The sequence below is a fragment of the Coenobita brevimanus genome, chromosome 46 (genome assembly GCF_032717465.1).
Source record: "Coenobita brevimanus isolate Jiangsu-jjx chromosome 46, ASM3271746v2, whole genome shotgun sequence".
Taxonomy (NCBI): Eukaryota; Metazoa; Arthropoda; class Malacostraca; order Decapoda; family Coenobitidae; genus Coenobita; species Coenobita brevimanus.
Genome location: NC_136999.1, coordinates 40,272,330 through 40,344,418, shown reverse-complemented (window position 1 = coordinate 40,344,418; position 72,089 = coordinate 40,272,330). Strand labels below are relative to the sequence as shown.

The 72,089-nt window shown below is 41.6% G+C and overlaps 1 protein-coding gene and 1 non-coding gene across 2 annotated transcripts; one reads left to right on the top strand and one right to left on the bottom strand.

Moving 5' to 3' along the window:
- Positions 1-19,500: 19,500 nt before the first annotated feature.
- Positions 19,501-61,960, top strand: LOC145398702 (uncharacterized). The gene is made up of 10 exons (XM_080271504.1): positions 19,501-19,648; positions 31,382-31,507; positions 34,743-34,867; positions 36,162-36,278; positions 36,942-37,177; positions 49,049-49,177; positions 54,416-54,574; positions 60,719-60,929; positions 61,517-61,675; positions 61,898-61,960. The coding sequence occupies exons 1-10, from the start codon at positions 19,501-19,503 to the stop codon at positions 61,958-61,960; spliced, it is 1,473 nt and encodes a 490-aa protein (XP_080127630.1).
- Positions 33,629-33,746, bottom strand: LOC145398884 (5S ribosomal RNA). The gene has a single exon (XR_013897215.1). It is a non-coding gene; the product is annotated as a 5S ribosomal RNA (ribosomal RNA).
- Positions 61,961-72,089: the final 10,129 nt, after the last annotated feature.

The window sequence follows — 72,089 nt, the reverse complement described above, 5'->3', positions numbered from 1 at the left end:
GTGAAGTACCTCGCCCAATAGACCACCATCGACTGCAGGTGCCCAATACCTTTCTATATTGCACACTTGCACTCATCAGTGGTGACTGTCAGTCGAGGAACGGGGTTTAATGTAGGGGACATCTATATTAGAAATAGATCAGTGGGAAGGAGGAACTATTTCAAATATGTCAACTGTCAACCCTAATTAATAGTACAATATATATATAATTACAGTCTAAAAAAAAAAAAACATATAACAAAAAAAGTCACATCACTCTGATCAGTCCAGTCTCTCTCAAGAAAGCCATCAATTTATCAGTCATAACAATGTCCCCATCACCCAGGATGGTGGAAAGGGTGAGCGGGATGTCTGCTGCGCCACAGTAATTTATAAGTGAAGCGCGTTCACGTATAAATCATCAACAGTGCAGGATGATATGACTGATAGATAACACTGCATCACAGATGTCACAGTGTGGTGGGAATTGTTTTTCCATATAAGGTTTCATGTGCGTAAGCATGGTGGCATTAAGCCGTAATCGCGCCAACACTTTTTCTTCCAGGCGACTGGGACGGTTGGCAGTGCCCCAGTCGCCCACGTACAGATTACACGTTCAAATATTTAGTCTGGTCCACTGACCTTGCCACAGAAAATTTATTGATTTCTTTCCGAGAGAGAGATTCGACAGTAGGTCACAAGGAACGTCCCAAGTCTCCTCGAGCTCTACATTCAACTTTGCAAGTAAGTCACCCTGCTCATTGCCATAGATGCGACAATGACTAAGCACCCAGATCAGCGTGAATGACTTGTTGCATGAATGCAACTTATTAACAATGCGGCCTTGGATCTCGTTCGAGTCTGTAGTGCAAGATTGCCTGAAGGGCTGACTTCGAGTCTGAAAATATGACAAATGAGTCATGCTGAGAATTTAGAGCATAGTCTATGGCTTTGTCAATAGCAAAAAGTTCGGAGGTAAACACAGTGGATGAGTCGGCAACCGATACCTGAGGGCACATTCAGTCGACCATACACTAGCACCCACACATTCACTCGACTTGGAGCTGTCGGTGTACAATTGGTGGGACACCAAGTGACGAATGATGATGTTACGAAACAAGTGGTGAACATCCGCCTCCGGTGCCTTGGCCTTTGATATTGGAAGCCATGATACATCAACAGTAAATCCGGGTAGCTCCCAAGGCTCTATATTTTTAAACACCAACTTGTCACAGTCACTGAGGTCCACACCAAGCTCTTGAGTTAGTAAGTGGAGGCAAATGGCAAGTGGTCAACGCACCCCCCGCAGAAGGTGGTGGTATTGATGCAGGGGGGTACAGGCCACATTGCCGATATTACTTTTCCTTGCTGTTTGTATGCCGTATGATAAGGCCAGGTGGTCACAGCTTATACGGAGGAGAGGCACATTCACCTCCACTTCCATTCGAGCTACACGGGTACACAGGCCAGCTCCAAGACACATTCGCAAACATTTATTCTGTAGCACATCCAATCCTTTCCGCGTGGCATCGGATGCGAAGCCATACACCTGTGCGGCATAGTCTAGCTTCGATCGAATAAGGGACTTATACACCATTAATAAAGATTTTCTGTCGGCACCCCATGTAGTACCCGCTAGGTACTTGAGGACATTTAACGGTTTATTACAACGAGCAAGCAAATATCAACATGAATTTTGAAGTTCAAACGACAGTCAAAATGTATTCCCAAAAACTTAACAGAATCTTGAAAAGGTACCGCCTGATTATCCAAAGTTAAGCATAAATTAGGAACGTTACGGGTTGTATAAACTACAGTGGCACACTTAGGGACAGAAAACTTAAATCCTCACTGCAAGGCCCATTGGTGGACGGAGTCAAGGGCTGCTTGAATCCGCCCAGCCGAAAATTGTGCATTATGGGAAGAGTGCCATATTGCACAATCGTCAGCATAGAGCGAGTATTTAAGGTTCCTCAGTATGGGAGCTGATGACAGAATATCATTGATCATAATACTAAATAGAATGGGACTAAGCACACTTCCCTGCGGCACTGCGTTTTCCTGGATAAATATATCTGATGTTACATTACAGGGCAATTTGACAGAGAAGTGCTGTCCGTTGAGAAATTTGAAATAAAAATAAGCAAATTTCCTCTTAAACCATAAGCATAGAGCTTCAGTAGTATACCGTGTTGTCATGTCATGTCATAGGCCTCATGGATCTCCAAGAACACCCCTATCATGAATTCTTTATTCGCAAATGCCTCTGAAATACAATGCTCCAAATTCATTAAATGATCTAGTGAACTTCTGTATTTACGGAAGCCACATTGTTGATCATATAACAAATTCTTCGACTCTAAAACAAAAAGAAGCCTATTGTACCATTCGTTCCATGACCTTACATAGACAAGAAGTCAACACAATAGGACGAAATGAAGTGGGATTCATAAGACGACCAGCCTCTTTGGGTATCGGTATGACGTGCGCAAAGTGCCATGAGTTTGGGAACGTTCGAGACGCCCAAATCTCATTGTGCGGTGCTAACATCTTAATCAGACTGTCCTGATTAAGATGCTGGATCATACCGTACGTGATGGTGTCAGGTCCAGGGCTGGTGTCTTTACAGGATTTAAGGGCAAGGAGCAGTTAATCTAGTGTAAACTCTTTGTTGTACGGGGAGTCTACATCTTCTGTGGCAAAGTCTATGATTTGTAGCTCAGCCGTGCGTTTATGGTGTTGAAAACGCTGGTTGTAATTGGCTGAGCTACATACATGAGAAAAACTCCTGGCGAGGATGTTAGCAACGTCCACGGGCTCGTCATAGAAGGTGTTATTCACCTGCAGGGTGGTGACAGGGAAGTATGGGCCTTTATTATTTAATTTTCTTATGGCGGACCAGACTTTACTCAATGGTGTTGTACGAGTCATCATGGACACAAAGGACCGCCAGGAGTCACGTTTGGCCCTTCTTATTATTCTCCTTGCCTCACCCCGTGCCTGTTTGTATGTAATAAAATTTTCCTCAGTGGGCTGACTATCAAAAATCCTGTATCTCCTATTGCGTTTCCTTAATGCTTGTTGGCAATCCGGCGTCCATCAATGTGCTCTATGCTTCGCATGAACTGTAGAAGTCTTGGGAATAGCAGTCTCAGCTGCGTGTAATATGGAAGTAGTTACATTTTTTACCTTAACATCTATGGTCTCCCCAGATATATCTAAATTGGTGATCCTTGAGAAGGATCCCCGATCTGCTTTCTTATAGTTAAATTTTGGAAGTGGAGGGGTCCGAAATGATGTCTCGTGTATAAGAAAGACAGATGGGTAAATGATCACTTCCCAAGGAGTCGTCATAAGGGTCCGATGAGAAATCTTGATGTATACCAGGGGAGGCCAGAAATAAGTCAATGGCCGAAAAGTTACCAGTACGATCATCTACATGAGTCACTCTACCATTGTTCAGAAGACAGACGTTGGACTGTAGTATTAGGTCGGCTACTTGCTTCCCATGACCATCAATCCTCAAGCTACCCCATTGATAGTGATGGGCGTTAAAATCGCCCAACACTAACTTATTGCCAGGAAGATGTTTAAATAGTGAATTTAAAGCATCACTATCAGTGTGGAGGACAGTACAGAGAGCAAATAGAGAGATACATGTTATTAAATTTTACTCTGCACACAACAGCTTCCAGAGTAGAATTTAGAATCACTTCTGTTTGTGGGTGTGATTTGTGTGTGTATATGGCAACTCCGTGACCTTCATATCTTCTATATGAGTGGTAGTGTTTGAACTGTGGAGGATCAGGGTGATCCTCCAGGCACATCTCCTGTAAACAAATAACGTCTGGCCTGTGTATAGAGAGCAAGATTGCTATATTGTGTAATTTATTCCCAATACCCCTACAATTCCACTGTAATATAGTGAAAGCGGAGGTTTAAGATTTACATTGGGGGCCAGTGTTCTTTGTCTTTTTGTGTTGCCCGCCGACAGGCGAGCAACTACCGGGGGACCTGTCCCGGTGCTTGCTGACGGAAACCTGCATTTGCTCATCAATAATGAGGCTCCCAGAGCCCACCGAGGAAGAGCTACCCTTTCTCTCCCTCGCTTGACCAGGAGCAGGTAAGACATGGGGTCGTGACTTGGTAAGGGCTGTCAAGTTAGTTTTTTCAGGTTTGTCTGACTTCTGCTTAGGTTGCACTGCCAGAGAAGGAGCAGTGGCCAGAGAGTATGAAGATGGAGCAGGGGCATCAGAAGAAGAGTTGGAATGTACAGGAGGAGCAGATAATGGTACAATGTGAGTGACAGAAGCGCTTGGTTCTGGGTCAGTCTGAGTCTCCACTGTGCACATCACAGGCTGGGACATAACCGCCGATGCACAGGAGACATTAGGCCTGGGAGTCACATGAGACCCCCTTATCTTCTTCCTGGCATCATAATAGGATATGCCCTCTGTGGCTTTCACTGTGCAGATCTCTTACTCCTCCTTCCATTTTGGGCAATCTCTCGAGGAAGTGGAGTGAGCACCCTTACAATGAAAGCAACTCAGAGACTCTGACGTGCAGTGTTCAGCATCATGACCCTGAACTGCACACCTACCACACACTGACTGAGAAGCCCGACAAACCTTTTCTGCATGCCCATAAATCTGGTATTTAGAGCATCTAAGAGGATTGGGGATGTAGGGTCGAACATTTAGAATTTCATATCCCACTTTGACATTTGAGGGAAGTGAGGTTCTGCCAAAAGTTAAAACAATCATCGCAGTCTTCTTCCTGATGCCTTCCATAAATCCTGTGATAAAACGTGCATCAATAACATCTTGACCAGTAAGTTCCCGTACAATATCGTCCTCATCCATTACCACGAGGTCCCTGCAAGTGATAACTCCCTTGCAGGAATTCATGGAGTGGGGGATCCTTGGCTCAACATCGTAGCAATGAAACTTAGCTTGAGCAAATCTTTAATTTGGCCTGGGTTTAGTGTTTTGACGAGGAGGTCTTCAGAAGCAAGTTTTTTAACCTGTTCAACTTCACCAGCACAGCCGTCAATGACTTTCTTAATGAGAAAAGGATTGAGACTAGCCAATGAAGTAGAACCAGTCACGTGTAGGAGAATGTAGGTAGCATATGTACAGGGATGTTGAGTGGAGTTCTAGTCTGGGGGCGGTCAGGCATGACGTCAGTTGGCGAGAGAGTCGGGGGTCCGTCAGGACCACCTCCCCCCCTGAAGGGGGGGAGGCTGAAAGGTCGTCTGCCATAGGAGCCACTTCCTCCTAACGGAGGAAGTGGGAAGGAGGAACGAAAACAACCAAAGGACAGATAACCCAGGGCAGAACACCTATGTCTGAGGTTGCCCTCTCAAACCACTCCAGGGAGGCCCGACCGTGACTATGCACTCCCCAGAGCGATCAGTGGGGGGGACCCTCCGTGGGCGAGTAAGCAAAGGTAAACTCAAGAAAAGACACGAACACCTATTGTATCTCTAAACAGGAAAGGGAGGAGAATGAGTACTAGCTAGCCTAACTGTGAAACATCGCCCTAATGGCGAAAAAAAAAGAAAAACTAATGCCAATGGGGCAGCCCTATAGCTAGAGGAGAGCTCAGATTAAAGACGTCCTCACTCCCTGCAACCATGCATAAAAGTCCCCCGGTCGTTGTCGTGAGCATGTTTACTAATAGCTGAGAAACACGGGCTGGTGATAGGGTAGTTTGTTCGAACAGACCAACCAAAGTGTTCATAGATGCGTGTTTTGAGGTGCCGTTTCGTCTAAATTGATATACACTGGACGATCTCCTCAGGAATCGCATCTTTGAACTTAAACAATGACTGGAGAGTTCAATTTGCCTTAAGAACTACTCTAAGATTTAGTTGTAGATAAAATTCACCTGGTTAAGCTGCTTAGACGTTTATGGAGTGAATAGCTGCCTTTCCCAGCAAAAACAATAGGGAAATAAATCTAATCTCTAGGTACAGCAGGTGATTTAATAGATGGGCATAATAATTTACTCAGTATTTTATCTCTCTCTCTCTCTCTCTGTACATATATATATATATATATATATATATATATATATATATATATATATATATATATATATATATATATATATATATTTATATATATATATATATATATATATATATATATATATATATATATATATATATATATATATATACATATATATATACATATATATATATATATATATATATATATATATATATATACATATATATATACATATATATATATATATATATATATATATATATATATATATATATATATATATATATATATATATATATATATATATATATATATATATATATATATATATATATATATATATATATATATATATATATATATATATATATAATTTAATTGAAATTCATTCTTAAGTAGTAAATTTCTCAGGTATTGGAGTTCAGGATCAAACTTAATTAGTTTGCACAAATATGAGAAGCTCGTGTAGCATGCATTACCAATAGATTTCGTTTATATTCAATGATCATCAAAGATGTGAATTTTGAGCACAGACCCGTGAATGTTGTTTTCCTGTATACTGACGTCGTGAAAGAACTGGACTGCCTATTTATCTTGATATCGAGAGAGGAGAGAATGTTGTTTTCCTTGGTTGTGGAAGTGAATTCTATTCTACTATGCTGAGAGTTAAGATACTCTAAAAACTGCGGAACATGGTCAGCACACTTAAAAAGCAAGAAGGTGTTATCAACATAACGCCTATAGAACAACGGTTTAAAATTTTGTGGGCAGTTTTCAAGCCATTTTTCCTCGTGGTTACACTGAAAAGCATTTGCTAATGTTGGCCCAAGGGGGGAGCCCATCATTACACCATCTTTCTGTCGATATGTGGTGCCATTAAATAAAAAGAGACAGTCACCTGAATACAGTGTTACGAGTTCCTTGGACTGGGGTTTACTTATGCCATAGACTTTATCAGTACCGTTAAAGATATTTCCGGTACAAATATTAATAGCCTCCATGAGCAAGATGTTAGTAAATAATGATTTTATATCAAAACTAGCAATCACGCAGCCGGTAGCACTTAAGTTGAAGATTTCCTTAACAAAAGAGAATGAATCCTTTACAGTATATTGGTTGATAGTTATAGGTGAAAGGGATGGTATTAAAAATTTTGCTAGATCATAGTTATGTGTACCGAGGGCAGAAAGGATGGGCCGTAAGGGACAGATTTCATTATGAACTTTGGGTAAGCCGTACATGATGCAGGGTCGTGAACGAGATAAGTATAATTCAGAATAAGTTTCATTGTCAATGACACCAGCAGATTATATTTTCCACAGGAATCTGTTCAATCTGTCCTCATACTTCATGATCAGAGTAATTAAGTCTCAGTTAACCTTCTCAAATTTGGTTCTGTCTTAGAGTATATTTAGCATTCTGTCCAGGTAAGAATATTACATGTATAGTCCTTTAACTCCTTTTAAGGCTTTGATGAGGGTAAAAGTTTGTACCGAAATGTTACCCAATAAAGATGAAGATGTATATACAAGTTCTGGTGATTCTCTTCCTATATATATATATATATATATATATATATATATATATATATATATATATATATATATGCATCAAAGACAGTAGTACCAATAGCTAACTTCAGTTCAGACAAGTGAAATACCTGTGGTAACACCAGACGAAGTAAATAATTCTTTCAAAAATATGAAAAGAGGGAAAGCTCCGGGGGAAGATGGAATAGTGGCAGATTTACTGTTGGATGCAGGAGTGAAGTACAAACTAGGCTTGCTCACATATTTACTCAATGTATAAAAAGGAAGAAAATTCCCAAAGCATGGTATAATGCAATAGTTATTTTACTTAGCAAAAAAAGTGACTCAAAAGACCTTAAATAGTTATTTTACTTTGCAAAAAAGGTGACTTAAAAGACCTGAGTAACTATCGACCCATTTGCTTGCTATCAGTCATTTACAAACTCTTCACTAAAGTCCTTACAAACAGAATAACTACAAATTTGGAGGAAAACCAATCTCGTGAACAGGCACGATTCCAAAGCGGGTACTCGACTACTAATCATCTACACACAATAAATCAGCTAATTGAGAAAACTACAGAGTATAATAAACCACTGTGCTTAGGTTTGGTTGATTACGAAAAGGCTTTCGACTCAGTGGAGCACATAGCAATTATAAATTCATTGCGAGAACAAGGAGTGAATGAGAAGATTGTGAAACTGCTCGGAAACATATATAAAGAGGGAACTGCTACAGTTAAATTACATAAGGACTCAGAGAAAATTATGATTGAGAAGGGCGTGCGTCAGGGAGATACTATTTCACCAAAGTTATTTACAGCATGCCTAGAAAGTATTTTCAAAAAGCTAGACTGGGAAAACAAAGGACTGAACATAAATGGAGAAAAGCTAAACCATTTAAGATTTGCTGATGACATTGTCCTAATCTCAGAAACAGCGGAGACATTGCAAGAAATGTTAAATGACCTGAATAGAGAAAGTCTCAAAGTAGGGCTAAAGATGAACCGGAGTAAAACTAAAGTAATGTTTAATCCTCAAACACCAAAGAGCGTCATCAGAATAAGTGGAGAAATTTTGAAGAAGTCGAGGAGTACAATTACCAGGGACAGATACTAAAATTAACGATATATAATGATAGCGAAATAAAAAGACGCATTACAATTGGATGGAAAACTTTCGGTAAACATAGAGACATTATGAAAAGTAGCTTGCCAGTTTGTATGAAACGAAAAGTATATAACGAATGTATAATTCCAGCTATGACCTATTGTTGTGAGGCTTGGAAACTGACAAAATCGATGGAAAATATATTAATTCGTTCTCAGACAGCAATGGAAAAGTCAGTGTTGGGAATATCATTAAGAGACAGGAAATGAACTTGGGTGAGAGAGCAGACTAAGGTCAAAGATATTATAGAAGTTATAAAAGAACAGAAATAGAGGTGGGCAGGCCATGTAGCAAGAAAAAGGTATAATCGATGGAGAAGAGGTTGACTGACTGGACACCAAGAGACTGTAAGCGTAGCAGAAAAAGGCCAGACAGGAGTTGGAGGGATGATATAGAGAAATGTGCAAGGAAAACGTGGCAGATTGGCTCAGTCAAGGAATTAATGGAGAAGGTTGGGGGAGGCCTTTGTTCAGCAGTGGACTTGTAATGGCTGATGATGATGATGATATATATATATATATATATATATATATATATATATATATATATATATATATATATATATATATATATACTGTATATATATACTGCATATAGCTGTCTATCTGTCCTTATCTATCTACTGTATATTTATTAATCTATCTCTCTATATTTATTTATCTATCTGTCTATACTAATCTATCTATCTATATTTATCTATCTATCTGTATATTTTAAATAAGATACCCTCAAGCTAACCAAATTGCCAGTCATATAAGTGGAGAGAATCATATTGCATCTTTTTTACGAAATATATACCAATTGCACAAATATGCAAAGAAAATATAGTCAGAGGGAAAATAAATAACGTATAATATTTTTAGTGGTGGCGGACTGATTGACTGACTGTCCGATTGATTGATTACATTAAAATCAGTTCATAGAAACGTAATAACAGAGGTCACTGTCACCTCAGAACAGTAAAAGCAGAATAATGATAGAGTGTATGCATAAGTACTCACTTGATGTAGATCTGCCTACTTCTTCCTTAGCCTTTATCTCTCTTTTTCCGCTTTTTTTCTTGTTTCTGTGCCTGCCCTCCTCTCTTCCTATTTCTCCCATCTTTCGTGTCACTTCTTATTGCTTTTCTTTCCTTTACAGGTGGCTTTACATTGAGTGACAAGCCAAGTGGTTTCCTGAAACCCAAGAAAACATTTACAACGCTGGGTGGTAACCATATAACCAAACCATACGTGCTCCCTACGTGCCAACAAGTGGGTTGGTGGAGGGTTAGTGCCCCTCCCCGTAAAACAAATAACTCAAAGTCAATGGCCACCCGTTATGGGATTATGGCATCTGGCAATAGATAGATAGATAGATACAAACACTTAAAACAGTATAATAAATAAAACATATAGTCATCTAACATTAAAATCGAGAAATACACAGCTTGTCCTTGGCCTGGATTTACTTCATTTTGCATCATCTTTCACGTTATTAAAGTGGCAGAACAAGGCAATGCTACGGCCCTGCGTTATTTCACTAAAACTTCTTCGTGACTAGCATCATATACTAATGAAAATCTCTTCAGACGTATTCAAGGTGGAAAGACTGCAATTTTAGGCCAAGTGAGAGTAAAAAGAGTAAAGTACTGAAACAACGAATTTTCCAAAGTGGTAATATTACTCGATAACTATTCATGGGATGGGATTCTCAAATTTATTTACGACTGTTACGAGAGGAAAACTGTCATAGCTGTTGTTCTGGATGGAAGGACAAAGAAAAGAGTAGAAACTTTTCATGGCCCGTGTTCTGGTCAGTTAAGAAAGCTCCCTAACACCTTTTCCTAAGCGATATATTCTGCTTATCACACCTTACTGTTCTCTGTGTGATGTAAATAACACACAAAAAGATGCCAACTAGCAATAACCTACACTTCCTTTTCAAAATTAAAGAAAAATGGCGTACCACAACCATGCCTCGGAGTCCCCCGGGAGGGGGCATAAGTGCCCTCACCATCCGTCTCTCTCCCGGTGATGACTCAATATGCCTGGAACCACTGTCTGACTCACCTTTTCTTCATTCTACAACATTCGCGGCCTTCCTTCTACCTTTTCTCTCTGTTGAACACCACCTTTCCTCCTCTAAACCTCATCTTCTCCTCTTGACAGAGACCCAGCTGTCTGAGGCAACTGACAGCAAACTTTTTTCTTTATCCTCCTACTTTCTCTATACTCGTATTCATCTCAAAGCCAAAGGTGGCTGTTGTGTATATGTGCGCAACAACCTATCTTTCGTGTTCCTGAACTTCATTCTTCTGAATTCTCTACTCTCTTGCTTCGACTCATTCTCTGACTAAATATATCTGCTCTGTTTACTTATCTTCTAATTCTACTATCTAAAATTCTTCGACTATCTTACTTCTACGATGGAACATATTCTATCCATCTCTTCTTGTTCTGGAATCTCCATTCTAGGAGATTTCAATGTTCACCACCACCTTTGGCTCTTCCCTCCTTTCACTGATCCACCTGGTGAACCAGCATACACCTTTTCTATCCTTAATGACCTAGAGCAGCTTGTAGAGCACCCTGCCCGTATCCCTGACCGCCTTGGAGAGAGCTCCAACATACTTGACCTCTTCCTTACAACTGATCTTTCTGCTAATACTGATAATCTTTTCTCTCCGTTAGGCACCTTCGATCATAACCTTATTACCTTAAGCTGTCCTATTGTTCCGGTATGGCCTGTGGACCCTCCAATGAAACGTCATCTGTGACACTTTGGAGCTGCAGATAGGGAGGACCCTCAGGCAGTACTTCTTTGATTTTCCCTGGAATGATTATTGCTTCCATGGCCGGAAGCCACCTGAGTGTGCCTTGCGCATTACAGAGGTTATTCTCTCGGGCATGGAAGCATACATTCCTTTCTCATATCCTTTGACTAATGCAAGAAAGCCTTGGTTTAATCACGCTTGTTCTAATACTAATGCTGTCTGCAGCAAGAAGAGGGCCTACAAAAGGTACCAGAGCCAACGCACCCCTGAATCACATCTTTTTTATGTTTCTGCCCGGAATCGTGCTAAGTCTGTTCTTTGCCCTGCTAAAAATAATTTCATTCATACTAAATGCTCTCAAATCTCCAACTCGAATTCTTCCCACTCCTTCTGGCACATTGCCAAAAACCTTTCTAACAACTTTACTTCATCATCCTTCCCTCCTCTTTTCTACTCTGATGGCTCTGTACCTATTTCTTCTACTGATAAAGCATATCTCTTCACTCAGACTTTCTCCTCCAAATCCACCTTAGACGATTCTGGTGCTGTTCCTCCATCAACTCCTCCCTCTGACTTCCTCATGGCTGATATGAAAATTTCTTCAGCTGATGTGTTTTCTGCCATCACTGGCCTCAGTACTAACAAGGCATATGGGCCAGATGGAGTCCCTCCTGTTATCCTCAAGATCTGTACTTCTGTCCTTACACTCTGCCTAGGTAAACTCTTTCGCCTTTGTCTTTCGACTTGTACCTTACCTGTTTGCTGGAAGTTTGCTCTCATTCAGCCGGTCCCAAAGAAGGGTGGCCATTCCCAACCCTCTAACTATCGTCCAATTGCTTTAACATCCTGTGTCTCAATAGTTTTCAAGCCTATTCTTAACAGAAACATTTTAAAGCATCTTCCCTATCACAACCTTCTTTCTGATCGTCAGTATGGATTCTGTCCAGGACGCTCTACTGGCGATCTTCTCACCTACCTTTCAGACTCCTGGTCATCCTCCTTTCGGGACTTTGGCGAAAGCTTTGCCATTGCACTTGACACCTCAAAGGCTTTCGATCGAGTCTGGCATAAATCTTTCATTTCCAAACTGCCCTCAGACAGTTTCTATCCTTCTGTTTTTCCCTTCAATTCTAGCTTCCTTTCTGGTCGTTCTATAGCTGCTGTTGTAGACGGCCATCGTTCTTTTCCTAGATCTATCAACAGTGGTGTTCCTTAAGGCTCTGTCCTATCACGAACTCTCTTTCTTTTATTCATCAATGATCTAAGCTGTACATCTAACTCTATCCACTTGAACGCTGATGATTCCACCCTTCACCTTTCCAATCGGTTTCCACAACGTCTATCTCAGCAGTTACTTCAACAAACAAGGGATGAGGCTACGCCACACCTAATGTTTGACTTGGCTCGTATCTCTGACTGGGGTAAAAATAATCATGTTGTTTTTAATGTATCAAAGACTCAGTTTTTACACCTATCAACCTGTCAAAATCTTCTACAGGAGTACCCACTAATGTTTAATAATATCCAGCTCAATCCTGCATCATCCTTGAACATGTTTGGGGTTTCATTCACTCGGGACCTATCTTGGAATAATCATATTGCATCCTCATGTAAAATCTGCTTCCAAGAGATTAGGTATGCTAAGCCGACTCCGTTCCTTCTTTACCCTTGCACATTCGTTGACTTTATACTCGGGTTTTATTCGTCCCTGTTTAGAGTAGAACTCTCAAGTGTGGGGAGGTTCCCCATATACCACTCTTCTCAATAGGGTGGAGTCAAAGGCTTTTCGTCTCATCAACTCTCCCCCTCTTACTGGCTCCCTTCAACCTCTGTCTCTTCGCCGCACTGTTGCATCTTTATCTCTTTTTTATCGCTACTTCAATGGTCACTGCTCCTCTGAACTGTCTGCTTGCATCCCTCCACCTCTGCGACGAGTGCGTACCACCCGTCTAGCAACAAACTCTCATCCCTTTTCTGTCCAACTCTCTAATGCAGAAGTTAACCGTTACTCCCAGTCTTTCATTTATGCCATATTCAACTCTGGAACTGTCTCCCTCTGTCTGTATTTCCTACTTCCTATGATCTCTAGTCCTTCAAACGCAGTGTGTCCCGGCATCTCGATATGATCCGATCTTGAATTTGACTCTCTTCAGTATTGTTTTTGTTTTTTCTTTGAAGGAACTGTTTAGCGGGCTCAGCCTTTGGTTCCTTATTCCTTGCACAAAAAAAAAATAAGGAAGAGGTGTCAGGGGGCCTATTTGCTCTACGAGAATATGGGCCCGTGCCTTCAGTTCTTCTTGCAAAGACATATCAATTGCGAATGGGACTCGATCGTTACCATACCCGAGAACCCAACCCCAGTACTCAAACACACACTTCACGTGAGCACATTTTTTATTTTTATTTACCCAGTGCAGTCCATGATGTTACAATACATCGTTTCTCACCGGATCACCAATACACGCTTATTGTTGCACCTACCTTTCTTCAGAACTGTTTTACGTCCATGCTTTTACCTACTATTCTAGCAAAATCCCCCCTCTCATGTCAAGAATGATAATATACAGGAAGGTGGGAGGGAGACCAAGAATGAGATGGTGAGATCGAGTGGAAAGATATGAGAGAGGGTGTGTGTGAGTTGGTGGAAGGGTATCCAAATGGAGGAGGACAGGCCGACGTGGAGAGTGAGGGAAGGAAGGGGAGAGCAAGGGTAAGATGGAGGGATGGAGTGGAGAGATACGATAGAAAGAGAGGGGGAGGGGGAGAGGTGGAGGGCTGGCAGCCAAGTGGCAGAGGACAGAGCGACGTGGAGGTCTATTTCTCTGTGGCCACGCCTTTCAGGATTAAGGCATCTGGCAGAAGATAGATAGATAGAGGAATATATATACAGATAGACAGACAAAGAGATAGATAAATCTAAGTGTAACTGCTTCTGTACCATAAAACAATGCCGTATATCTGGCACACCACCCACTGTCACTAAGATTCTGTTTCCACTTGACACTCTGTCACAGTATCATTTTATACTTCAGTTTTCCGTTGTGCGGTATGCAGAATGGGCCGTGAATAGTGCACCACTTGAAACTCGCGTGGTAGTATCTCATGAGTTGCGGGTAAGGCTCAGTCGGCTAGTGTGGGCGTGGTTGTGGCAGTTTGACTAGGAAATGTGTAAATGACACAGGGTTGATACTGATAACACTGACTGAGCCGACCCACAACACATGAAAAATTTTCCAGCGGAATGGGGGTAAAGAGTATTATATAGGACAGCCTGAACAAAATGTAAAATTCACTGGTGTAAGCAGCTTTCATAACAATCGAATCTGTTCTTACAAAGCATTAGTTTTTATTCTTTCGGTGCCTTCTCGTCAAAGCAGCAAATTGGCGAGCAATTATTATTCTTGCATATAAAGGATAATTAGTTTTCATATCACATTATTATCTTTCATGTGTCTGACTCTGGGCAAAGGCTTACCATCCTAAAATATGGGCTTATTATTATTATTATTATTATTATTATTATTATTATTATCAGTAGTAGTAGCAGTAGTAGTAGTAATAGTTCAATTCATTTCAATTCAATCCAGTTCAATCAGCTTTATTTCGTATCTCTCGAAACATAGAAAATAATACATTTCACCATCATAAAGGTAGTAGTAATAATAGCAGCACCAGAACCGTATAAGCAGTAGCAGCAGTACATTCATACCCGGTAGTTATACAAAATACTGTACATATGCACATTACACAGTAGTTGGTGCATTATACAATTATTTATAAAAGAAAAAAATACATCAAAAAACCTGAAGGCATCACAGTGCACATACAGTACACATTATTATCCTATTAGAGAAAAAATAGCATCAATAAAATATTTGAAAAGAAATGTCCAAAGAAAAAACAATGCTGTCATCAATACAATTAAAAAGAAGTCCTAGGTGAAATATACACGCTAGCATCAATAAACAATACAAAAGGTCCAGTAAAATATAAAAGATAGCATCAATAAAAAATAAAAGGTCCAAACAAAATATCAAAGCTAGCATCAAGAAAAATAAAAAAGCCCAAATAAAATATAAAAGCTTGCAGCCATAAAGAGGTCTAAATAAAATATAAAAGTTAGCAACCATAACAAATAAAAAGGTCCAAATAAAGTACAAGAGCTAGCAGCCATGAAAAATAAAAAAAAAAAGTCCAAATCAAAAACAAAAGCTAGCAACCATAAAAAATAAAAAAAGTCCAAACAAAATATAAAAAGCTAGTGACCATAATAATTAAAAAGGTCCAAATAAAATAAATGAGCTAGCAGCCATGAATAATAAAAAGGTCCAAATAAAATACAGTATAAAAGCTAGGAACCATAAAAAATTAAAAGGTCCAAATAAAGTATAAAAGCTAGACACCATAACAAATAAAAAGGTCCAAATAAAATATAAAATATAAAAGCTAGCAACCATAAAAAATAAAAAGGTTCAAATTAAATATAAAAGCTAGCAACTACAAAAAATAAAAAGATCCAAACAAAATATAAAATATAAAAGCTAGCAATTATAAATAATAAAAAGGTCCAAATAAAATATAAAAGCTAGCATCCATAAAAAATAAAACAGTCCAAATAAAATATGAAAGCTAACACATGGTAAACAAAAGAAAATCAATTAAAAGTATAAAAAAGGTACAGTATACAAATTTAAAAAAAATCTAAATAGCAATTTTAAAAGTCTTCAAAAATATCAGTTAAAAAATTACAATATATACAATGCTAAAAATATGAAGAAATTCAGGATTCCGTATAACACAAGCTAAGGAGTATAATGCCCTAATATCGAAAATAACTGCATGGCCCATGTCTGTCCTCATGTCTCTGGATCCAAGTCAAGCGGGAGGCTATCACATCCAGGTCCTCATTATTTACATATATTAAACAGTCATTTATTAATACAGTGTGAATATGCTGCATAAACAATCCCTCCTTAAAGTATAAAGTATTCAGCCTGCGTATTGGATTGGTAGAGCTCTTTATCCTTTTATAAAACCTTGCCTGCGTTAGAGCAGTTAGGTGTTTAAGCAGAAACTGATTACAGTTGGAAGCAGTTATGTGACTGCTGGCATAAACAGGTACCCCACATATTTTCTTTAAAGCATTATTAAATGCAATATTAAAAGCCTTAAAGATAGAAGATCTAAAAGTGGCCTTGCTGTTCCACAAGCATAATCCATAGTCTGGACAGCAATATTACTTAAATAAAAAAAGCAAAGCATCCTTATTGAAAAAATTTAAATCTCTAAAAACTGAATTAAAAGAAGCATAAAAACTGTTGAGTCTTAACTCAACATCTTTACTGTCCTTAAAATCAAATGAAATATAATGTAGTAGTAGTAGTAGTAGCAGCAGCAGCAATAGTAGTAGTAGTAGCAGCAGCAGCAGTAGTAGTAGTAGTAGTAGTAGTAGCAGTTGTAGTATTATGGTTTTGTTGTTATTATTATTATTATTATTATTATTATTGCAATCATCATCATCATCATTATCGTCTAGACCTCCTTTCCCACCACTAAGGCAAAGTGAGGAGTACCAACGTCCAGACAGCCCATATTTGCCCAATCCAATGGGCTACCCTTCCATTCATTCATCATTCAAGCCCCCAGAATCCTGGCTTTATCTGATACGCCAAAAACCATATAGTAACAATATAACCGAGATTCGTGGGAGGGTTGTGTGCCCCAGATCCCCCTATCCAAATCACTTAATCATGGCAGACGTTTCGGAGAGCCTCGGAGGGCCCAGTAGCTGCCCAGGGCCCCATTATTTTTATTATTATTATTATTATTATTATTACTATTAATGTTAGAGTGTAACTAGAATATTGATTGCCTAATAACACTTTATTTTTAAAAATGTACTCTATGTCAAACAATGCATTGAAAAGATTTATATTATCAGTTATATGGCAGTGAGTAAAAATGAGATTAGTAAAATAATTGGTGAATAAATTTATTACACAAATAAGCCTTTCTAGAACAAAAATTCCGCTACATTGGAAGCAGGTATATGGCGAAGGGGAAATCATGCAGTGGCTTCATGGATTATATAATCAGTTTTGGGCGGGATTGGGAAGTCTTTTATCGCCGTGCTCTTCAACCTGTGGCAGTGGACGTAGATGCGCATACTCCCTTTTGTTTTCGTTTCCCCCTCCTTTCTGTGTGTGTGTGTGTGTGTGTGTGTGTGTGTGTGTGTGCTTGGAAGGCAGATAAAAACCAAGGGATGTTTGACAGTTCGATTATTCCTGTCAGGGTATTAGCTTTCTTGAAAATGCTTCTTCCTTCCCTAAGGGTGGGGATTTTACGGCGTGTGGTTCGCCATAGGAACTGTCTAGCCTTACGATGGGTAGTGAAATTTGTCTTGCCTTCTCCACTGACAGTGGTTAATAGTCAGGCAAATATTTATCAGAGGGGCAACTGGGAGGACGTACGCCCTTCCCACACATCTTCCTTCATTTTCGGCCGACTAGTGAACACTCATAATAAAAGAATAGCATGATTTACTAGAACATAGGCAGTGAATTTCTTATATAAATGTTATCAAGCAATTATTTTAATGGAAAAAGGGATGTGGCAAAACATTTTTGGGACTTAAAGAATGAGTGATCATGCTTTAAATTATTCCACTAAGAATCACGTGGCCTCCCAGTTTTCGAAAGTGCTGGGTCCGGTCCTATGCTACAACACATAGATATCACTGAAACTGTTGAGAATATAGATTTTTTCTTTTTTTCCAACAGAAGCTACTGATTGTTAGGGTAAACTTTTATAAACAACAATAATGCAATACTTTTCAGTGCCATCAAATAATATTAAACAGCTGTTATAGTGATACGGTGTACAAACAATAGCTACAAGGAAAACCATTGAAATTGTTATCTGGCATGTGTACAATCAAGGCGAAGTCGTATGACATACAACTGTCAGTGTGATGAAATATACAATTTCTATATGAAAATACGGTGTACAAACGACAACAGCAAAGTAAATCGTAGGAATTATGTTAGGCAGCATACGTATGATCAGCTACTCAAAGGAAAACATGCAGGTTGAAACCAACTGGGGGGAAAGAATAATTCATTTTTAGTACTTAAAAACGGTAAGCAGTCTACGGACAAGAAAAAATGAGCTGCTCACTAGGACACATATGCATTTGCATTTGTTACACATAAATATCCAAATAAATTAATAAAATATCAGCCTCTAAAATTTATCGTCCTTTACAAGTGTATGGAATTCTATTTCCTATAACCTCCTATAACAACAGAATCATAGAAAATGATTTTTGACAAACTGGGGGAGGGTCCAATCCCTTATAGAATGTACACAAACAATATTTGGATACCTATAGAAAATGAGGGAATTGCTTTACGTGTTATTGTTTCAGTATTTAAAAAAAAAAAAAAATCCCTATAGTAGCATGAAACTAAACGAGTTGCTGATGAAGCTGAAAATTCATATTTTGCAAAAAATTTACTGTTTTATCCTTATTTCTTTTTATGGCCTACCATATTCGGTTAAACTTTATTATATTGTGCATAAAACTGATCCTTCGACTTGAACGAAAAAAAAAAAATTGCAAAATATATTACATTATCGTAGTTCCACACCATCTCGTACAAGAATTTCGTACCATGCTCCCTGCCCCCTCCCCCTCAGAAAAATACCGTACGGCGAGCTTTACTGCCAGATTAGTTCTATTCAGATATTAGATCTCTTGATGTGACGTATTAATTATTTACCTTAATATTCATATAAGAAGGAACATACAATTTTAAAGGCTTGAGTCATGAATAAATGCACGGGGTGCTAATTATCACTTGGGAATGATGATAAATGAGCCTTACCCGTATATTTATGTTCTGTCCTTTATTCACTGATGGATTCTACCAACAATATTAACAACAGTGGGTGTAGATTGTTTAATAGTGATGGTGATGATGATGATGATAATGATGCAAACTTCGCTTACAATAATGATTCTCTGATCGCAAAACATTTCCAGAGCTAGGATGCAGTTCCCCCGGGTAACCAACTTGAGTGATCGCGTGAACTTCGTGTGGCTGTGGGTGGGAGGCATGTCTGCCCGTGCCATTGCCCAGGAGACAGGCACCAGCGTCGCCACCGTCTGCAGGTGGATTAAGCGCTGGAGGCAGGAAGGTCACGTCCATAATAAGCCACGTCATCGAAGAAAACAACACATATGGAACTCTAGCATCAGCAACAACAGTTTACCGAATCATAATATTTCCTATTTCACACCAGAGACTGGGGGGCACTTTATATGGTCTCTCGCCAAACCAGGTTATGGAGCAGTGACTCCATTCATGCTATACCATGATATCTGGACTTTACATTATGAGGATTACCACACAAGACATCTGACTCCTGGTTACAGAGTCGACTACAGCAGTACTATACCTTCCTTCAGGTAACTTGTCTCTTAAGCCCCATCCCCTTCCTGAAGTGTCCCCGCCCCTCCTCACCCACTCTACGGGCAATGGGTGGGGAGGGGTGGGGCTTAAGAGACAAGAAGCCTGGCGACGAGTATTAGAGCCAATGAAGGTATTAGTAACACTTCAGATTCCTTTAGTTAATACTGTAAATTTTTTTTAGATCACCCTTTTTGCTCTAATTATGCCTAAAGCTGCCGTCTCCATCTTGAATGTTGCGTTTTAATAATAGTTTAACAGTGGAATATAATATTAGTCATGGAAAAGTGTTATGAAATGAATATAAAACAAAACTGTCTTTGTATTTCACCGAATCACGTGAAATAAGCTACAGGAGGACGAAAGTCAAGGCTAAGTTAAGGGAAACGAGATATAGTGTATATGAAACAAATTATATAAAGTGATTAAGAATGAATATAGGAAAATGTTACATTATTTTTATTAGGTAAATATTAAAAAAATTAGTTGAATCAGCTTGCTGCATCTTGGTATCGAGTACTTAAGAACATCCACATTGGCCTTTATTGTACTTCTGTAGTGGCCAGTGGAAGCTGCTCGGGTGAAGGTCATGGCATATTTTCATGATGCCAATGGGGGCATTTTCCTTTTAGTATTACAAATAGTGACATATGACAATGAACTTTCTGTTGATGAAACTATTCTATGGTAACAGGAGTGAAAATGTGATTGGGCTGCGGATGCGGATAGATGGCTGAGGCTGTAATATCATGGGTCAAATTATTCGCTAGTTGGACGTGAGTTGTAGGTATTTGTGAGCGCATTTGGGCCTGGTAGCGAAAGGGATGCAGAAGAGACGGCGTCTTGCTGGAATGATGTTGATGAGTGTCTGCAGAGTTTTGGAGCGAATGTGAATGTAGTAATGACGGGAGATCTCAATGCTGGAGTGGGAAATATAGCAGTTGAAGGTGCTGTTGGTATGCATGGTGTGCTTGGAAGAAATAAAAATGGTGAACGAACGATAGGGATGTGTTGAGCGAGAGTTAGTGATTGGAAATACCTTGTATGAGAAGAAAGATATTTATAAGTATACATGGGTGACACAGGAGGGTGAAGGATTGTTGACAGAGTATTGATGGACTATGTGGTTGTGTCCAGGAATGTAATAGGAAGATTGTTGGATGTGTGAGTTTTGAGAGGGGAGGGTGGAGGTATGTCTGACCACTACCTGGTGGAGGGAAAGTTAAGAGTAGGTAAGAGATGGGTGACAGCTAGGAGAGTTAGGTGTGGCAGGGAGGTTTTGAATGTGAGTGAGTTGGATGAAAGAGAGAAAATTATAGAGTACAGTATCAGGAGAAGTTGAAAGATGAGTGGAATGCAGTGAAAGATTAGAAAAATGGCAGTGTGGAGGAGGAATGGCAGTTGTTTGAGTGCTGTGGTGGGGCATGCAGAAGAGGTGTGTGGTGTGAGACGAATGGGTGGTGGTGGGTGGTGGTGTAAGAGAGGGAAGTGAATGGTGATGCGAGGAAGTAATTATAGCTGTGGCTGAGAAAAAACGTGCATATGAAGTGTGGCTGCGGAGGAAGGATGAGGTGTCACATGAGAGGTATAATGAAAAGAGGAATAGGGCGAGAAGGACTGTGCGTGATGCTGAAGTGGCAGCAGATGAGAAGTAGGGTAGGCAGTTGACGGAGAATTTTCAACAGAATAAGAAAATGTTTTGGAAGGAAGTGAAAAGGGCGAAAGGGTGGGTCTGAAAAGGAAGAGTGAGTAAAAGCAGAGGATGGAAGGATGTTAATTGAGATGGATGCAGTAAGGAAGAGATGGGGAGAATACTTTGAAAGACTGTTAAATGTAAAGGACGAAAGGGAGGCTGAGATTGTGGCAGATGGAAGAGTGCAAGGAATAAATGTCTTGAGAGAGTTGAATGATTCTTTGATCACTATGGAGGTAGTGGAGAAGGCAGTAAAGGAGATGAAAAGAGGGAAAGCTGCAGGCATGGATGGGCGTGCTGTGGAATGCCTGAAAGGTGGTGGAGTGACTATTGTTGAGTGTCCAGTAAGACTGTTGAATGTGTGTTTTGTGAGAGGTATGGTGCCAGTTGACTGGGCAAGTGTTTGTGTGGTTCTGTTGTATAAAGGTAAGAGTGATAAGTATGAATGTACTGACTTTAGGGGTATAATTCTGTTGAGTGTTGTAGGTAAGGTGTATGGTAGAGTGTTAATTAAGAGAGTTAGAAAGGGTACAGAGGGAGTGATTGGTGATAAACAGTGTGGCTTTGGGAGAGGGAAGGGATGCGTGGATCATGTGTTTGCTATGAGACAAGTGTATGAAAAGTATTTAGCGAAAGGTAAGGATGTGTTATGGGCGTTCATGGATTTAGAGAAAGAGTATGATAGAATTAATAGGGAGACTTTGTGGACTGTTTTGAGATTGTATGGACTTGATGGTAGGTTGCTAAAAGGAGTGAAAAGTTTTTATGTAAATAGTAGAACATATGTAAGAGTGGGAAATACTGTGAGTAATTTCCCGTGAGAGTGGGGCTGCGGCAGGGATGAGTGATGTTGCCTTGGTGTTTTAATATTTATATGGATGGTGTCGTAAGGGAGGTGAATGCGAGAGCGTTAGGTGGAGGTTTGAGTCTGGTGAATGCTGATGGTAGAGAGCGGAATCTGAATCAGCTCCTGTTTGTGGATGATACTACCCTGGTGGCTGATTCGGAGGAGAGACTGAGCTAGTTGGTATAGGAGTTTGGAAGGGTGTGTGAAAGGAGGAAATTGAGAGCAAATGACGATAAGAAAAAGTGATGAAGTTTACGAGGTTGGTAGATGGTAGGAGGATGAACATAGTTTTGAATGGTGAGTTGCTTGAGAAGGTAGAGTGTTTTAAGTATTTAGGGTCACATGTTATTCCGGATGGAAGAATAGATGTAGAAGTGAAGTTTAGAATGAATGAAGTAGGAAAAGTGCCGGGAAGAATGAAAAGAACGTTTAGATGCTGTTCACTTAGAGTGGATGTAAAGAGAAGGCTGCATGAGGGTGTAGTGGTACTGTGTTATATGAGGCTGAAACACAGACTATGGGTATAACAGAGAGGAAAATTTTCATAGTAATGGAGATGAGGTGTCTGAGGAATATTTGTGGAGTGACATGTATGGATAGAATGAAAAATGATGAAGTGCGAAGGAGATCTGGAGTTATGTGGGAGATGACGGATTGAGTTGAGCAAAGAGCGTTGCGATGGTTTGGGCAAATGAACAGAGTGGATGATGAGCGATCGGTGAAAAAGACAACTGGATCGGATGTGAGAGGTGTAAGGCTGAGAGGAAGACCATTAATAAGATGGATGGACAGTGTGAAGAGAGCGTTGGATGCAAGAGGGATGTCTGTTGAGCAAGGAAGAGTGGCTGCACGTAGCAGGTAAAATTGAAGGGAAATTGTGAATGAATAAATGATGACACGACCCCAAAGGGATATTCTCCCACATTTGGTCTTATCATCTGATCAGATCAGGTGCGGGCAAGGGGATGGGTCCATTATGATGTGGCTGGGGTAAACCAGCTCTGCTGTCGGGCACTGCTGTGGATGTTGCCGATTGCACTGCACAGTTGACCCTCGTGTGGTGTGGTGAGGTGAGGATCTGTCCCTTCTCCCTTGGGGCTAAGATACGTATAAATGTATGTGTTTGGATGAGTAAATTGGGAGTGTGTCATCCTCTCTTGGTTACCTCCCTTTCTCTGGGGGATGCAGACCAGGTATAAAGATAGATAGATAGTTTTCATGATACCTCTTACATTAATATCCTTTTGTATTTATTGATGCACTGTAAAAAAAATGGAAATATAAATTAATAAATACAAGTATCTCAAACTTAATCTGAAATGAAGAAGTAGGAAGGAGATGCTTGCTGAACCTTCTGACTGGACGGGATGTTTACACTTGATCTGATGCAACCTAACATATAACATTATTAGAACTTATAATAATCATTAAAAACTCCACATTCTGTGGAGTTGTTATTGATATTGTAGATATTGGATCTTTTTTTTTTGGGGGGGGGGGATGAAGAGGAAATCTAGAAGGCTGGCATTTCAAGACCGTTCGAGAAAGATTCTTGAAATTTTAATGAGTGATGTATCTTGGTTGTTTTCTTCTTTTGGCACCGTTTTTCCTAGCACCAGCGCTGAACTAGCGCCCTCTTTTTTTTTTCTTTAATTTTTGCTCCCGTGTGCATCTAAAAGTGTTGAATCGATTGCTTTACAAGTGTTTTACTACGTAGTCGTGAACATATCCTAATGCACCTGGGTATTGATACTGAGATCCAACAAATACTTTTTGAGATATTGAGGCAAATAAAAATGGCCGCCTCATGCCTGAAAGAACTAAATCGGAAAGTATTTGGCCAATTTTGACCAAACTCGGAGCAAATGTAGTGGGTCACGAGCCAACATGATCTGCTTAATATGAATGACCTTGACCTTGATCTCAGTGTTATACCAAAAATCCCTTAATATTAGGTCTACAATGAGAGTAAAAGTATATTCATCAGGAATGTGGAGTTCTTTGAATATTGCTTCAGCAATTTCAGAAGTCTAGTTATTTTTGTTATTAATATTGTTATTATTATTATTATTATTATTATTATTATTATTATTATTATTATTTAGTATTTGCCTTCTTTGTGTGATTTGAAAAATATATGGTAGAATACTCACTGTAGGTTTAGGCATATAACAGAGGAGCTAGTTGGAGAAGAACAACGAGGATTTAGGAAGGGAGAAGAGTGTGTAGACCAGATTGTTCTAAGATGTTTAGTGGAGAAGTATCTAGAGAAGGGAAAGAGAATGTATGCTGCCTTCATGGACTTCGGGATTGCATATGACAGAGTAGATAGGCAAGGTATATAGAAGGTATTAAGAATATGTGGAAAGGATGGGAAACTGTTGAGTGCTGAGAAGAGTATGTATGAGGGAGCTAGGGCTATGATGAGAGTGGATGGTGGGATGAGTGAGTTCTTTGATGTAAATGTGGGACTGAAACAGGGTTGTGTGATTTCTCCACGGCTGTTTAATATATTCATGGATAGGGTTGTAAAGGAGGTGCAAGGTAGGGCAGTGGATGTGGGAGTGGCTCTAATGAATGAGGGTGAGGTGTGGAAGATTCCGGTGTTGCTGTTTGCTGATGATACATTATCGTTGACTGAAGATGCGTGGGAGTTGCAAGGTTGGTGAATGAATCTGGGACACCGTATAAGAGGAATGTGAAAGTTAATGTAAACAAGAATAAAATTATTGTGTTTGAGAGGAATGAAGTCACAGAATGCACAGTGAGGTTGGATGGTAAGGATATGGAGAATGTGAGTGCATTAAAGTACTTGGGTAGTGTGATGAGTAAGGATGGAAGTTTTGGGGATGAAGTGCTTGAAGGGTACAGCAGGGAAGGAAGGTTGTTGGTTCACTGATAGCGGTGATGAGCAATAGGGAGGTCTATGGAAGTTAAGAAGTCACTGCATGATAGTACTGTGATCCCCACCCTGACGTATGGAAGCGAGGCGTGGACCTTGCTAGAGGGGAACAAGTCAAGAGTGAGAGCAGTGGAAATGAGTTACCTGAAAGGAGCGTGTGGAGTGACATGGAGGGACAGGTTGCTGAATGAAGAAGTGAAAGAACGTTGTGGGGTGGATGTGGATGTGATTGAGAACATTAGGAGAAATACACTGAGGTGATTTGGACATGTGGAGGGAACGGAGAATGAAAGACTGACTAAGGGGGTGTATATAGGTGAAGTGGAGGGAAGGAGAGGGAGGAGGAGACCGAGGATGAGGTGGAGGGATGGAGTTGAGAGGTATATGAGGGAGGGGGGAACGAGATGGAGGGAGGGCAGTCAAATGGTGGGTAACAGAGCGACTTGGAGGCGTTTCGTCTGCGGCCACCCCTTGAGGGATTAAGGTGTCGGGCTATGGATGGACAGATTATTATTACTATTATATTAGATCATCATTATCAACTTGTTATAGGTTCATAGAATCAATGGATCATTTTGTGTTTCACATTTTTTTACATTCACCTTATTAACAAATAACACCACATATTAAAACTTATGAAAAGCTGGGCTCTCCTGGGCTGGTGTCAGCCTGGGGCTATGATCGGCCACAGTGCGTCTCGTTGTACACTGCATAGCTTCGGTTACTGCAGCAGCTGTGGGGGAGTTCTGGGGGGTGCTGACGAACCAAGTGACACCAGCCAGACGGACCAGTAAAAGGGATGGTAGCTGTGTTGCCAGGGAAAGGCAGATCCCAGTTCGATGGTAGGCAGGCAGGCTTCCACCCACCAAGGACAGAAATGAGAGGTACAGCCTGACACAGGGAGCACCCAGGCTGGTGTCTAGTGAAGAGTGGCCTCACAGTACCGGTCCAGTCCCATAACCGCTTAACTGACCGTGTGATCCACACGTAATCGTGTCTGTGGCGAAACTAATGTCTCGAACCACCCATCTCCGGACTCACGGACACCAAATCACTGTATGTAATTAAAACCTTAATGACTTTTCTGATATTACCATACATCATAACCCTGTTCCACATGTCTGCTAATTAAAATGAAGTGATCAATATACGGACACAGGAAGGCGGGGATATGGCACTAGAAATGTTTTGAGTGTGCCCAGCGAAAATGGATGACATCTTAACCCAGTGTTCGTTAAGATTTTCAAACTTTCTGGTTCGAAACCTAAAACACACACACACACACACACACACACACACACACACACACACACACACACACACACACACACACACACACACGTACACACACATTATACCAACAACCAATACTATGCAAAATCATTAGGCTACTATAACTGAAACACCATTGCGTTATACATGTTAGGTTTCTAGCCTCGACTCAAGAAGACAAGAATATTATCTCAGAAGACAAAATGACTAATAAAATCACCGCTGATCTGGCAAAGGTAATACTTTTCTTTTGTCATTGTAACTGGATTTTATTCGAGTGACAGGATTAAAAAATTGTGTTGATGCATTTGTTTAAAAATACGTAATGAATATTCAGTCCCCTGCATCGGCAGATAATAACATGACCCTTTTTTCTCCCCTCAGGTATCACCAACAACACAGTGAAGTACAGTAGGCAACATATGAGTAGCGGAGGTCTAGCATTTGGTACACTTGACATCCTAGACATAATCACATGTTTGCTGGTGGCACTGACATGAATGCGCACGGGTGTCAAATATTAACTGAAATGACCAAGTATCTGTGATGCATGAATGTCGAAAATTGTAGGTAGACCCACATTTCACACACTGTCCCAGGTTCATGTGTGATCAACTGTACCTTTGTTGAGACCTGTTTCAGAGTTTAATATATCCGTATGGTGCCGTATTCCTGTAGTTTACTCCTTCTCCCACCAGGCGATATTACACAGCCTAGTAGAACCCTTGGCAATATAGGATTTAATAAAATCCCTATCTAAACCCTCCATCTTATATCAATCACGTTGAAATAATCTTATGGATAGGGAGATCAAGCTAAAAATCCCTTCAGCTTCACAGGTTACAGTGATAAAAGGCAACTCTATCCCGCACAGTTAATATGGATAAAAAAAAAAGTTGTATTTCAGATATTCCACATAGATTTAGAAAATGTCCAGTATTTCATAGCCCGCTGTGTACTTCCTTAAAGATCTTATGGCTGATTCGTAATGATCGTTCTTCCTATCTCTCTTTTGAATTTGCTGGGTCCGTGTATTAACCTGTCTCTTTTCGCCTGTCTGTATTTCTTTCTATCAAACCATCTATCTGTCTATCTATCTATAACCATCTATTCATCTGTCCGTCCATGCATCTATCTATCCTTCTACTGTTTATCTAGTTATCCATCTGTCTATTTATCCTTCCATCCATCCGTCTAGTTATCCATCTATCTGTCTATCTATACGCACATCTCTCTATATGATACACTCTGTTTATCTCTCTGTCTCTGTGCATATCTACCTATCGATCATTGTATACCATTCGTTTGACATGACAGTATCATCTATCAATCTGCCTTCCCATTTCTGACTATTTCTGTCAATTTATGTTTTTATATTCAACCACTTAGCTACTCTAACATGGCCGAGTGGTAAGTGTCACTGCCTTTGAATCCTGGTGCGGGCAGCTGGTACAACTCGACTCAAGTGTCCATCAATCTTCAGCTTTACCTTTATGTAACTCTGCCTACCTGCGCCTTATGTATCTCTGCCTACACCGCTGCCTACCTGTGCCTTTATGTATCTCTGCCTACCTGTGCCTTTATGTATCTCTCCCTACCTGCACCTGAATGTATCTCTGCCTACCTGTGTCTTAACGTATCTCAGCCTACCTGTACCTTTATGTATCTCAGCCTACCTGTGCCTTTATGTATCTTTCCCTACCTGCGTCTTGATGTATCTCTGCCTACCTGTGCCTTAACGTATCTCAGTCTACCTGTACCTTTATGTATCTCTGCGTACCTGTGCCTGTATGTATTTCTGCCTACTTGTGCCTTTCTGTATCTCAGCCTACCTATGCTTTATGTATCTCTGCCTACCTGTGCCTTTATATATTTCTGCCCACCTGTGTCATTATGTATTTCTGCCTACCTGTGCTTTATGTATCTCTGTCTACTTGTGCCTTTATGTATCTCTGCCTACCTGTACCTTTATGTATCTCTGCCTACCTGTACCTTTATGTATCTCTGCCTACCTGTACCTTTATGTATCTCTGCCTACCTGTGCTTTATGTATCTCTGCCTACCTGTGCCTTTATGTATCTCTGCCTACCTGAGCCTTTATGTATCTCTGCCTACCTGTGCCTTTGTACATCCATCTTCGTTTGTCAGTTGATCTGTCTGTTCGAGGAGATGCTCTGATTGAGGAACTTGAGAGCCAATAAATAAATCAATTAATTAATTGATTAAATATCCAGATAATGTTCTTAAAGTTCTGAATCTTCTCTAATTCTTCCATTGCAAGGCCTTTAGGAGGTTGGAAATATGGTAAAAAAAAGTCTGACTTTTTTCTTTATCTATTTCTTATATCTATTATCTATCTGTCTGTCTGTCTGTCTATATCATAAGCATATATGTTAACAGTCAACCTAACTCGTGTCTCTTTCTCAGTATTGGTTGCAAGGGCATGTTTACGATGTTTGGGGGGTTGCACCATCACCATCACAGAAATGAAAGAAAAAGACTCAATCTCCTTCCAGCAATAAAAGAAAACTTGCACAAGCTAAAAAAAAAAAGCACCATGAATGAAATGATCAAAACATGCATGAAAACTGGAATAATGTGTGCATACCCGCGATGACAGAAGGAACAGCCGAAATTCTTATAAAAAGTATCAATACTGACACGTCCAAATAAGCAAATCACGGAGCGCTTCAAAGTAGTGATGGACTCATTCGTAACCAACGCACGACCTAGCAAACTTCTATGCATCAGAAAGCCACAGCATACCTGATGGCACAAAACAGGAACATCACAAAAAAAAAAAAGAAATACAAACACTACCCCCATTCATCTCATAACAAAAATAGCAAATTTTATCAAAAGCACAATAAACTCCACATCAGTAGGATAAAACAACAAATCAATATCCACTTAAAACACTTGGACCCCATGGCAAGAAATGGCCTCGCTGGTATATAGAACTTGTCCCCACGAGAAAGAAACTCAGACACTCCAGGGCCTACTTTGGATACACATATCATCTTTCCCCAGCATTAAAGTAACATCAGAACTAAAGACACTCACAGGCACTACCCCTAGACAACAAAAATTATCTTTGAAAATCGTCAATAAATAATTCATTACAACAACAGTGATTAACGGTAGGCCAGGCTGTCCGTATACCTTAACACAAGCACGAATAAGCTATATAATAATAATCATCATCATCATCATCATCATCTCACAAAAAACAGCCTTCTGAGTAAGTACAAGATGAAGTAAGACCACCAATAAAGATTGCCCACATCAAGAAACAAAAATATTTCTAATTAAGAATGATTTAAATACGTGATGCACACAGTTCTTCGCTTCAACTCAAGACCCATTATGTCCCTTTTATTTTTATGGTGAATCATCTCCCTCCACGGTAGGAATAAACCCACAAACAACCACCCAGCATTACACTACACAGAGTATCTCAGCAACATCCCTCATCCTCCGTCCAGCATTACACTATACAGTTACATACCTTAATACATAGTCACTAGAGCCATCCAGCATTTCCTGTCAAATAGCATCCTCCATGAAGCATCACCAGACATCCAACTCTTAGAGTGTTCCCTACTCAGAGATACACGAATACACTTAGCCGAACTGCAGTGCGGTAACCGCCTTCCCATGTTATATTACCAATTCAAAATACAACTCACAAAAAATCCACTATGCCCACACTGCAATGCTTCCTCCTACACACACATCTCATGCTTCATACTATCACAGCACAAACAGTCCTTCACCACAACCTCAGCTACACCTCTGGAAAAGACTGGCTGAAGTGGCCGGTGTCGTGCAGTCTGCTGGGCTGTCGTCCAGACAACAACATTTATCACCACCACCAATGTTGTCAACAGGATATTGGTATCTTAAGATACCTACCACAGCCAGGCATCATTTCTATAATCCGAAGTTTGCGTCTGTTTGTCTGTAACACGAACTATGTGCGGAGTATCACGCAGTAGTTGTAAGAGATATCAACGATCTCTAAAAAATATTAAAGACCTTTTAGAGTGTAGTTAGAAAATACGAAAGTGTCATGGCACTAAGTAAAGCTAGTCCGAAGGTAAACTACGGTAGGTCACCAGCTTCGATTTCAAAGCTAGGTAAGAAGTGATCCAAATGTGCATGAATATTCTCTCTCTCTCTCTCTCTCTCTCTCTCTCTCTCTCTCTCTCTCTCTAAGGTCGCACCTACATGTTTGTTCCTCAGTCTGTATGTAATGCGGACTTCGTGTGGAACATCACGCAAACACGGCAAGATGTATCAACAAACTGCTAAAACAATAGTTAAGGCCCTTTGGAGTGTGCCTCAAGCCATTGTACCAACAGCAGACATTTAGTGATTTATAAGGAGATTATCTTTTTTCTTACGTTATCCTTATAGCTAAATCACCAAACCTATTGGAGATACCTATTCTAGTGAACAAGAGGTTTTCGTATGGACATTAAGTAAAAACGATATTACCACTTATTGCTTGATTTTTATACTCGTATACGTAACGACTTACAAGTAGAAATTGGCCTGTATATACAGTATATGCGTCCCAAACAAATACAAACAAATTGTCTCGTGATATCCATGAAGTTTACAGTATGTAGGAGGCTGGACTATGCAGAAACCTTATGCCTTCTTTTACATTTCTTTTTCATAATACACTTGTAAATTCTTATCCTTTATATATACATGTTTCTAAATCAGATTCCTGCTACAGAACTGTGCCGTGGGCAACCCCGTGCTGGTGGCAGTGTTGTGGTGATGGCAGGTGCTGTGGGAAGACCGTGGTTTAGCCTGGTTGTGTCCTGCCTCATGGTCCACGCCCGCCTGCCTCAGAGTTGTGGTATGTTGTCCGTGTCTATCAATTACATTCAGTATATTCCAACTGTACATTGCAGATATCATATATTAGGGTCGTGTGCTCCTGTAATTGTAGTGGGATGCAGACCTCCAATTATTTTATGACGATTTTTGAAATATGTGGTGACTTAGAACGTATTTGGTCTTCTGATATGGTTGCTGGATGCGTTCTGTAATATGGATGGAGGCTGACCATACTTAATAACCACAGGTGTTCCATAAATGACCTTCCTTAATTAAGGGTTTGCATTTCACTTTACCATTTAAGGTTTCGGCATATGATCTTTATTTATGACTTTGTACTGGGTCACCATGAAGGAAGATATAGGTCTTCTGCTATGCCACACCAGCTTTTACACGATAATGAAAAGTCCCCCTTGGGGCTAAGATGCGAATGGATGTGTTTAAGTGGATCAGTAAACTGGGAGTGTGTCCTCCTGTCTCGGCTGCCTCCCTTTCCTTGGGGGAAGCAGCCTAGGTATATAGATTGATAGAATATAACTACCAATTTCTGAACTAAATAATGGAGAATATTTACCATCTTTAGAGTGCACAATACAAGCAGAAAAAAACAAATGGCGTAGATGATGTGTGTTGTAAGACCTATGATGATTTTCACACCCCTACCTACTTGTGGTGTGACAGGGAAAATTAATGGAGGAATTCTGGTACTCGAATAGTTTTTTAATTGTGTGTTTTGGTCGATGATAGTTTTTGTCAAATTTATTTCCCCTCCTACTCTCATAACGGAATTCGCTAACCTCTGTAAATAAATAAATAAATAAATAAATAAATAAATATATATATATATATATATATATATATATATATATATATATATATGCAAACGCCAATTAGACGAGTAAAGAAGATCAGCACTGCATATTTCGCATATTTTGACAAATTTCAAGTTACATGACAAAATGTACAATTGAGGTACAGGAAGCCATTGGTGGGAAGAGCAAATATTAGTGGATATATATATGTTAAATTGTAATACTTTCATTCCATTTTACGGTAAGTCACATATTGCATGTTTATTTTGTGCAATGAACAGGCTGGTGGTGTTTACTGCATTGACTTGACTTCTTTTTTTAGTATCTTTATCTATGTATCAATATCAATTTTTCATAGCTATCTATCTATCTTCCTATCTATCTACCTATCTACCTATCTTTGTATGTGTCTGTCTATCTCTGTCTATATGTATCTACATTCATCCGTCCATCCATCCATCCATCTATTTATCTGTTTACCTACGTCTGTATGTATCAATATCTATCTGTCTATGTAGTTGTGTGGTGTTATAATGAGGTACAAGGTAGGGCTTGGATAGTGAAGTATTCCTTGTGACGCAGGGTGGTGGGTGGAAATTGCCTGTACTGCCGTTTGTTTACACATGTTCTTTAAATAATTACGAGTAGGAGCTGCAAGGGTTGGTGAAAGAGTCTGAGCGTGTACAATATTTTACTGTATATTTGAAAACGACATTTGCGATTAAATGTAGGAAAGAATATAATTATTGTTTTGCGAGGAATGCCATGGAAGACGCATCGAAGCCTAACCGTCAGGAAACGGAGAGTGTAGACACCTCCAAGTATCTAGGCAATGTGATGATCATGAATAGGAGTTTAGAGGGCGAGATACTAGAGAAGACAGAGCAGAAAAAGAGGGTTGAAGCTACAGTACAATGACGATAGTGAGCAGGAACAGGGTGGTGATCATTAGTGACAATAAGTCATTGCATCAGAAAACTGTGATCCTCATTATAATATATGGAGAGGAAACTTGGACTTTCCTGGAAAGACACTAGTCATGACTGAAAGGAGACGGGATGAGTTAGCTGAGTATATCGTGTGAAGTTACTAAGAGAGTTAGAGGGATAAACAGACATATTTGTAAGTCTGAGAACGTCGTGGTGTTGATCTGGATGTGTTAGAAAATGTTAAAGGTACCTCGAGATGGGCTGCCCATGAAGAGAAAATCATTCATTCATTCATTGCCAGACGCCATGTATCCCAAACGGGGTGGCCAAGGGCTTAGAGTTAATTGTTTTACAGGGAGGGGCACTAATCCTCCACAAACCCCACTTGACATGTAGGGATGCCAACAGCATCTGGTGTTCCCAGGCGGTCACCCATCCAAGTACTAACCAGACCCAACGTTGCTTAACTTCGCTGATCGGATGGGAAGCGGTGTACTCAACGTGGTATGCCGAGAGAAAATAAGTAGTGAAATATTGACTAAAAGAATGCATGTTTGGTGGAGGAGGGAGAGGAAGACCGAGGACAAGATAAGGAGGTGTATGACTGTTTTGGGATTTGGAGGGACGACAGACTGGCTTGGATACTAATAAACAAGAGACAGCTGCATAACATTTTATCAACAGCATCCCTTAACACAGTTTAAAGATTAATGATGATTACAAGTTAGACAGAATTCCTATTAAACGATAACAGCACTCAAGGTTCTAAGATAGCTTCACAACAGTGTCGGTTAACACACATTCCCTGGGCTGCAGCATCTGTCGAGTTGTCCATCTTGCCGAGCCAGAAGAAAGACTTGAAGACAGCTAATCACTCGAACCAGCGTCAAATAAGGTGCTGCGAGAGAGGTAGTGTGATCGGGAGGCGATGTCGGGTGGTCTGTCTGGTTTGGCGTTAGGCAATTGGCTGGCTGCACTCTCTCGCAATGACCACCACCTCACTTTGCCGTGCACTCCTCGAGATAGTGAAGCTCCTGGCGGGCAACCGTTTCTGGTGGAACTCGAACAAATGAATGATTAGTCTATATTCCTTTACTCCACGGAAAAGTGGTGAACTGCACGAGGAAAAGAAGGCAATATATTAGTGACCATGGGATGTGTGGTTATAGATTCATACATACGTAAACAGATTTGGATTTATGCAGGTTCTTTCCTATACTGTAATTTTCAGTACCATCATCATCATCATCATCTCAACATGCTTCCCATTAAATGGACTTCTTAGGGTTGGATGGATCCAGAAAGAGCAAGATAGAAAAGTTAGAGCATTATAAGAGAGCCATTAATATGAACTACACTTCTATTCACTCATTCTTGCCTCCAAGTCCTTGGCATCTTCTCACAGCCTAAATCCTTCCCCCAGAATTGAGCTTTATAATTCATCTGAGAAAAAGATCAGTCAGATAATGCAAACTACCACGGCATTCAGTTTCCAAATTTTCGTTTGTTATAGACCTGAGCCAATCTGCCGGCAAGCTTCATGCTGCACTGGACGCCATGTTGGCCACACAGTCATGCAGTCGCTCCTCCGTGTTTGTGCTGACAGATGGCTCGTACTGGACCTCCCTCGTGTCCAGGGTGGGTTTAATATTATGGTCCCTGTTTCACTTCCCCAATTATCGACCCAATTATCTTGTTTTGGAACATGAAGAACGGTTGAGAGATTTTAGATGCGTAAGTTATAAAGGAATCAGGTGTGGAATGGTTGAATATTATAGAGCTAACTTTATTAAAGGATAAAATGTCAGCAAAGATGTATCCATGTCAGACAGAATAGGAAGTGATGAGTTTGGAAAATTTTCAAGGCAGGACTGACAAAGAGAAATGTAGAGGTAGTTACGACTAAAGGGGCACATAGTGGAGCGCATCTCTCCGACAATGGCAACGTAATTTCCAAACCACTCTTCATAACGGGTTAGGTTTTCTCATTACTGATTAGGGTTTCGCAGAAAGTGTTTTCCGGATCCTGAATCTGTAATGCGATCCAGATCGGTCCCAATAGTTAATCGATTGTTCCTTGGGACATAGGCTATCTGCCTACCAAACTTAGTCCAAATCTCTCTTTTACTTTTGAGTAATCCTGCTGACAAACAAACAAACAAACAAACAGAAGTGAAAACATACTCTCCTTGTCGGAGAGAGAAATGATACATACAGTGGAAAAGAGAGGGGAAAAAAATCGTCATCATCATCATCATCATCATCAGCAGCAGCAGTAGCAGCAGCTGTTCAAGCATTAAGTACTGCCCCTTTAAGGCACACCTTCCCCCTCCACTTTGTGTCATCAACACTAGCATCCATATGGATACTCACTGGCTACACAGGGACATTACCCTCACACTTAATGTCTTGCTTTAAGTAGCAATTAATTATCCGGGGATATATATTAACTTCATTAACGAATTTCCCAAAAATCTAAATTAATTATCCTCTCTTTATCCTCATACATCTAAGCCTACAAGGCCCCGAAACCAGTTGTTCTCTTAGGTTTCGACTGGCATTTTTGAAAACATTTTGATGTTCATATGTCTTGCTTACTTTTCAGGTGTTCCTCATTTATGATATGTTTGTTTCCTTTTAAACTAACAGTTTCCTGTAATAAATATATTAACCCCTTCATCGTATTTTTGATTTTGTTCATGATACATTCACACTGTTTTATGCAGCTTTGAAGAGACATTTCGAACTAGAGTGGTGACATAGGGTTACTGGTTTCCGTGTTTCCCTACATTATAAGAGAGCCCAAAGATAAATATAATAATTGGGAGATAACAAGAATAGACCATTAATTCACGTAACTATATTCAAGAGGTTACCTTCATGTGATAAAGGCAATTTATGTTTCTACTAATATTGTGTTCCACTGGTGCAGGATCTGTATAAGCTGCGAGCACCCTGGGGACTGGGAGTGTTTGAGAGCAAGAGTCGTGACCAAGACGACAACACGACTCGCCAGCATCTTATGCAGACAGTGGCTGAAGCTCAACGGGTAAGTTGCGAGAGGAAAGATGGTTTAAGAAGAGTAACAGGAAGAGTACAACAGTGAGAATGACAAATATTTATGAATGGGACCTCTCTGAATAACAAGTGTCCGTGGTCCTTACACATAACGTTAACTTCTTTGTGTGCAGGGATTGGAGTGTTGTATTTAACACGTTAAGAAGTGTGACTCCATTCATCTGTTTACTTTTGCTGCTACTAGACGAATTTATTCAGCTCTAAACAGTCTCCTAGTATGGAATCATTTAATGAAGTCTGTATCAAGCTACTCTGCCTCAAAAAGTGTACTCAGAGCAAAATAAATTCGTGTAGATTTAGCAAGAATAATATTACTAAGGTTATCGTACTAAAGTTGTTAAAGCAACATTCTCTGCAAATTGGTCAACAATTAACTCGCCATACACCTTAGCAATTTACAGTGCTTAAACCCTTGCTTGGTTCTGCACGGCATTAAACTTTTATAAGAAGACTGTTTCCCAGTTGTTTCCCTGTAGTACTGGTAAACAGAATATAATGCAAATCCCGTGAAATGTTGAGACTTTGAAAGATAAGTTATCAGTCAGCTTCTAAGTTAGATATTCAGTAGTCAGTACGATTAATGAAACAGCGCATACCTACGAAACTACTTGGCTAGAACTGATGTTATTTGTAGCTGAGTGAGTTGGTGTGGTGCTTGACTGTGGTGGTGGTGAGTGACGAACCAGACTTCCTGTCCACTTTCGCCGAGTTCTCCTTCAAGAATCACCTGCTGATAATTCAGCGAACGAGACTGTTCGTCTTCACTCGCCTCATTCTCCATCGACTCCACAGCCTCCACCACCTTCACAAGACATTCTCCCGCACTGACTCACTCATCGCCATTATCAACGACGACGTGACAACATTCAGGTAATCATCATAGACCAGTGTTGAAAAGACCACTGAGGCAGAAAGCTAAGTTTATTAATATGCACTGTTTAATTGCACATTTCCCTATCACAGTTTTTTTTTTTTGGGGGGGGGAATATGTTGAATGCACTGATGTCTCGATTATTGATTCATATTTTGAGACACCCCAGTTTCATCATACCTCTTTCACTTAAAATACGGTCGTGTTCATAAGAGAGGATAGTCACCAATATATTTTTGCTAGAGTCCACTGCTGATGAGATGTGGAAGTATTTGTCTTATTCTCTCCGACAAGGAGAGAATGTTTTCACTCCTGTATGTTTGTTTGTTTGTCTGTTAGCAGAATTACTCAAAAACTAAAGGAGAGATTTGGATCCAATTTGGCGGGTAGGTAACCCATGTCTCAGAGAACAATTGATGCATTTTTTGGGACCAATCTGGATCGTATTACATATTCTGGATCCGGAAAACACTTTGCGAAACCCAAAGCAATGATGGGAAAACCTAGCCCATTATGAAGTGAGGTTTGGAAATTACGTTGCTCTTGTCGTTGAGATGCGCTCCACTGAGTGCCCTCTAATTGTCTCGTGCATTGATGATCAGTGCAGCAGGCAGTAAGATAAAAAGCTTCATATCTCACCAATAACAGACGCTGCAACAGATAACATCATCATCATCATCAGCCGTTTGAGTGTCCACTGCAGGAGAGGCCTATCTCGACCGAAGTGGGGACGAAACAGCCTATGTATCTCTACCAAGTGGCTTATGCTGCCTGGTAGAGATTGTATGTAGGGTGAGAAGTGCTTCTAAGTGTAAGTGTAGTATTGGAGTGGCTTTGGATGTGTGTGTAATCTGTGAACCAAGTGTAATCGGCCCGCACAAGCCGACCGGGTGCAAGCATACTTTATGGTATGCTACAATGGTTCAACCACAGCCCCCCCTACGTCCGCCAAAGCAGTACATGGTTGCAAGAACGCTTCCAAAGTTTATTACCCTGGCTGGGCGCAAACTCTCGTTCTCAGTGTACGAAAACACACACTTTACCACCGCACCACAGAGCCTCCAACACATAACATAGATCTATATCCCTATTCATGAACGTGGCTGTACCTGCATCACACACGGCAGTCTTTTTCATAAACAGTGCTGTTAATATCCTTCCTGCAACTGTTGTTGGAAAGAATATAAACTGTTTTAGTGAAATGCCTGTTGCTGAAGGTCTTTGTGGTAGTACAGGAGTAAGGTGCTGGATAGGGACCCCTTCATGTGGTGGCACTGATGTAACTTGGCGGCTTCACTGGCCGATTACACAAACGGACCTCATCTCACTCCCTATCCTCCGAAAGGAGGAAAGTGTATTGTTGGGAAAGAGTAACATAATTTTGCAATCTCCTGGTTCCACATTTCCAAAATTATTTAATATTAAATATTTATTATTAATTATTTATTCTTATTCTTATTCATATTCTTATTATTATTACCTCCACCAACGAAGTTGGAGGAGGTTATGTATTCACCTATGTTTGCCTACCTGTTTGTTCAGACGATATCTCCAGAAGTTTTTGATGAATTTCAATGAAATTTGGTGGAAGTGCGGGCCATGGGCCAAGAAAGAATGAATTCAATTGTTACGTCCTCACCCCACACTGCCACAAACTCCAACAGCAGTAGTTCAGTACAGGAAGGACGTTGCCCAGTAAGTTGTTCTTCCTATGGTCAGCCTTAAGGTGAACAGTACACAAGATCAGCTGAGGCGAAAATAAACACTGGCTTCTTAAAGTTCACTGTCTTTATTTTCCAAATAATTCCACTTAATGCTTTCCAACTTCTCTTCACTATTCTTACAAGCACTGGAGCTATACACACTTTACTGAATGCAATTACACTTAATGTTTACCAGCACATCACAGTTATTACACTTAATGCCTGACAACACTGTTTTCACAAGTACCGAATCTTCACTGACAGTAATTACACTTAATGCTTGCCAGCAACTCTTCACCAACTTCATTAACAGCACTACACACAAACTGAACCAAAACCGACTGAACTTCACTCAAACTGAACTGAAAACCAACTGAACTTGTTCTAGTCTCTTATCAATCCTTATATAAGCTTGCATTGTTCGAGAGTCATCTGCTTCTTCACAATTCTGGAACCTGCTGGTCTTGTACTTGCCCCTAGCAACAACAGTTACCAACTAGGAGACATCAAAACATGCTAGAGTTTTCCTACATTACATAACAATCTAAATCATTTACCATACGAACTTAAATTACATAATATAACAAGCAATCACTTAAATAAAAAAATTTAAAGAAAAAGAGCAGAAAAATAATGCATAACATACGAAATAACTACGCTCACAAACAGCAGGCAAACTGGCAACTCTGACTTGTACTGATACTGGAACTACCATACACGAAACGTCGAGAAGCTTCTCGAGCACCTTGCTGGCAAATCTAATTTTTTATCACTACCCCCTCCTTAGATCTTTGTCGTCCTGACAAAGCTACACAATATATACAAACATAAACCTTAATCCTAATGAAACATCTAACTATACACAAAACAATCCTTCAACTTATCAGGTCTCTTCTGTGCCACTTCCGATGGTGTCCTTGCTCCTCCACACAGTCCACCCCTTCTGGAAGGTCTTGGTCCTCTTCCTGATTCACTTCTTCCCTCGGGAAACTTTCACCTTTCTCTTGCACTTCAGCTAATTGGTCCTCCTCAACATCCTCGGTCGCGGGTGAACACAGTTCCTCAGAGACGTCCCAGCTGTACTGTCCTGGCCCATGGCACTGCCACAGACGGTTCACGTGTACCACCTTTGGGCGAGACTTGCTGCCTCCCCAAATCTGATATGTTAGGTCTGATAGGCGGTCTAGCACAGTGTAAGGCCCGTCCCATGGGCTTTACAGCTTTGGTGACTCCCTTCTTATGCTGATGATTGTGTAAAAAAACTTGATCACCATCCTTGAAGCGCACTGCACTTGCCTTGGCATCATACTTGCACTTCATCACCTCTCCTGAAAACTTGAGGGCTCCTTGCACTTGATGATGTACCTCAGCCAGCCTTTCCTGAAGGTGCTTCGCTTAGCTGGGGGTGCCTGTAGGCAGCTCTTCACTAGGTGGTCTCCCCATTAACGAGTCAACAGGTAAACATAACTCGTGGCCCAACATCAGCTTTGCAGGGGTGTAGCCGGTAGACTCATGGGATGCAGACCAATATGCCATCAGCAGTGCAAGTAACTTCTGGTCCCATTCTGTTTGTTCATCAACGCAGTACTTGGCCAGTTCTTGTCCCAGGGTCCAGTTGAATTTCTCCACCATCCCATTTGACTGTGGCCTTAGTGGGGTCATTCTGCTCATCTTGATCCCCAGTAACTTGCAGCACTCATGGAACACAGCAGACTCGAAGTTTCTACCATTGTCTGAATGTAGCTCTTGTGGCATCCCAAAACGACAGAAAAACTGGTCAACCAATGCCTGAGCAACAGTCGCAGCCTCTTGATCAGAGATGGCATAGGCTTCTGGCCACTTTGTGAAGTAGTCCATGGCGACACATTTATACTGGTTTCATCTCTCAGTAAGTGGCAAAGGTCCAGCAATGTCCACCGCGACTCTTTCCATCAGTGCACCATCTTGGTACAGCTGAAGAGGGGCACAACCATGTTTCTTCGTTCCCCTCTTGGCACAGCACACATCACAGGCCCGGCACGACTCTTCAGCATCCTGACACATGCCAGTCCAGTAGAACCTGTCACAGCTGGCTTAGAGTTGTCTTCACTCCCAGGTGCCCACTAATGTTCTGGTTATGGGACTCATCCAAGATCTTAGACCTCATTTTTTTTTCAGAACCACCAGTTGCCAATACTTGCTGAGGCCATCGGATGTCTTCTACTGATGCTCCAGTAGCCCGTTGTTCAAACAAAGTAGGTCCCACTGACTTCAGTAGCACTTGGTTGCAGGGCTTAACCTGGACTCTTCTTCCCAAGATGGTTGCACTGTACTCCGCTGCAGCCACTCTAGCTCTGGTTGTAAATCTGAATTCTCTTCAGGTCTTCATCTGACACTGGCCCTGTCATTGCAGTCGAGCTGCACTTCTTACTATGATTCCCATTCCTACTACACTCCTTGTATTCTGTTCTTCTGTCTTCTCGCACACTGTTCATCAAGGTTCTCCTGCATTTCTTCAGTGGTGGGCCTTCTGCAGACCTCTTCTTATCATCACAACCATTCTGATCCGCAAGAAACTCAAACTGTGCACGGTAAGCTTCCCAAGATACTCTACCATCAAATTCCTGAGTTTTCCTTTTAACTGGGCCACCATTACAGCCATGCATTTCACTGGTTTGGGGCCTAAAAACTGGAGCATCATAATTAAGGCCAGGACTTAAAACCTCTGCATTCTGATTACTCAACCCTGTAATGCTACCTTTAGATGCCTGGGATCCGTCAAGATTCACCATACACTGTCCATTCCCTTCATATGTTCCCTGTACACTAACCTGAGGCTCAGCAGTGCAATATTTCTCTACAGCCTCAATTTTCTCACTAATTTTCTTCACATGGTCAACTACATGCTTCAACTGGTTATCTACATGCTGTCTGCACTCCATCACTATTCCCTCACTAACTTTCAGCTGGTTGTCCACATGCTGTTTGCATTCCGTTACTATTTCCTCACTAATTGTCTTCAACTGATCATCTACATGCAGTTCACACTCCATCACATTATTGTTTACCTCATTCTTCTGCTGCTCTAGCTTGGCATCTACTTCCTCCTTAAGTTATTGTTGTTCTTCCTTCATTTCCCCCATGAAAGCATCTACCTGTCCTTGCATCCTTGGTTGTAATTCCCCTGTTGCTTCTCTGCTGCCTCTTGAAGGTGCTCATATGGTTCTTTTTGTCCTTCATGTTGTGCCTCTGGTTGTTCCCTATTTACCTTCAGTAGTACACCTCGTACCTGTACTAATTCTTTGAATACATTAGTTTGTTCTTCGAGTTCTTTAGTTTGTGCATGTAATTGTTCTTTGATTTCGTTCCTGAACTCTTTCTGTTCATCAATTCGGGCCGGAAATTGTTCTTTAAGTTCTTTAGTTTGTGCCTGTATTATCTCCATAATTGTCGCCAGGGAAATTTCCTCCTCCTGCCCAGCTCAAGACCTCATCTGCACACCTCCTACTTCCATGTCGAAGGTTTGGCTCACTGCAGCACTTAATCCACACTCCTGACACCAGTGTTATGTCCTCACCCAACACTTCCACAAACTCCAACAGCAGTAGTTCAGCACAGGAAGGACGTTGCCCAGTGAGTTGTTCTTCCTATGGTCAGCCTTAAGGTGTATAGTACACAAGATCAGCTGAGGCAAAAATGAACACTGGCTCCTTAAAGCTCACTGTCTTTATTTTCCAAATAATTCCACTTAATGCTTTCCAACTTCTCTTCACTCTTCTCACAAGCACTGGAGCTATACACATTTTACTTATTGCAATTACACTTAATGTTCAACAACACTTCACAATTATTACACCTAATGCTTCTCATTATTTTCACATGTACCAAAAATAATCTTCACTGACAGTAATTACACTTAATGCTTGCTAGCAACACTTCACAAACTTTACTAACAGCACTACACACAAACTGAACCAAAGCCGACTGAATTTCACTCAGACTGAACTGAAAACCAACTGAACTTGTTCTAGTCTCTTATCCATCCTTATATAAAATTGTATTGTTCGAGAATCATCTACTTCTTCACAATTCTGGAACCTGCTGGTCTTGTACTGTACTTGCCCCTAGCAACAACAGTTACCAACTAGGAGACATCAAAACATGCTAGAGTTTTCCTACATTACATAACACTCTAAATCATTTACCATACGAACTTAAATTACATAATTTAACAAGCAATTACTTAAATAAAACACTCTAAAGAAAAAGAGCAGAAAAATTAATGAATAACATACGAAATAACTACGCTTACAAACGGCAGGCAAACTAGCAACTCTGACTCGTACCGATACCGGAACTACTGTACACCGTACACGAAACGTCGAGAAGCTTCTCGAGCACCTAGCTGGCAAATCTCACTTCTTAACCCTAGAATGCTTAGGTCGGGTAAATTTCCCTGTTCGGCGATTAATTTATTTGTTATTTTGTTATGATAAGAGCTTTGGAGCTGTCCTTCCCTATACCTTCAATCCACCCTACCCCCTACCTACATAGGTAGTGATGTGGTTTCATCTTGCATTTATCACCATGATATTTGGGTTTAAAGTGTTTTTTACCCGACATTGCCCCTTTTTTCGTTTCCCCCATTTCAGGCCAGGGTGATATGTGAGGGGAGTCACCTACCTAGTTTTAAGCTTCAACGTCCCAAGGAGGGGGCACCAAGCCCAGTGGCAATTGAGCCCATAGTTAGTGTTTTTTATTTTAACCCGCCCCGTCCCGACCACTTTTCGACCACTGGTACCCCCCAATCCCGACCATTTTTCGACCCTTTTTTTTTTTGCTTAAACTTTCACTTTTGGTCAGAAACAATGGTCAGTGGCAAAGAAATTGGTCCCCGGGGTCCCTAATTACCTTAACCAGGTATGCCTTGGTCCCACCTGGCCCCATGTTCTCCCTAGGCGGTCTGAGCCTCTAACGTTTTCTATGGTATTATAAGTCTGGGAAACCAATGAAAGTAAGTAGAAATGTATTTATTACAAACATAAAAACATGTGATAAAAGAGTATATTGGATTTTATACAAAAATAGAGCAGAAATAAGCATTGTACCATCGTGCGAAACGAGCAAAATCGGCCAACTTGGTCACGATGAATCGCTAACATTCTAAAATCCTGATACATATAATTTTTTTTACTTACATAATACTTCTACAATAACATTATACCATTCTACATTTTATTGAACTGTTTTTACGTATTCACAGGCCTTTTGATAACATTTAGCGTAATGTTAGCGCTTATTTACGTAGTGAGTGAACTCGCTGTGACTGTTGTTTCAACTCGTATTGTGTTTTTTCTACTTACATAATACTTTTCTAATATTATTATACACTTTTCAACTTTATAGAACTGTTTTGAAATTATTTCAGGCCTTACGTAAATATATAGCGTAATAATAGTGCATAATAACACACACGGTGAAGTCGCTATGACAACTATTTCAACTTACAACCTATTTTTTTACTTATATAATAATACTCCACTAACATTGAACATGTTTACACTTGATATAACTGATATCACATAATTTCTGAACTTACGATGGAACTGAGCGTCATATTTGCGCGTACTTACACAGGGAGTGTTATCGCGATATCATTTGTTTCATCTTACACTAGTATTCAACTTATAAAATACCTTACTACTAACATTACAACAAATTCCACTGTATATAATTCCTATCACATACTTACTGACCAGAATGTGGGTGTACTCGTGACATCAATTATTATAACTTACACTATTGTTCAACTTATACGTTTTATTCATGCTAACATTATACCCGTTTCCACTTTATTTCCTTGCTATCACATATTTACTGACCAGATTTACACAGTGGGTGTAGTTTTGATATCAATTCTTTCCACTTACACTAATTCTCAACTTATACATTACTTTTCTGAAAAAATAACACCCGTTTCAACTTTATATTTGACTTAGCACCTACTGACTGGCCTTACCATTATAATGAGCGTCATTTTGCCTTCCCGCACAGTTTCAGTAGTGTAGGAAATTATGATACTCCTTGAAACAAGGCTGAAGGCACAACGCAACATTGCACTCGACACACTCGTATCTTGTGTCTTTTCTTTGAGTGGATGGTCTGACTGTCGAGTGCTTACATACATGGCAGCGACGCTGGGGTTTACGACGGTTTGGGTCGGAAGGGATTGCGCTGGGATAGTGGCGTCCTGCAAGACGTAGGGGAGTCTGAGCAGCCATGGGGGTGCGGGTGCGGTGTGTGGGTCTGTACTGGGCATGCTTGGTGATTATTTCACGTGCCAGCTCCCTCACAAACTCCTCAAAGGTCTCGGATACTCCGGTGGTCATTGCGTGCAGGTAGTGGGCGTTCAGGACCGTGATGTCGAGCAAGTGGAAAAAGAGTTTCTCGTACCACTTCATTGTGGTCCTGGCACAGTCAACACTTGAAATCATCGAGTCTGACTGATCAACTTGCCTCATGTTCAGATTATAGGCAAGTACAGACTCTGGTTTCCATACGTTGCGCCTCCTCTCGCTACGGTGATCCACGGAGTCTGTGCGGTGCATCAGGGGACTGTGAACAGTTGATAGGAGGCAAACTTCCCTGTTGTGGTTCCACAGGGTTGCAAGGATGTTATTGGCCTGGAAGAAAACCACCTCGTTCTTGTCAAGTTTCCTCCCTATCTTGACCATATGGCGATGGTTTCTCTTGACTGTACCACAGACTCCGGTGTCGTGTTGGTGGAGGAACCTAGTGAGAAGAGGGCTAGTGTACCAGTTGTCCAGGTACAACACATGACCACGATGAAGGTACTCTTCTATCATTGTCTTCACCACGGCCCCAGAGAGTCCTATACTCCGATCTTCTATTATATCTGTCTGTGCGCCCGTGTACAAGACTATGTCTTGCACATAACCAGTCTTACAGTCACACATAACAAAGATCTTGAACCCGAAACGGTGTCTCTTGCTGGGTATGTACTGCCTAAAGGAAATATTGCCTCTCCACAACACAAGACTCTCGTCTATGACGAAGTCTCTGTAGGGATAAAATGAGGAGCGGAACATTTGCCGTAAATGATCAAATACCAGCCTAATTCTCCTCATTTTATCGGTGTTATTTGCATTGGCTGGATCTTCTGCATCAAAAAAGTGGAGGCGGCCGAAAAAATACTGAAATCGGTTACGACTCATCACCTTTCCAAAGAAAGGTGTAAGGATGATTGGGTCAGTTGTCCAGTAGGCAGGAATTTGGTTTTTCCTTACCACACCCATCAAAATAACCAGGGCCAAAAATAGTAACATCTATGAAATAGTCAGGGGGTAGTCATACTGTTGGGAATGCCTGCTCGTGGTTCCCAAACGTTCACTTTCACGGCACTGTGATTGTGAAAAAATATTAGTTTGTTCAACTATGCGCCCCACAAACGCCTCACCAAAGAACAAGTTGAAAAAATCCACCCGTGACGAACCTGCATTTACACCTGGAGCCGTGCAACCTGACCGCCACTCCTCAGTGAAAGGGTGAATGATGGGAGTAAAATTACTCCCATCTTCCCAGTTCCACGTGACACCACCGTCTCCAGCCACGTCACCATCGTCCCCTTCGTCAGGGTGGGGAGGTGAGGGTGGTGGGGGAGGTTGGGGAGGTGGAGAGCGGCGCCTCTCATCACTCGCACTTCTCTTCCCTCTCCCTTTTCCTTTACCCTTTCCCTTCCCTTTCTTTCCTTTCCCCACATCCTGGGGCTGTGGGGAGGAAGTTTGGGAATATTCAGGGGCGAAAGAAGTGCTGGGGAGTGACTCCACCTCCTCTCCCCTAGGCCTACGAGCACCACGTGCTCGTCCTGCCTCCCTCACACCACTTGCCCCTTCACCCCGCATTACCCCCACACCACTCTCACTTTCACCCCGCGCTGCCGCCACAACACTTTCCCTTTCTCCCAGCAATCCCACCACACCACTTGCCACTTCCCCAGACAAAGTACTTTCACCATACCTTATGTGTCGTCTTGCCCCACCTTCTGATCCTCGTGGTGATATTTTCTCTTTTCCCAACCACGCGGCGATATCACGTCCTAAGCCTCCGTCATCCTCATCGTCCTCATCCTCGTCCTCATCAGATTCGGGATGGAGAGATAGCTGTGCACGTGGTTGGGGAGCAGGCTGGCCTTCCCTTGCCTTACGGTATGTCACATACCGCGTTTTTCGGGGCAAAGGGACCTCCTCATCACTGCTACTTATTTCTTCCTCTGGCTGGACGTAATCGCGATCCACCACATCATCGTCGAATGGAGAATCACTGTCTCCAGTGAAGGCTTCCAGGACGGATGCGATTTCCTCGTCTGAGAGACCTTTCCGCGCCATGTCTGACCTGGGTCACTGCTAGCAGGTGATTGACCGAGACAAGGGTGAGCGCGGGTCACGGGGGTCTAGGACGCTGCCCGCCTGGCGGCAGGTAGGGGAGGCTTGGGTACGTGGGCGAATCGAAAATCTCGCGCGAATTTTGAAAATTGTGGAAATTATGAACCTTGCAATTGCAGGATGTTGAAGTACGTCGACGGGATTAGCTGTGACATAACGTGAGGACGTGGAAGTACGTCGACGGGACGCCGCGGGTTAATGTTCATGTTATAAAAAAAAAAAAGTATTTTTTTTAGTACCTCCTAAATAAATTCTGGTAAAATTTATTTTCTGACCCTGATGGTTATTACTATGTAAGAAGAAAGTATATGAGTTACTTTTGATATCTGCATTGTCAAATTTTATTAAAATTTTGTCTAAGTATTTTTTAATAATTTTCCAAAATTGGGTAAAATTCTCCCGGCGAAAGCAGTACTGTGAGGATAATAACGTAAGCATTCTAGGGTTAACAAAATTTTTGGGCGCATTCGGATCCTGAGTAAAATATCTCCAAAAGTTCTCAATGAATTTTAATAAAATTTTGTGGAAGAGTGGACCATGGGTGAAGGAACGATTGATTAAATTTTCGAGCGGATCCGAATCCTACGTTTTCCACACAATATCTCCATAGTTCTGGCGTCTTTTTGAAGACGAAGGGGAGCTGCAAGGCTTGGTGGATGAGTTTGGGAGAGTGTGTAAGAAACGGAATCTAAAGGTGAACGTAGGGAAGAGTAAAGTGATGGTCTTTGAGAGAGGTGAAGTCGGTGAATGTACAGCGAGGTTGGATGGTGAGGAATTGGAAAATGTGAGTACGTTTAAGTACTTGGGTAGTGTGATGAGTAAGGATGGAGGTTTGGAGGGTGAAGTGCTTGAAAGGGTACAGCAGGGAAGAAAGGTTGCTGGTTCTTTGAAAGCAGTGATAAGAAACAGGGAAGTGAGCATGGAAGTGAAAAAGTTACTGCATGACAGTATTGTGATACCAACTCTAACGTACGGAAGTGAAGCTTGGACATTGTTGGAAGGACACAAGTCAAGAGTGAGAGCAGTGGAAATGAGTTATTTAAGAGGAGCCTGTGGAGTCACGTGGAGAGACAGGCTGACGAATGAGGATATAAAGGAGCGTTGTGGTGTTGATGTGGATGTGATAGGAAGCGTTATGAGGAACACACTGAGGTGGTTTGGCCATGTGGAGAGGATGGAGGGTGAAAGACTGACGAAGAGAGTGTATGTGAGTGAGGTGGAGGCGGGAAGAGGGAGGGGGAGGCCGAGGATGAGATGGAGGGATGGGGTGGAGAGGTATATGAGAGAGGGGGGTGTGAGTTGGGAGCAGGGCAGTGAAATGGCGGGGGACAGGGCGACTTGGAGGCGATTTGTTTGTGGCCACCCCAAACGGGATTGAGGCGTCTGGCAATAGATAGATAGATAGATTATTATTATTATTAATACAGATGCCATTGCTGCCACCTCAACTGTAGTCAGTTTGAAACAAGCTTCTATACCTCCGCCAACGAAGTTGGAGGAGGTTATGTATTCACTTATAATTATCTGTGTTTGTTTGTCCACCCGATGTCTCCAAAGTTCTCAATGAATTTCAATGAAATTGTGTGGAAGGGTGGTCCATGGGCCAAGAAAGAATTGATTGAATTTGGGGGCAGATCCGGATCCGGATTTGGCATTGGTGGATGTATGAACTCTCTGAATGCTTTCTAGTTTTATTCTGTCCGGTAATTTTTATTGATGTTTCCAGAGTAAGCTTGTACTCGTCGTTGCCGTACAGTGATTCATCTACTCTGCCAGAACGAGTGGCCACCTGGACTGCTTACAGAGGCCTGGTTCTTGCCCCCACCACCCACCTCTTCCCTTCAAAGTTTATGAAGTAAGTGATTTATACCTGTAGAAAGCAACATTAACCAACATAAAGCAATGTTTTACCTAAACAAAGGAATACTTGACTCTTATACAAAACAATACTTTGCCTCTACCAAGCAATATTCTGGTCATACAAAGCAATATTATACCTATACAAAACAATATTTTAACAACACAAAACAATACTTTACCTGCAGAAAGGAATATTATACTCTTACAGAGCAAAGTCCTAACGATACAAATGAATATTATAACTATACAAAGCACTATTCTAACCATACAAAGCAATATTATACCCACACAAAGTAATACTGTAACCAAACAAATCAGTATTTTTCCTATTCAAAGCTGGTCGTATATACCACAACAATATTTCAGTATCTCGTCCGTGAATTTATGGGCTATATTTAAGCGATATAAATTCTGTGTATTCACAAAGCAGGAGTGTCCCTCACTGGAAAGTCTGTATGCCTGGATATTTGAGACATGTTTTTGAATACAAAGTGGTCCACATATAACGCTCCACTTCCACTCCGCCGGGTGATTTCTCGTGCTGCGAGGACGACCCAGTCAGTGTTGTCAGTATCTACCTTGTATCATGTACTTATTCCTACTGCCACTGCCAAAGCTGAGCCAGCACTAGCCGGCAGACCCGTCCCTGCTACATATAAGTTACTTCTACGTGAGTCTCTAGTAGACGTGCCCTGTATATGTCAATATTAAAAAGATGCTGTTTTGTACAAGATGAACGCGAGAATTACATATGCTTTTAGCTAAAATTTATGACATCTAGAATAAAAGAACATAAGATATTAATGACTCTTGCACAAAGAATAATTATTCTGTTTACAGCCCCGTTAATAAGTCCTCAGTCAACATAGTATTGTCCTTCACTGTTATGACATCATGCACAAACACACCACAAAGCCAGCCAGGAGACAGGGCGTGTGTGCTGGGCAATCCCCAGGTCCTGTCCTGCCCCCTTACTGTTTTTTAACCAGCCCATACCCCACTGACCGGGCTAATGTATGGCCCGGCCTGCACTATAGGTGCAGGGAATCTTTAACCCGCGCCGTCCCGAGGACGTATTTCCACGTCCTCACGTTTTGTCACAGCTAATCCCGAGGACGTACTTCAACGTCCTGCAATTGCAAGGTTCATAATTTCCACAATTTTCAATTTTCGCGAGTCATTTTTGGTACGTATACACGGGACACCTTCCTCAACAAGATGCCAGGCAGAGACAATGCCTTACCCAGCATGACCTCCTCCCCCCCCTGCATGCCCTTTTCTCAGCAATTCACCTGTTATCAGTGACCTGGCCAGTATAGCCATGTCATGCCACGGTACGAAATTCAGGGCCAGAGTGATTCCCCAATCGATGACAATGTGGAGGACAAACTTTACATAGCATTAGAGGAAGAAACAATTAGAAATGATGATCAGGTAATGTGGCAAAAAAAGGTCAGGTATTAGTGAGTGAAACAATGCTTATAATGCCTATATTACTGCTTGAAAACCAATATACTCTTGTACTACATATAAATTCGTAACAGTAAATAAATAAATACCGTTTATGAGTGGTGTGAAATAGTTATCCTCCCATAGAACTCGTTTTCTTTGGTGCCAGCCTGATAGAAAACCCAGTAAGGTAAGGAGGCTCTCCTACCTGTAATGAGTATTTTAAACCTCAGGTGAGCGATTTCTCTATGAATTTTCGATGTTTCTCACCAAAAGCGAAAGTTTTAGCAAAAAAAAAAAAAGGGTCGAAAAATGGTCGGGATTGGGGGGTACCAGTGGTCAAAAAGTGGTCGGGACGGGGCGGGTTAAACGAACGAACGAACGACATCATGCAGGCGATTGCGGATGCTGGTTTTGTAGCTCTTAATTTGTGGTTTTCGCTAACCTAAGAGCAACCACCATCTCAATAATGCAGCCGATTCATACATGTATATAAATTTCCTCATGCTACTAAAGCCATGACATTATAGGTGAGAGAGCTGATCGAATGAGGAAGTAAGGTCATTATTGTACGTCACATACTTAACAGACTGATAAGACTGTCTAATCCTTAAATGGCCCACAGTGGTTGAAGTTAAGTGAGGATAGTGAGAAAATGATAACAGAGAGAGAGAGAGTCCTGGTGCTATGGAGTTAAAAGTGAAGGATACTTCGATTTTCACTCGACCAATATACAAACTGTTATTTATACAGCCGTTTAAAAGGCCATTGGGTAGTCCTTGAATTTAGATACAATTTTTATATCCGCACTCACGAAGCGAGACCAGGTATTGTTTTACTCGACGTGTGTGTGTGTGTGTGTGTGTGTGTGTGTGTGTGTGTGTGTGTGTGTGTGTGTGTGTGTGTGTGTGTGTGTGTGTTTGTGTGTGTGTGTGTGTATGTGGACAAAATACAGTAATCACTCGACTATCGGTCATAACAGAGCCAAAGGCATGATCGGATACGGGCAATGAACGGATACACTACCTATACCCATTCCCAGCCTATATGTACAGTACCCCTCCTACCTATACCCATTCCCAGCCTATATATACAGTACGCCCCCCAGTTTTGGCAGTATTCAGAGGTCTTTCGGCTTTTAGACATTAAAGCACACATTGCAATATGCAATATAATCCTAAACACTAAGGAAACAATGCATAAACAACATCAACAACAACAAACAGTATGCAAAACCCTACCAATATGTACAATACCCCTCGTAATTCTGGCAGTGTTCTGAGTTTTTTTTTGATGTTTTTAGACATCAAAGCACACATTGTATTATGCAATCTAATCCTAAACACCAACAAAACAATGCATAAAGAACAACAACAACTACTACTACTACTATTGATATGCACAGAACCTAATTTTGGCAGTGTTCTGCGGTCTTTCATCAGTATTTAAACATCACAACACACATGAGAATATCCAGTGTAATGATAGACACTAAGAAAACAATGCATGTACAACAAAAATAAACAAAATAATATCCTACCTATAATGTACAGTACCCCTTCTAATTTTGGCAGTGTTCTCCAGTCTTCCAGCTGTATTTAGACTTCAAGACACACATGGGAATATTCAGTGTAATGCTAGGCGCAAAGAAAACAATGCCTAAACAACAAATGTCCAAAAAAAAAATAATGAAGACCTTCTCGAGAATTCAAAAAGTTTCTGTGACAGTAAGAGTAGTAGTAGTAGTAGGTGTTCCCTAGGCAGTCCGGCCAAACAGCCCCTAGTCCCTTAGGAAGGCCATGACCGAGACCGAGCTTTCCCACAGAGCTCTCAAAGAGTGTATGTTGTGTTGTTGGCGTAGGTGATTGTGTGCAATGCAGTCTTCCATAATGTGCTTAATAGTATGGGGTGCTGTGTTGCATCCTGGACAGGCATCAGCGACGGAGTCATCCAGCCTCTTCTGGTAGCTTAAGAGGGGTGGATGGTGCCCACATCTCAGCCTGGCCAGGTGGACCCTGTCCTCACGAGGTAGATAGGATTCAGAAGGGTGGATGTCAGGAGGCCGTGGATGCAGCTGTGTGTTGTCTTTAAGTGACTGAATGGAGCGGCGAGTGATCTGGGTGTGGATATGCTTCTGGAAGCTGGTCTGAGGGTCTGAGGTGGGGGAGGGGGGAGAGATGACAGTATTTGTGTATGGTATCGTGTGCCGGGTGTTCTTTTGATGTTCCTTGTTGTGGGTGGATGTGCTACCATGTAATATAGTGGATGTTGTGGGTTTGTGGAGGCTTCAGCAAGAAACTGGGTGCCTCTCATGTCTAGGTGATCCTTGACTTTGAGGACTTTGGTTTCTTGATGTAGGTGGTCTGTGGGTGTAGTAGCTGTGCAGCCTGTGATTATTTTTAGGGCCTTGTTCTATATGGTTTGTAGAGTGTTGTAGTGTGTTTTGGTGAGGTTTGAAGCCTAGGCAGGGCTTGCATAATTCATCACTGAACGTGTGCATTGTTTGTATACTGTGGTGATGGTTTCTTTGTTGTGTCCGAATGTTGTATGGGCAAGTGACCTCAAAGCATTGAGTCTTGGTGTTATTTTATTTTTAATGTTTGTGATGTGTTGTTTAAATGACATGGATGTATTGTATGTTACACCAAGGATTGTGTGTGTGTGTGTGTGTGTGTGTGTGTGTGTGTGTTTGTGTGTGTGTGTGTGTGTGTGTAGTAGGGGAGTGTTGTTTATGGTGAGGTGTGGGATGTGACTGTGTTCTGCTGTCCAATTTGTGGGAAGGGTCACTGTAGATTTGGCTGGGGCTATTTTGAGCCTGTTTGTGGTGAACCATTCGTGTAGTGTGTTGAGGTACGGTTGAATGATGTGTGCAGCTGTGTTTGCGTTTTGGTGCATACATGTAAGTGTTATATCATCTGCATAGGAAGCTATGTGTATCTGTGGTGTGTGGGGTGTAGGTATGTCGTGCATAAATAGGTTAGAGCAATGGTGGGAAAGGGTACTGAGCTCTCTGAGAGCTCCTTCTGGATTAACATATATATATATATATATATATATATATATATATATATATATATATATATATATATATATATACAATAGTATGGCTAAGTTTCTTCGTACCCATTTCGTCTGATATGGAAAAATTAATAACTTGCTACACACGTCAGCTATTTCACTGTATCACTTGTATTGTTTTTCGTCTGCTTTTTTTTTTTTTTTAATACAAATTTTGTTTCTCTTAACTCCTAGAATCCGGGTGACGTTTGTATTTATTTATTTATTTATTTATATATTGCAGCTACAAGGCGGTTATATTCATTTTGCCAATGCATCTTTCACTTCAAGGGTTTATTCAGGCTGAGATCCGTATTTTCGTTGCTTAAGAAAGCTTCCAAGCACCCCTTCCTGAGCGATTCTTTTTCCGTATGGGTGGTTACTATTCTTTAGTATGTTATTTATGCAGAGAATATGGCGATACTGGAAGGGCTGATGTATCACAGAAGAGGACATTAAGGCATTATAAACACAATAAATCGCTTAGGGACAGAGTTAGGGAACTTCTTCAACTGACAAAAATAAAGGCCAGGTGTATCTTACCCCTCTCTTTAAAGAAAAAAATATATATCCTAAGCTGAATATGCTCGTTAGAACATGGCAAGAAATAAATGAAAAGGGTTCCTGCGGCTTTGTACGTTAATATACTCGTATAAGCAATGTTGACCTTTTTCTGAAGACTGTCTCAAGTTTTACCATTATGATATCTCCATAATTTTCCCGTTAGGTTTATTCATCGGCCACATCTGATAGTAGCGGCTGACGAATTCCCCACACAAGTAGCGGTGATGGTGGATGATCCTACAGCGCCGGGGGGAAAGCGGCTCACCTTCAGGGGACCCAGTCATAATGCAATTGAATTCCTTGCAAAAAGAATCAACTTCAGGTAGGTCACACTCCAAGATGAGTCTAAATTAATCATAGGGATATTCATTTGCCTTCCATTATTATATTTTTAAAGACAAATAAGAAAAAAGTGTATTTGCAGATTAGATAAAAACGTTTGTCTCATTTCTTTTCATGTGTCCAACTTTGGAAATGAGCTGAACAGCCCGTTCGCCAAGGCCCGGTACTTTTCCTACGTACTATACATCTCCACATGCCACCACTCTGGAGCTAAAACCCACCGTCCATACCGAATACATGCCATGGTTGTCTCTTAACAAGTCGATGAGTCTTTTGATAGGTCAGTAAAACCTGTTTAGCTAATTCAAATACCTAAAGTGTCCCCTGCCCCAGTCGGGATTCGAACCTTGTCCACTGGGTCTGCAGGCCACCCCACTACCGATTCGGCCACTGCCACCCTCATCATATCTCACGTAAACATAGCGTTACCATATCATGAAATAACTGAGAAGTATTTAAGTTGATGTATGCTGAATATGAAGAGAGAGAGAGAGAGAGAGAGAGAGAGAGAGAGAGAGAGAGAGAGAGAGAGAGAGAGAGAGAGAGAGAGAGAATGTTACGCCTGTTACTGCAACCTCTTGCAGTCAAGTGGTAGAACATTGAACTTGGCCGAAAAACTGGAGAGCAGAGCTAAGCTAAGGCAGCGAACAGTCTGAGGATATGGTTATGCTTAAGATCCACAAATCACTATTTTGTCACAAAAACACTCCCGTTAATACCAGGTTGCCGTAGTTGGTAATCAGTATCGATGGTGGGTATTAGTGCCATAGTGGTAATGCCATCTGATGACCACAGGAAATATTATTGGACCTCAGTGAACGGACGGCCTAACACATGTCTAGAGGCAGATAAAGCAGAAGATAACATATTTAGTGCACTTCCACTCAGGTACGGACTAGAAGTATTTGTAACCTGAGGCTAATTTTGCTCAGAGACTACACACCTACATACTGTACATACATGAACATACATACACATACATACATGGACATATATACAAACACACATATACATACATACATACATCCACACATACGTTTATTCATTAACAAACTATTGTCACACGGGACTGCCACAGAACATAAAGAAAAACGTTGTCATTGTTCTTTCCATACATCAATGGATAAAAAGTCAGATTTGCGATACTATATTTACTATTTATTCAAGCTAAATAAAAATAAACGAACTATAAACTATAAGGGCAATAAACTGAATTTCCCATATTTATTTATAGGAGGCCCATCACAAACTTGAGGCCTAAAGCTTCACCTTAATTAGCCTCAAGACAAAATCCGCCATTGCTTTCACTAGTGATCTTCTATACAGTAAGCAAAGACTGTGTAATGTTCCCAGTGGTGTAGATGCCATATACTGTAGTGGTCTGGCATGCTCAGGGACTGGATTGAATTTTCTTATTATTACTCGTCTTTAATCTGGGTCTGCATTAAACTATAGGGTCCATTTTTTATATATACTGGACTATAGACCTTACTGAGTTCATATAATGCCTGTAAGTCAGTTTAACAATACAGTGAAAGAAAAAACCTACCATGTTGATGTATTTTCTGCCATCACTGGCCTCAGTACTAACAAGGCATATAGGCCTGATGGGGTCCCTCCTGTTGTTCTCAAGAACTGTGCTTCTGTGCTTACACCCTGCCTAGGCAAACTCTTTCGTCTTTGTCTGTCAACTTGTACCTTTCCTTCTTGCTGGAAGTTTGCTCTCATTCAGCCAGTCCCAAAGAAGGGTGACCACTCCCAACCCTCCAACTATCGTCCAATTGCTTTAACGTCCTGTATTTCCAAAGTTTTCGAGTCAATTCTTAATAGAAAAATTTTAAGGCATCTTTCCTATCACAACCTTCTTTCCGATCGTCAGTATGGGTTCCGTCAGGGACGCTCCACTGGCGATCTTCTCACCTACCTTTCAGACTCCTGGTCATCCTCCTTTCGGGACTTTGGCGAAAGCTTTGCCATTGCACTTGACATCTCAAAGGCTTTCGATCGAGTCTGGCATAAATCTTTAATTTCCAAACTGCCCTCCTACGGTTTCTATCCTTCTATCTGTGCCTTCATCGCTAGCTTCCTTTCTGGTCGTTCTATAGCCGCTGTTGTAGACGGCCATCGTTCGTCTCCTAGATCTATCAACAGTGGTGTTCCTCAGGGCTCTGTCCTATCACCAACTCTCTTCCTTTTATTCATCAATGATCTTCTAAGCTGTACACCTAACCCTATCCACTCATACGCAGATGACTCCATCCTTCACCTTTTCATTTGGTTCCCGCAACGCCCATCTCAACAGTTACTTCAACAAACAAGGGATGAGGCTATGGCACACCTAATGTCTGACTTGGCTCGTATCTCTGACTGGGGTAAAAATAATATGGTTGTCTTTAATGCATCTAAGACTCAGTTCTTACACCTATCAACCCGACAAAATCTTCCACAGGTATACCCACTAATGTTCAATAATATTCAGCTTAATCCTGCATCATCCTTGAACATGCTTGGGGTTTCATTTACTCGGGACTTATCTTGGAAAGATCATATTACATCTCTTATAAAATCTGCTTCCAAGAGATTGGGTGTGCTAAGCCGACTCCGCTCTTTCTTTACCCCTGCACAATTGTTGACTCTATACAGGGGTTTTATTCGCCCCTGTGTGAAGTACAACTCTCATGTGTGGGGAGGCTCCCCACATACAGCTCTTCTCAATTGGGTGGAGTCAAAGGCTTTTCGTCTCATTAACTCTCCTCCTCTTACTGACTCCCTTCAACCTCTGTCTCTTCGCCGCACTGTTGCATCTTTATCTCTTTTCTATCGCTACTTTAATAGTCACTGCTCCTCTGAACTGTCTGCTTGCATTCCTCCACCTCTAAGACGGGCGCGTAGCACCCGTCTGGCAGCAAACTCTCATCCTTTTTCTGTCCAACTCTCCAATGCAAGAGTTAACCGTTACTCCCAGTCTTTCATTTATGCAACAGGTCAGCTCTGGAACTGTCTCCCTCTGTCTGTATTTCCTGCTGCCTATGATCTCCAGTCTTTCAAACGCAGTGTGTCCAGGCATCTCAAAATGATCGGATCTTGAATTTGGCTCTATATTGTATTTTGTTTCTCTCTTGGAGGGAACTGTTATTGCGGGCTCATGGCCTTTGGTTCCTTATTCTATCTATCTATCTATTGCCAGACGCCTCAATCCCGTTTGGGGTGGCCACAAACAAATCGCCTCCAAGTCGCCCTGTCCCCCGCCATTTCACTGCCCTGCTCCCAACTCACACCCCCCTCTCTCATATACCTCTCCACCCCATCCCTCCATCTCATCCTCGGCCTCCCCCTCCCTCTTCCTCCCTCCACCTCACTCACATACACTCTCTTCGTCAGTCTTTCACCCTCCATCCTTTCCACATGGCCAAACCACCTCAGTGTGTTCCTCATAACGCTTCCTATCACATCCACATCCACACCACAACGCTCCTTTATATCCTCATTCGTCAGCCTGTCTCTCCACGTGACTCAACAGGCTCCTCTTAAATAACTCATTTCCACTGCTCTCACTCTTGACTTGTGTCCTTCCAACAATGTCCAAGCTTCACTTCCGTACGTTAGAGTTGGTATCACAATTCTGTCATGTAGTAACTTTTTCACTTCCATGCTCACTTCCCTGTTTCTTATCACTGCTTTCAAGGAACCAGCAACCTTTCTTCCCTGCTGTACCGTTTCAAGCACTTCACCCTCCAAACCTCCATCCTTACTCATCACACTACCCAAATACTTAAACGTACTCACATTTTCCAATTCCTCACCATCTAACCTCGCTGTACATTCACTAACTTCACCTCTCTCAAAGACCATCACTTTACTCTTCCCTACATTCACCTTTAGGTTCCGTTTCTTCCCGGCATAAAAAAAAAAAAAAAAAAAAAAATGCAAGCAAAAGGAGAGTAGCTGTTACCCCAGACTCATCTGAGCGTGATCTTGAAGAACTGCAGGCCAAAGTTGCCATTCATCTGCACTCCATCATCTTCCTTTCTCAGGATAAGGAGAGGATTGGGGGAAGTGTGTATACAGTAGCTAGGTTGCCCCAGTGCCTGGTCATGTCAGTGATACCGTGTGAAGGCAATCCTTCCCAGCACCAGCAGAAGAGTAAATAGAGGGAAGGAACATGTGGGCTAGTATGAAAGAGGTGAATTAATCTAGGATTACCGCGACTTAGGGTTGAGCGGGGAACAACCAAACTATAAAACTGAGGGCAACAAAAATGATGGCTTGGATGTTTCAAAGCACTTCACGTCAGGGTGTAATTGATTTAGCAAGCCTAGCATATATGAGAGGCTTTATGACAAAGGCAAAGGTTCCTTTAATGGTAAAAGGTGTTCAGCAGCAAGCAATACAAATCAGATATCCTGCCTGCTTCTAAATATTCTTGCATTAGACACCTGCTACACGAGACACTTCCTAGTCACCATCCTTTCCTTTTCCCTGTAGTGATCTCTTAATTCATGGGAGCAAGGGCTGCAGTGGAAGACAACCAACACTAACGCGTGAATATCCATGAGTATCTTTATAATGACTTTTATGTCTATATGTAATTGTTGTAAATTATCTCATCTTTATCCTTGTCCATTTTCATCATTATGACGAAGTGTCTGCTTCAATATCCAGTAAAAGATTTAATCGTGCTTCATTAATGTAACTAGTAATAATTAGGTGAACCGTTGATTTTTCTTTTCTCCTATGCCAAATTCTCGGCATAGATGTGAGAGTCCATTTCCTGAGGGCCAGCTGTCCTCTTACGCACAACAAACCTTCACGTGTCGCCAGTTTCATACCGAATGCATGTTAGGATTGTGAAATTCAGACTTGTCCAGTGATACTGATGGGGATGTTTTAATGGTGGGTCGGTTATCTTGTGGAAGAATAATAAAGACTGACCAATTTCAATGATTCAAATGTCCTCTTTCTTAGTCTGGGATCGAACTCGTATGGATTCAGACAGCAGACCACTTTTCTCACCAATCGACCACACCCTCGCCATTAACACCACATTTACTTCAGGTATTCCTACGTGAGGCCTGATGACGGGGAGTGGGGCGACCAGCAAAGTGATGGCTCCTGGAATGGAATGGCGGGCCAGGTGTTCAGGGAGGTGAGGTCTTAGGGAAAAAGTTATGATTTATTAAATTATATGATGAAGATTCCTAAAGTATAAGCCAGAGCTGAGGGCATTTGTTGTCTATGCAGGGTAGCCCATATATAGCGCTCCATTAGAGCAGGGCCTGATGACGGGGAGTGGGGCGACCAGCAAAGTGATGGCTCCTGGAATGGAATGGCGGGCCAGGTGTTCAGGGAGGTGAGGTCTTAGGGAAAAAGTTATGATTTATTAAATTATATGATGAAGATTCCTAAAGTATAAACCAGAGCTGAGGGCATTTGTTGTCTATGCAGGGTAGCCCATATATATCGCTCCATTAGAGCAGGGTCTGATGTTATGTGTTGCAGGGACGGCTCAGTCTGCTGATGTGGGTATTGATGTGGCAGTGAGAAGACATGAATAAACGACACATTAGGCATTGATGACGCTGACTAAGCCGTCTCCACAAAACATCCCCTGGTAGAAGAAAAGATGAACGCTATATATGGACCACCTTTTATTTAATATAGACTCCAAGATGCGACCAAATACGCGGAATGTCTTCTATTAATGAATATTTTTTTGTTTACTTAGCCCTAGACACGTCTATCGCACAAAGTGTAACAAGGAATTGACGGTTTCTGTCTCTCACCACGTATAAACTTGCCCGTGAAAGTTAACTACTGAAATTCCTTAACTCCTTCACGGTGAGATAAGTTATTTTCTTTAAGTCTCATTGCAGGCACATCTATAGCACCTCATCATTTAGAGGGATTGTAAGATAATACATCCTTGAATATATTTGTCAAAACCGGTTTATCAGGAAGGAATATTACGCTCAAATCTCTCGTTGCCCTTCTCTTTTTTTCTTACTTATCTTAATACCTTCCAGTACAACCCCCAGCAACATAAGCCGGCCTCTTGCACTGCATTTAACTATAAACAATTTGACAATGTGCACGTGAACATGATGAACATGTTTAACCTCCCCAGAGTGCATGAGCTTTGCTGCCCCACTGCCCTGCCCCGATGGTTCCAAACCCTACCCGTCCAGGAGGAAACCCCCTGTGGGTCTACACTTGCTGGCGCTCTATACCCCATGAAGGTCAAACCCCCCTGGGGTGATGAATCCCCTGAGAAAACTCATTTTCCTCTGGAGGGCCATCCCATGCAATGGAATCATCATCCCACGTTGAAGGATCTCGTTAGGAAATTTACAACTCATGACATCAATGTTATACACTAACATCATTGTTGTTCACAGACATCAATGTTAAGTACCGATATGAATGTAGAAATGAATGTTGTTCACTGGCAGTGTTGTCTGGCAACACCAGTGCTGTTCATTACCATCAATCTGTGTACTGACACCAATGTTTTTCCCTGACATGTGTTGTGCATTGTCATTAGTTCAGTTCCTGACATTACTGTTGTTCACTGACAGCAATGAGAAATCAGATCTTCTCACATAATTCTCATCAAAGACCATGTAACTCACTGAATCGGGTAGACTAGGAATCATAAAAAGGAGATCTAAATTTCTGACATGTTTCAGTACGGTAAACCCAGGAGTAAACAAATGAGTGACAATGATATTCGCAGACTCATAGTTCTGAAAAAAAGAAAGTGTTGTTCCACGTACCTTTATCCAATTAAGTGTCTAAGGTGCACCATTCTGTGCGGCATCACAGTTCAATGATGCTTCTAAGTTGCCACCGTCCTAGATGCTACTCTCCCCCTAAACCTGGTAATAAATATGTTATTGCCAGTACTAACCTCATTATATTTCAGGAGGCTGATGTTAGCGCCGGACCATTTGCTATCACATACACCAAGAAAAAATATATGCACTGCTCTCCTGGGGTCTCCATGACCCAGTGTAAAATTTTTGCCGCCCGTGGTCGACCTAAGGTGGACCCCTGGGGCTTCCTGCTGCCTCTGTCACCGATGGTCTGGCTGGCAGTGATGATGACCCTGCTGGCAGTGATCGCTGTCATGCTTCTTATGCCTTCCTGCCTTCCACCACAAACTAACCAGCCACTCAGACAAGAGGCCAACGTCATCAACTGTATTCGCATTCTTCTACAAGAAGGTAACACGAATATCACTCTTGACATTTTTTATACTGACGTAGTTATTTGGAATTATATTAACCTCTTTTGTTTTAAACAGACGTGTCTGAGACGTCTGGGTGGTGGTGGTGGGAACGTATGGTGCAAGGAGTGTGGATGCTGATGATGGTGGTGTTAACACAAAGCTACGTTGGCAATCTCATGTCCCTCCTGGCCGTCAGACACATCGATCATCCCTACCAGAACCTGAGAGATGTCATTGACGATCCCAGTATCAAAATACTTCTCATTGCTTTCGTCACACAAATGCCATTTTTTAAAGTAAGTTTCGTAAATGCAACTATATTTATAGGTGATGATTTATTCGTGGTAACAGGCATTACGATAAAAATCTAATAAAAACAGGACCGTCTATGTGCATGAATATTTAGTTAAGACAACAAAAAGTTATGAAGAACTTACAAAACCTGTGTACTGCAAAATGTAAAAGGGTGCATGACGTTAAGCCAACAGCTATCAAGTAGAGTTGGGGGAAGTTTGTTAGCCATGGTTATCAGTCCACCTGGATAGCTGGATATGGTGCCCCCCAAAAAACACACTGCTTCTGTCCATAGGTTAATGGTAAGTTCCCCTATAACATGGGAGTCGACAAAGAGCTTGCACCCTGTTTCCATAAAAATTACCCCCTCGAATTTGAGGGTGAGGAAAACGGATCGTAGTCGGCCTACCTTGACTCAGGTTTTTTGTCGCTGGTTCCTTCTCAGTCAGAGGCACAGTGAGGCTGGCACCAGTTACGTAGGTTGGTGGGTGAAGTGCACGTGACCCCAGCAGCTGGATATAGGGATTACCACCTACCTTGCCATCTTTATAACGGTGGTCACGTCCGCGAAGAGGACACATGAGCCCATGCGAGTAGTAAACTGAAGCACCAGTTGAACCAGGCGGTACTTACGAGGTGGATGGCAAGCTGGTGACTGGGATAGCTGGAGCTCCCACTTCACCAGCCCTCTGGACTTGATCCTGACCATCTCCCTTTGCTGAACATTTTCAGTGCTTACCAGCATACTCTCTTAATACCTCTGCCTTCAACTGTCTACACCACACTACATGCACATAAGACATCACACCTATTTCCATTCCCTTTATTAATGGCCGCTGCATTAATATCAGCAAACGAGGTGGTATCTCGGATTGCTCCCACCGGGAGGGTAGGTCTGGTGGCACAGGGTCCTCCTGGTCGCCATCAAGCGACTGTGCCAGCAGCAACTGTTGCAAATTCCATTCATGCTCGTCAGTGGAGAAGTGCGGCCTAATTCTTCACCAATATCTGTCATCTCATTACTAAATTGAATTCAATAAATTTTTTCCTACAGTCCATATCCCCTCCAGCCCTGTTCCTCAGAGAACCCCAAATCTCTCCCTCTAATGACATTTTGTTTTCCTGGTTACCATCTCCTCACAAATTTCCGTAACAGGGTTGGCATCTGTTGTTATAACAAATCTGAATATGCATTTGACACTGTTTTAAACTTCACTTCAACTGATTTTGATTATTCACTGTATAAACTAAATTATCTAAGTATTACCATATATAACTGTGTAGTCTATTGCTCCCCCAGTGCTTCTTCAGACCCCAATGTATTTGACTCCTTATCCACACAGATAAGTAACCATAACCTTGCCCTTAGCACCGAAATTACTATTTTGGGTGATTTTAACGTACATACTGTTAAATGGTTATTGCATTCTGACAGGACTGACGAGCCAGGACACGAGCATGAGCTGTTTGCAGAATCATTTAATCTGATGCAGTTTGTAAAGCAACCAACCAGAACACATGATAATCCTGACCATAATGCCCATCTCTTGGATATATTACGGATGAAAAGTCACACTATCGGAAATAAGATACAAAAACTCACACTGGCAGACGAAAAAAGATGTATTTACAAACAGTTACCCTGCATATAAGCAGATTCTCAGTAATTGTATGTACCACTCTTGGTCTGTAGATCCATTGAAGAGGGCGACAGCTGTCGCCGAAGCTATTTGGAAATACATCTTTTTTCGTCTGCCTCTGTGGGTTTTTGAATCTTGGATCTGTTCCTGACAAATAATCCAGATCAGTATGTGATAAAAGTGCTGTCACCACCTGGATCTTCTGACCACAATCTCATCAAAGCCTCACTAGTCAGCCTCCCCAATTTCCCCGTTCTGAACCTGTCAGGGTAACCCAATGGCACTCTGATAAAGCAAACCTGGATGGATTAAGAAATTATCTTGCTGACATTCCATGGCAGCATTTCTTCTCTAATGATGTCAGTTCTTCCCAGTCCCTCATTAATAACTTAATACTAGCTGGTATGGATTTACTGTATTCATACCAAGTGACTAAAAGACTGAACTCTCCAAAATGGATTGATAGCAACTGTGCCAAATCAACAGCACAAAAGTCATTAGCATATTACTCTTAAAATAAAAAAAAATCCGAATTACTCTGTCAATTTAAAATTGCTAGAAACCATGAAAAAGCCGTAAGAAATCTCGCTAAATCAAACGTTCTTCAAAATCAAGCAACATAACTACTTAACAACCCTAATGACAATAGAATGTTCTGGTCAGCTCTCAAATCTTTCAAAAATTACTTTACCAAGTCTTCATGCGTACCCCCACTAAAATCTTCAGATGGCAACATTATCAATTACCCGTGTGGGAAAGCAATTATCTTTGCCCGTACATTCGCCAGAAATTCTGCCGTTAAGGAAGTCAGCCAGAACGTCAGAGTACTAGAACTTGACTTTCCCGAAATTATTCGACTTAAAATACAGACATGATATGTAAAATCCAGCCTAGCTAATTTACCAATCAACAAAGTTTCGGGCCCAGATGGAATTCCTCCAATAGTTTTGAAAAAATGTTCCCCAGAACTTGCATTTGTACTTGCTAAATTATTCGGACTATACCTATGTACTTCTTCATTCCCTAATTCAAGAAAAGAAGCTAATATCCACCCATTTTCAAAGAAAGGAAGTTCTTCTGACCCCTCTGATTACAGACCAATAGTTATCACATCTTCTCTTAGAGAAGTATTTGAAACCGTAATTAGAAAGTACATAGTTAAACATCTTGAATCCAACAACTTAATTAGTAACAGACAATATGGTTTTCACTATGAAAGATCCACCATTGACATACTCAGTCTCCTGACTCATACCATCCATCAGTTATTTGTCCAACATGGAAAAACCCATGCAGTAGCCCTTGATAATTCTAAAGCTTTCAACTGGGTGTGGCGCCGTTCCCTGCTGTCTAATCTCCCTTGCTATGGACTAACATCTTTTGTTCCTCTGCTTTCCTCATATTGCAGAGACAGAATAAGGGTAAACATAGATGTATCTTCCAATTTCCACTCAATCAATGCCGTCGTGCCACAAGGATCAGTTCTTGTGCCAACCCTTTTCCCAGTTCAATTTAATGATCTCTTATCTGTCACAACCGCATTCATTCATATGCATCTGACTCAACACTTCACAGTTCATTCACACTCAAACATCCATTTACAAAGTTTAATATCTCTAACTCTCAACTCAGTACAGCCATCTCCATAAGTCAAGACAAACAGTATCTAAGATCAGTGATTGGGGACAAAATAACCTTGTCTCATTTAATGCTAATAAAACCAAATATATACAGTTTACTAATTGACAGATATTGCCAGATTCGGATAATACTTTCAGTGCTACTAATATTCCCATTTTCAGAAGTATTGAACATCTCGGTGTTTCACTTAACAATGCCCTCTGCTGGACCTCTCATGTCAGATTACTTACTAAATCGCCTTAAAGAAACTTAGATTATTGTACAGAGTCAGTAACTTCTTCACTGACGAGCAGTTAGGTATAATTTATAAGAGTCATGTGCACTCTCAGCCAGATTATTGTTCACCCTTGTAGAATGGTCGTGGAAAGATCGCACTAAAACAACTAGACAAACTTCAGAACAAAGCTGTTGGAATTATTAATAACCCTGCTATTATAAATAAACTATCTCCCTTATCAGTAAGAAGGAATGTTGCCTCCCTTGCAATATTTTACATATACTTTTGTGGCAAATGCTCAGACAAAGTTGCGTCCATTGTGCCATCTTTCCATGCCTTCCCTGATGCTACACGAGTATCTGGTAGCACTCATGATTGGAATGTCACACAGCCATATTGCAGAACTTCTGACTATTGGAATTCTCTTATTCCCCCGAACAGAATCTCTCTGGAATTCGTTTCCTGGAGTTGTTTCCCCCCAGTCTTCAACCAACAGCTGTTTAAGTCCAACTGTTACAGATAGTTTATGAATGGAGGACGCTAGTAATCTGGTGTATAGATTTTTTTTTTCTTCATTTGTTTTTCCTTCCTCTGTTCAGTTGTCAGAAAAAAATAGAGTTTGTCTATGGGTTTGATCGTAGAAGGGCACTTTGGGTGAGGGTTTGGAACATTCTAAGCCTTTCGTAGATGATCGATTGCCTTTGTTGTCATGAGAGTTGTGGTGACTGGGAATCGTCATACCTGCACTGCTGAGGTATGGTGGTGTGGTTCTGGCGAGATCAGCAGCGGGTTACACATACTGCTGGTCTGGCTTTGACACTGAAGCTGATCTCAGGTGTGTTTCTGTGGTAAATTCTGTTTACTTTGCTTCCTCTGCCGAGAAGGTTATGTCATTGCTCTTGATTTTGTAGAACGATGGGACACCTTTAATCCCTAACCGCCGGCTGACGTATATAGCAGTCATGATTTTGGGCGCGGAACAATGCCGGTTGACGTGTATAGCTGCAAGCATCTTCCCACTACCCTTTAAACTTTAACTTATCCTTACTCATCGACGGGACCACCTAAAGACGTGGGGATACGTTCATTTGAAAGAGGAAGAGTTGTTGATTCTTATGTACCTTTAATTTTTTCTCTAGCTGTTATAGTTTGGCAGATATTAGTGTTTGAAGTAAGGGTATTTTTTTTCCGTCACGGATATCCCCCGTAGGGAGAAGCGTGAAACATCGGAAACCCCCCGGCGTGTAGGGGTCAATCATGTGACTCTGCCATTAGTTTTTGATTGTCTTGGAGGCTGTGTGAAACCAAAGATGGGTTACATCTTACCAAGGATGCTGACTACAAAGGAAGAGCATCATGTTGTGGTCAGGAGTGTGGGATCCTAGAGCATTAGGGTTATCCAAGTTTGATATCAGAGTTTTCACTCTCGTAGGTGGACTGCCTTCCTAGGATAGCAAGCTCTACCAACTTTAACAGATGCCTAACTTTTAACAGAATTCATACTGAATATATACCTCTGTGTGTGTGTGTGTGTGTGTGTGTGTGTGTGTGTGTGTGTGTGTGTGTGTGTGTGAGTGAATAATGAAACAAGTCATGGCGGTAGCGTATTTTACACTTAAAAATTCATAATTAGCTGCATATCGAAACACATTTCTTGTAAGTTTCACCTAGACGATGATGCAGATTAAGAAATGGGACAAACTTCTCTAAGTCCTTCAAGTGTCAAGCTCCTCGTAACAGTTTTTGAACTCAATGCCAAGATGACATTAGATTTTTTTTTTACCTTAAAATTTATGTCTAGAATACTGTAAGATGGTGTTAGGCACGTTTGGAATCAATGATGCATATCTCCGTATCACTTATCATGTGTTAGTGTTTGGCCGAGTTTTCAGCGAGGAATTTCGGAGAAAACGTTTGCATCTAGAAAAAACAAGCTTTTTTGATAGGTATTTATCCTTGCTCAAACAATGGATAAATTGAATTGAACAGATTAATATCAAGGAAAATGTGTTACAGTGGCAGTTCATTCTTCTTCTTTTTTTTCCCCCTGACCTTTATAATATAAAAATTACTTGTTTCAGCAACAACCCAAGCACGACTAAAATGTGCAAGCCCCATTCCACAGCAGGAGACTAGCTGCAATCACATATAAATGCACAGTTCGTCCCTAATCATCTTTACCTTGTTTTTAGTCAGAACTCTGCATTTGTTCCTCTTCCTCCTCCTCCATGGAGAAAAGCCACGTGTTACCCACTCCCAGATGAGCTAGACGTGGAGTGAGGAAAAAAATAACTGAAAATAATTGCAGTAAACCTTCTGTAGTTTTTGTAAGCAATATCTCAGCTAATGTCAGTAGTTGTTTGTTTTTCTACATATTCACCACAATTGAAATGGTCAATTCTAACAAATTTATGGTAGAAAATTATGTGAACTTTGTACTGAATACATAAAAAAAATCATACAGTTCAGCCAAATATTTCAGTCACAAGGTTACAGTAATATATATATATATATATATATATATATATATATATATATATATATATATATATATATATATATATATATATATATATATATATATATATATATATATACTTCCCTTAAACATCAAAACTCCAAAAGAAGGGAAAGAAGTTGTATGCAGCTTTCATGGATTTGGAGAAAGCATATGACAGGGTGGATAGACAAGGATTGTGGAAAGTGTTAAGAATAGATGGAGTAGATGGGAAGTTGTTGAATGCTGTGAAGAGTATGTACGATGGTGCGAAGGCTGCAGTGCGTGTAGATGGTGAACTAAGTGAATTTTTCTCTTTGAAAGTTGGTTGAAACATGTGTCATGTCTCCATGGTTGTTCAATCTGTACATGGATGGGGTAATAAAAGAGGTACAAGGTAGGGTAGTGGATGTTGGAGTGGCCCTGGTGAGAGAGGATAGTGTTTGGAAACTCCCTGTATTGTTGTTTGCAGATGATACTGTGTTGTTGAGTGAAGACGAAGGGGAGCTGCAAGGCTTGGTGGATGAGTTTGAGAGAGTGTGTAAGAAACGGAATCTAAAGGTGAATGTAGGGAAGAGTAAAGTGATGGTCTTTGAGAGAGGTGAAGTCAATGAATGTAAAGCGAGGTTGGATGGCGAGGAATTGGAAAATGTGAGTACGTTTAAGTGCTTGGGTAGTGTGATGAGTAAGGATGGAGGTTTGGAGGGTGAAGTGCTTGAAAGGGTGCAACAAGGAAGAAAGGTTGCTGGTTCTTTAAAAGCAGTGATAAGAAACATGGAAGTGAGCATGGAAGTGAAAAAGTTACTACATGACAGTATTGTGATACCAACTCTAACGTATGGAAGTGAAGCTTGGACGTTGTTGGAAGGACACAAGTCAAGAGTGAGAGCAGTGGAAATGAGTTATTTAAGAGAAGCCTGTGGAGTCACATGGAGAGACAGGCTGACGAATGAGGATATAAAGGAGCATTGTGGTGTGGATGTGGATGTGATAGGAAGCGTTATGAGGAACACACTGAGGTGGTTTGGCCATGTGGAGAGGATGGAGGGTGAAAGACTGACGAAGAGAGTGTATGCGAGTGAGGTGGAGGGGGGAAGAGGGAGGGGGAGGCCAAGGATGAGATGGAGAGATGGGGTGGAGAGGTATATGAGAGAGGAGGGTGTGAGTTGGGAGCAGGGCAGTGAAATGGTGAGGGACAGGGCGACTTGGAGGCGATTTATTTGTGGCCACCCCAAACGGGATTGAGGCGTCTGGCAATAGATAGATACATAGATAGACGTAATAATAATGATAAAATGTGTCCTATATGCCTTGAAGTTGAATATATGCTTGAAATACCGGCCGTGGCAACCCAGGTGGCCACCACACCCCCAGGAGGAGACAACGGACGGTGGACAGAGCTAGCGGCATGTCCAGTCTATACGGACATAAGTGCACCTGAGCCGCGCGCCCCTATTCCCCAGAAGGTGCTCGAAGAGGCCACCCCAGGCCGAGTGCCGCCAATAAGGAGACAGCCCATAGCCGCTCCACCAGGTGCTGCAATGCCTCCTGCAGAACCGGCGATTGCCCATAGCCGCACGGGGGGGAGAAAGGTACACCCCCTCTCCTTGTGCAGTTGCCTTGGAGAACATGACACAGGCGATGGCCCATAGCCGCGCCCGTAGGCAGGAGACGGCCAATAGCCACTCCTCATCTACACGTCACCCTCCACACGGGACTTCAGCGATGGCCCATTGCCGCGGCAACAGGCAAATGGTGGCCCATAGCTGCACTTTGTCTGTGTTCCCGTCAGGGAGTTGGGCCCCAACGACGGCCCAAAGCCGCACCAACAGCATAGGGATGGCCCATAGCCACCCTTTGTCTGTTGCCCAAGGGAACTCAGCGACGGCCCACAGCCGTGCTGGGGAGGGACACAAAAGCCCCTCACTGCCTGTGACTCCGTGACGCAAGGGTGACCTGTGGTCAGCCTTGCCTACCGGCAGGAGTGCAGGCCTTCCTTCTGTTCCCCCAGACCGAGGCAACCTCCAGGAGGAGGACTGCTGCCCCAAGAACTGGTGGAGAGGCCTGGTGTTACCCCAAGGACTCTTTTCTATCCAGTCGGCCCCCGAGGAGGACTTTCCCCAGACAGACTCCGGCTGGGAGCGACGCTGCAGCCCCAACCTGACAGCACCGCCACAAGAAGGAGACCGCAGCCTACGGACCTCTGAGGGCACCCCCAGGACCCTGGGGCAAGACCTCACCCCTACCCACCGAAGGTGACGCCCTTCCCCCACCAGGCACCTGCAGGAGTGCTTCAGAGACCTGTTTGGCTCCAGTCCCAAGGGCCAGACCCCAGTCCCCAGCCCCGACAGTGTTGGGCCCTTCACTACGCCCAGCCCAAACCCTCGACGAGAGATGACGCCCCTGAGAGTGGTCCCGTGGCTGTGGGACTAAGGGACTCCTGACGGGACTCCTCCTACCCCAGGCAGATGACTGATTCCCCAGGCCGCCCCCCTCCCCCTTGCCCGATCAGTGACATCCCCCTATGGTGACAGTGAGATACGGCTCTTGCAAGCTGGCAACGAGACGTCAATACTGTGTGATATAAGTGACAGTGTGAATCAGTGAAATAAGGAAAACACCAGAAACAGTGTATAGCTATTTTGTATGAAACGAGAGGCAAACCCTCAGTATTATTATCATTCTTCAGTGTCAGCGTCCATCCATCCTGTGTAAGTCCAGAATAAGAGAAGTGACATAACTCCCAGTATTACCATAAAAACTAGAACCAAAGTCAGTGCCAGAACAAATTCCTCTGAACTTATAACACCTATGTTTCGCCTCCTTTGTGTAGAAGAGCCTCTCCTGCAGTGACTGTAAAAGCTGTATATTCCCCAAACCTGAATTAAGACTCCTGTCTGACTAGTATCCTGAGAAATACTCCAAACCCACCTATCAGCCTATGTATGAATTTTGATCAGCATATTGTGTACAAGTCTTCCTGTTCTACAGTAGTGAATTTGTCAATACACGTGAAAGGTTATCGCTCTGTGTTTTTGTGCCCTGTTCCTCTCTTACTGTGTCTAAGCTCTGGTATAGAAAAGGGAACCCAGCTGCACTCTAGGCGTTCTAGGGACGAGAAGCCGCCCCTTAAGCCCCTAGCATAACAATGTTAATTTAGCTGAACAGTAAGGTATGCTCGCAAATATATACAAGACTACCTGTGGCTCCAGCTCATTGCACTCAGTTACAGCCATGACCTGCTTATGAAGAGTGTAATGTTTGACCCTCTGATAGCGTCGATCTCCCACTTACCCACCCACTATCCACAATACACCGAAATACAACGTAGCTCCATGGCTATTAAATCTTTGTTCAAGCTGTCTGGCCCAAAAAATGAACTTGAGGACTTACAGTTACAGGGTGTGGTATATAATAATGCTACCACTATATCACCAGAACCCCCATATGTCTGGTGTTGTCCCCGTCCTGTGGTTCTTTATCTAGCAATAAAAGGACAGGATGATGATGATGTGAAAGAAAATGATTTGTCAGTTTTATCCTTGCCATACCATATTACTCTTCCATACCACAAAGGTTGACTGTTCACCATATTAACCCAAAAGATTTTAACATTTTCCTTGCTGTTTCATTCATATTTCCTCCCTTCCAGCTTGTCAGATCTGGGGTGTACCGTGATTTTGCAGACCTCTTTGACACAGAGCGAGTGACCATCACCTCGTACAGCACCTTCCTGGCAGACATTGATAGGTTGGCGAGACCTCACACTCATGTGGTGTTTGATGTCGATATTAACTTCTGGAATTTCATGGCTGCAGACTTTTCTCATTCAGGTTCTGGTCTATTCATAATCGTTCTCTCATGATGTACAGTTAGGAAGCTCTGTAGTAAGGGAAAAATTAATACTCTTTGATATAGTAATGAATGTATGGTAGATTATACCTTATTTAACTGGAGAAAAAGTAATTTGTTGTATTT

Excerpts from the sequence above, each read along its gene's own strand:
- LOC145398702 (XM_080271504.1), top strand. The coding sequence starts at position 19,501 with ATGCAGTTCCCCCGGGTAACCAACTTGAGTGATCGCGTGAACTTCGTG. Across the intron at positions 19,649-31,381 it reads TAAGCGCTGGAGGCAGGAAG|AACTGTGCCGTGGGCAACCC; the intron begins GTCACGTCCATA and ends TTCCTGCTACAG. Across the intron at positions 61,676-61,897 it reads TGCTGCCTCTGTCACCGATG|ACGTGTCTGAGACGTCTGGG; the intron begins GTCTGGCTGGCA and ends TGTTTTAAACAG.